This window comes from Macaca nemestrina, chromosome 5, assembly GCF_043159975.1.
Source record: "Macaca nemestrina isolate mMacNem1 chromosome 5, mMacNem.hap1, whole genome shotgun sequence".
Classification (NCBI taxonomy): Eukaryota; Metazoa; Chordata; class Mammalia; order Primates; family Cercopithecidae; genus Macaca; species Macaca nemestrina.
The window spans coordinates 7,945,179-8,017,267 of NC_092129.1; the positions used below are offsets into that span (position 1 = coordinate 7,945,179).

General features: G+C 44.8%; 1 long non-coding RNA gene across 6 annotated transcripts; it reads right to left on the reverse strand.

Annotated features, from left to right (window-relative positions):
• Positions 1-16,335: 16,335 nt before the first annotated feature.
• On the reverse strand, positions 16,336-57,218 carry LOC105487525 (uncharacterized). Of its 6 annotated transcripts, none has more exons than XR_011623266.1 (7): positions 57,155-57,218; positions 55,637-55,733; positions 27,661-27,810; positions 27,329-27,429; positions 24,505-24,604; positions 18,920-19,102; positions 16,336-17,320 (listed from the first exon to the last, which is right to left on the reverse strand). It is a non-coding gene; the product is annotated as an uncharacterized lncRNA (long non-coding RNA). The 6 variants fall into 6 exon arrangements; XR_011623268.1 differs by lacking the exon at positions 57,155-57,218 and adding an exon at positions 56,726-57,148; XR_011623269.1 differs by lacking the exons at positions 27,329-27,429; positions 27,661-27,810 and adding an exon at positions 40,424-40,585.
• Positions 57,219-72,089: the final 14,871 nt, after the last annotated feature.

Below are 72,089 nucleotides of genomic sequence, written 5' to 3' on the forward strand. Positions count from 1 at the left end.
ATGACTCACCCCCTTCCCCTCCTCTCTGCTTTGACTGCCTGAACTCAGGCCTTCACTGTCCTGCAGCATCCTTCAGGAGGGGGCCTGGCTGGTGGATGGCAGTTGTCCTCTGGGGTCACACTGTCTGGGCCCAACCCTGAACCTGTAAGTTACTAGTGAGTGACCCTGTACAGAGGCCTGAATTCTCTGTGCCTCAATTTCCTTGTCCGTTAGATAAGGATGACAATGATGGTGTTTGTTTATCTCACAGGACAGCTACAGGCTCTTAGATGCCTGCACCTAAAACGCTTCATGCATTTCTGCAGTGGCTGTGCCTGAGGCCTGTAGCCATGTGTCCTTTTGAGTTCATTGACCAGACGCTTCCAGGGTAAATGATGAAAGTGCAAATACGAGCAGTGCCTTCCCCTGCCAGATGCCCTGTAAGAGGTCTTCATTGCCTACCAAACAGGGTCCAAACCTTAGAGGGCTTCTGGGCCTCATGAACTGGCCTCCCTCGGACCCTCCATCCTGGCCCTCACCGTCTCCTCCAACGTGGGGCAGCCCCAGCCCTTCTCCAGCAGCCAGCTCTGTCAGAGTCTTTGGCCTCCTCCTGCTTCCTGCTGTGCCTGGGATGTTTCCACTCCAGGGACTCCAAGGTCACCTACAGGACTCGGCCAAGTCTCTGCCTACTCTATGGAGATGTCCCCATGCCCAGACCACAGCCACATGGGCATCTGTCCGTTCATGGCCCAGGAAGTGGCCTCACAGCTCAAGCCTATCCATGTACCTCTCTCCCCCTCAGACCACGAGCCCCTTGTCGCCGGGTCAGTGACACGAGCACCTCTGACCACCCCCCCCCACCACCAATGCTGAGCACAAGCCCCGACCGGCAATCTGCTCAGCAGATGACAGAGGAGTGTGACAGGGAAAAACAGCTGCAGCAGGCATCCCTTCATCCCTTCCTCTCCAGGCACCACTGTGCACCAGGCACTGCATTAGAAGATTCCACAACACAGACAGGCCAGAGGAACCGGTGGCTTGGCTCTGGTGGAGGACACAGAGTCACAAGAGCTTCAGAAAGACCCCCAGGCTATCTTGGGGGGGGATAGTAAGGGTGGTAATGGGCAAAGCGACGTTGGGTTCGTGGCTGCTATGGCCAGGCTCAGGGCTTCTGAGGCCTCGAGCTTTTGATCTGGTGATTCTGGGGTCAGAGCCCACCGGGCTCCCATAGGGCCGAAGCCATGGTAAGCAGGGCTGGCCCTTCCACGTCTCTAAGAGAAGCCCCTTCCTCGCCTCACCCTGGAGAAGACAAGACAAGATCTGGGAGCAGAATGAATATGCTCGCCTTCTTCAAGTTACTTCCAGCAGGTGCAGGCCCTGCCTCCCTGCAGCAGGGAGGGCGGCTGCTCACCAGGGCCATTCTGAATGGGGATGCTGCATCCCACAGTTCCCACCGGTACAGGTAATAAACTCCAGAAATCCCTGTTTCCTCTTCTTTCCAGTTCTGTTCAGCTCTTCCCACCAAAAGCCTAGGTCCAGCCTGACATGTTTTCAAATTAACGCCAATTATGCAAAAGAGTAGCTTATTCCATAGAATTATAAACAAAGCAAGACAGGCACCAAAGAATTTGATGTGGCTTTTGGTAATGGGTGGCGACTCAACCACTTTAGGTAGGTTACAGTCTGCCCTGGGCTCCCCCAAGACCTCATAAGAAAATCACCTCTGATAAGAAAAATGAAAGGGGAAGGAAGAGCGGGAGCTGGAGGATAGAAGAATCATTTTTCTTTTTGCTTCAGGAACTGAAAGTGCCCAAATTGTCACATCCGACCTGCAATCACAGGCCGTCCATACCCGGGGAGCCGCTGGAAGGGAGGGGCCCTTTGGGACTGTTCCTAATGCCTTATCTTCAGTTCTGCCACCTGGGCCTTAAACTCTCCGCTCAGACTCCTCACAGTCTGTCAAAACAGTAACTGGAAGATTAGATCTCCCTTCTCTGGGAATTAAAGTGCTTCGAGAAAGGGGACGAGCACAGCCTTGCCTGTCTCTGATCACGGCCCCCTCCCCACCTACTCTCACCTTTCTCTGCCACTTAAGTACCCAGGTAGTTCATGGCTGGATTCTAGCAATCCTAACTAGAATCACAGGACCTGAGAGCCACTATTCCTTACGTCCATCCAATTCTTGGGAAGATAGTTGGTAGCCTATGGAAGTTCCACCTAAAATGATCGGTGTTCTTCATTCCTAAACTCCGTCAGTACTGGACACGCGCTATCCGGGGCTCCACTCACGTTACGAGCGTGCAGGTGCTGTCCCTGAGAGCTGGTGTTCGCCCTGGTGGTGACCAGCTGCTCGTGCAGTGACGGTCTCAAGCCTTTAAATTCCTACTCATGGAAGTGAGTCCAGCTTCTCCCCTGCCCTGCGCACGCCGTGCCTCCACGTCTGATTTCTGTCTGGCCAAACCTGATCTCAGTCCAAACCCTGTGTGCATGGGGGACTTGTCTCAGTCCAAAGAATCACTTAACCTGCAAAGAGATCTTTTCTTGCCTCTCGTAAAGAAAAGTCTAGAGCAGGGTTTCTCAGCAGCAGCGCTACTGCCGCTTGGGGTAGACTCTGTGGTAGGGACCGTGTTGTGCATTGCAGGATGTTAGCGGCTTCCCTGGCTTCTACACATAAGACGCCAGTGGGAGGTACACCCTCTCCCAGTGTGGCAACAATACAAACTATCTCCAGACAGGGCCAAATACCCCCCGAGGGAAAAACTGCCCCAGTTGAGAACCACTGGGCTAGGGAAAAGACAATGGGAAGTGATGCCTGTGTGACTATAAATCCAGACAGCGGTGTCTAGAGCTTAAGGATGTCGGATCTGGGCTCTTCCTGGCTGTCAGTCCTGACTCTGGCACCTCTGCAGACCACTGTGAGAGGTGAGGGGGTGAGGGGGCTACCTGTGGAGAGGGACCAACGTGGAGCCGGGGAGTCGCAGAAAGGCAGTACCCAGTGCCGACAACCACAACAAATCCACCTCCTGATGTCACACCTGATTAAAAGTCCTCTCCAACCAAGGCCACACACACTGAAGAAAGAAAAAGAGGCCCTATCAGGACAGGAATCTGCTTGAAAATACACACTGGGCAAAGATGTATGCTTATGGCAGCCTTATTTGTAGTAGCACTCTGAAAACCACCTGCCTATCAAAAAGCACTGGTTCAAATAAATCACACACATGCAGCCATGTCCTATAGACATTTTAAAATACAGCAGACCCGTTTATGCTGATATGAAACAAGACCTACTTGTTAAGAGAAGAGCAAGACACTGTAGTGTTTATGGTGTGCCCCTGTTTCTATGAAATTAAAATGTGGATGAAAGTGCATGAATGTATGAGAGTTCTTCTGATTCTTAGTCGTTATACGAATTTGAATCCTTCTGCACAAAGAAGGGTGCCTACAACACAGGAAACCGACACAGACCTCCTTTGAAAAGAAAATGCTGCAAGGTGACCTAAGGAAAGGCAGTTTTGCTAAGAGTACTTGGCAACCAAGCTCAGTTGGCACAGCCCTGAGGTCTCAAGCCTTTAAATTTAATGCACTCTTTAAGTCCTTGGTGCATGCTAATTCTCGATAAACAAAGTTGAAACAGTTGGTGGGTTTTTATGTGACTATTGTATTATCATGAATGCTTATTCAGGATTAATCCACAATGACACAATAAACCAGGAAATATCCTCAGACTGAAGGAGTGATTTCTACAAACAGCACCCACACCATGAACTTGCTCTTTGCTGGAAGTGGGTCTAACAGACACGGGCAGGATGAGATGAGCAGACCACACAGTCAATATGCCAAAAGTTACAACTGTCAAGTATTTATTTGTTTTTAGTTCAGGGAGTAACATAATTTCACAACTAGAAGCAATGTTGTCTGATTCGATCTCAGTTTCTTCCAAAGTATTGAAATGGAAATCTCTTTGTGTATCAACAAAGTCATAACTGCTACCTAAACGCTACCCCTCAAGCTGGTGGGACAGTGATGGGTCAGGAGCCAGGAAGATAAAAATGAATTAACAATGAATGAAATAAAGGAAGGGCCGGGCGCAATGGCTCACACTTTGGGAGGCTGAGGTGGGCGAATCACTTGAGGTCAGGAGTTCGCGACCCGCCTGGCCAACCTGGCAAAATCCCATCTCCACTAAAAATTAGCCAAGTACGTTGGCGTGCACCTGTAATCCCAGCTACTCGAGAGGCTGAGGCAGGAGAATCGCTTGAACCTGGGAGGCGGAGGTTGCAGTCAGCTGAAATCGTGCCACTGCACTCCAGCCTGGGCAACAGAGCAAGACTCTCAAAAAAGAAAAGAAAAAAGAAAGGAAGACCATGTAAGTATACTTCTAAAGTGATAAAACAGTAGGATTTCTCACATTTTTGGGTAAATTTTCAACTGTAGTTAAAATTAGAAAAAGTCACCAATTTGGTCAAAAGGATCAACTTTTTCAACATAGTGTGCTTAAAAGTTTTCATAACAGAAAATTATTTATTTTGAAAAACAGAAGGCCCCTGCTTTGGAGTTTCATGTTAATTTTGGTCTGCGTTCTTCAACCACTGAATCACATGCGACTCTGTTGTCGGCCTTTGATGCTGCCTTCTTCAAGGAAGGCCAGGCTCTTCGCAGTGAACCAGATTGACCAATTAGCAGAAAATGTGCCAGTAAAACTCCTGTGTGTGGTCACTTAATCTCATGACCTTTCTGCCACCATATAGTTGTAAAAGAGCTATCCTATGCACGCCTACAAGCTCAGAAACACTAAGCAGAAAGCAAGGATGTAATTGATCAATCACCTGCTGTAGGCTGTTCATATCAACAGTTCTTTCGCCAGTCTTTCAAATAGGGCACTATTATCGTTTGTCAGATGAGGAAACTGAAGCTCCAAGGGCGTGCCCAGATCACACGAGGAGGAGGTGGCGAGGCAGAGTCTCCACAGGGACGCTGGGGGTGCAGATGCACTCTCCTGACCACATCCCACGAGAGCCACACCAAGTCTGGGCATCAGCGCTGCCACTGAGCATGACATGCTCCCACTGGAGAGACGGCTGGGGTGCCGCCCCCTCTTGCTCCCTCCTGGCAGCTCTGGGGCTAAGGAACCGGAGATGGCTTTCCTCCCAGAGCCCCATGTTCACCAAGTTGCCAGTGGGTCTCACTCCTTCCTTGCTTGCCTTTCCTGACAGTCTTTGTTTTGCCAAGAAGGGAAGAAAGCCAAGGCAGGTAGGAAAATCGAGCCTCAGATATCCTTGGCCTGGCCTTCTGCCCTTCAGTGGTGCCCGTGGCATAGGCAGGGCGGGCTGGCCTGGCCTGAGGCCTAGGATGAGAAGACGCTCATCCTGACCGACTGTCTGTGGGCTGCCAGCGGACCCCACATTTTCTACCAATAGTTCAGCTTGCAGCATAAGCAGGGGTGGCCCTGACTGTCCCCTAGGCACTGTCACCACGGGGAGAACTGCAGATTTAAAATGCCACGCGGAAGGGCCGCCAGTCATTTTCCTCTGGTTACACTGTGGCCTCTTTCCCCACGACAGGAAAAATGAGGCCATTTTAAAAGCCAGCTGAATAAACTGATGAGCCCATTGGGCTGGAACCACAAAACAGATCGCAAGTTGGTGTAAGACAGCCGCAGAGGAAAAAGGAGGGGGAAGTATGTTGGGCAGGTACTATCTTGGTTTGGTCTGGGAAGAAAACTCTCCTACGAAAAGAGAAAAAGGAACCTAGCTCAGGTGTCATTCTTTACATTTCCTGCTAGCTAGCACCCGTCATGGCAGGCCCCATCAATTCAATTCTGGGATGTCTGGAACCCAGCCAAGAGCCGCTGGGCCTCCACACACTCAGCAGAGCACAAAGCAGCGACTGCTGCGCCTGGCAGGCACGGTGGGTAAATCATGGCCGCTTTCTCTGCTGCCCAATTTCTCCAGTTTATTACTTGATTTTGAAACATCTCCTCCCTGCACATGCTTCCTGATCTTGGTCTTCCACGAGTTTCTGGGGCCCACTGCCCACCCCGAAGACCTGTTTTCCTTGGTTTGCTGTGCTCTCACCTGGCCAGAGTTCCCCTTATCATATCTATCACCTTCAGGCTGTCAGAACAAGAAGTCAAACATGTTAGTCACCCTCCTTCCTGGGACCATGTTCCTCTCGGCCCTCTCAGCCTCTCTACTCCTCCTTCGCCCACAGTGGAGGAGACGCAGTGGCAGAGAGAAAACAGTCAATTCTCCCAGGGCCGTCACCCCTTGGTGGAGATGATGTGGCCTGAAGTCCCCCCAACCCCTGCCATTCTGAGTCTCCCTCTTCACATGCACACAAATGTGCAAGCACACACATATATACATGCAAGCACACATATGCATACACACGTGTATACACATGTCCACACGCACACACATTTTTTTGCTCCCTATTCCTAATCAGGCCTGGTAAGTGTGCGCTCTGTGTGCAACCTGAAATGGATGCCCCTGGCTGGCGACCTTGTCTAGGTGGACCCTGCAGAAAGGTCCCTCGGTTGTGAAAAATCCAGTTTTTATGGCCCAGTGAACACCAGGCATGAATGGGCCTTTCTCCATTCCTTGAATTTTTTTCCCATGAAGTTTAAAACATGTTGAATAAATGAATTGAACTAGTTACACACACTTTGACAAGTCAGTGAACCTCTCTGTACTTCCTTTCTCCATCTGTAAATGGGCGGAGATACATCCAACTCATGGGGCTGTTGTGTGGCTCAGGGGACGGGGTCGGCAGGCGCTCACAAATACGTGTATCTGCAGTTGAACTCCTGGTATCATATCCACTGAGGTCTCACTGCTGATAAGGTCTTTATTTACAAATGCTATGGAATACAAAAGAAACTAAGGCCCGGGGTCCAGGCACTGTCACCTAAGAGGTGAAATGTATGTCACCGTGTGCAGCAAGCAGACACCCCGTCATGACGCAGAGGCTTGGGAGCACCGAGACCTGCCTTCCTGCCATCCTCACTCTCCGTCTAGAGGCTTTATGTGTGATTTTGACTTTGATTTTTCAGGGATGCTGACAAGCAGCAGAAAGAATCTGTGCAGCAGGTGGGGATAAATAAGGGACAGAGGGTGGGCAGCTCCAACTGCACCTATAAACTCCAGAAGAACAAGACCCCATCCCCTCCAGGCATGTGCATCCCCTCCAGTGCGCCCCCAGCACGTGCACTTCCTCTCCAGGCCCCGGGAGGCAGTGCCACTCCTTTTCCTATGCGTGCTGCCCACACCCACGCTGGGGTGACTCCATCCCTCCTCCGAGGCTGCAAGCCTAAGAGGATATGGAATTGAGAAAGCAGGAAAACACAGATCTAACACAAGAGATGCTGCCTAGCCCAACCCCCACAGACATTCTAAGCTAGGACACTTCAGATTTGGTGGGATTTGACTCTTACATACTTGCACGACCCTCTTTTAGAAAAAGGTCACAAAATAAACGCAAACTTCAGCACTGATATGAATAGTTACTTGGAAGAGGCTTTGAGCTTCATGTTCCTTTCCTCTGAGACATCTTCAGCTGACTGGCCACTCAGGTTCACGCAGACACTGTGATTGTGAACTTCCTCCTCACCTAGAACCCCCTACAGACACCAGCGCCAGTCATGTGTGCGGGGCACACACAGGTACCTCTTCAGTGTCATTGTGGCCAATCCACCTGAGTGTCATTCGGGGCTAAAACGCATGCTGCTCTGCCTATGTTTTTACAGAATGATGACAACTATGTCAAGAGCTGAAATCCTCGGATGATTTTGAGTGTCCAAAGGCAGGCTTGAAGGGAGAAAATAGTTAAAACTCATCTGAGTCATTTTTATTAAGTGACCTACATCATCTAAACAACCCCACAAGAGCCTTTCCAAATTCTGAAGGGCAACGGAATTGCTGTATTCTAGTTTAATGGTTATTCCAGTCGGCATATTCGTTTTCAATGGCCCGCTCATGATGCAGTAGAGTGGATCCGTGGGCTAATCCCACTCCCAACCCTACTCTGCCTTTTGCGCAAGCTCTTTCACCTTCTGACACCTCCCACTCTCCTCCGGGTCCCCAGCCCATGCTTCGAGGCCCACTCCCCTTTTCTCCATGTCTCCACCCGCCAGCACTCAGGATCTGTTTGGCTCCATTTGAATGACAGTGGGCTTGCCCATGCTTGTCACTGCGGTGTTTCAGAAACTTCCGCCATAGATCCCTGTTCCATTTCCCCGAGACCACAGGGCGGTAGGTGAAAATGCCCCCAGCCCCCATCCCGGAAGCCCCACTGGCCACATTTCCCAGGACAGAGCCTCACCTCTGTCCCACCTCTAGCAGGCAGTCTTATTCCCACACTGGTGGGTCTTTAAGGCCCACCTGTCTGTGCAGATCCCCCAGCCACCTGGGTGGGGGGTGTCACTCCTTTTCTGCAGTTTTGTGGCAGTTATACTACTGCACTGTGATTTTTATCAGAGTCACACATGTGCCTAACTTGCGTATCCTCACTAGACTGTAATCTTTCCAAAGGCAAGCTTCCTGGCCTGTCTATCCCCCTATTCCCAGAACTTTGGAGAGTGAATGAATGATCAACGAACTAAACATGCTTTTTATACAAAATACTTCAGGATACTATTTTTTTATGGAAAACTACAATATTTTGAAAATTATTGATTAAAAATATTAAGAACAACAGTGGACATAGAGAGGTGTCCGTGTGCCCTTGGGCAATTCATTTACCCTTTTGGTGCCTCTGTTCCCTCAGCGGTAAACTGAGGACAACAATGGCCTTTTCAGCTCATCAGGAGTGTAGGTGGATTAGTGAGTTCAATTGCCACATAGCAAGCACACAGAAAATATATGCTGGCCTAGATGACAGGGAAGAAATTCTACTGGCCCCTATAGCCACAGAGTTACAGCTACCTTTGAGAGTAAGGCTGTCTGGAAGGTGCAGTTCTTGGGTAGTTGGGCTGTGTCAGCACCACTGCTAGCAGCTTCTGCCTGCAGAGCAGCATTGTAGCTTCCTGGCTGCAGAGGGCCCATCTTCGCACATAGTCCCTACGACCTGCAACTGTCCCCGCGCAGATCTGTCTAAATGAGTCACCTTCATCTGCGTCTCCACGGCAGTCAAGCCTGAGCCTCCAGGGAAGTGCCACCCACCCCAGTGTGGTTCTCCTCCCCCAGAGGCTCAGGCCTGTCCTTGGCTGGATGCTCCCAACACTCTTCTGAACAAATGAACTTGACTGTGTAATGACTACACCGTATCTAGTCTGCCTGTATTTCTCTCCAGTTTGTTTCTGCAAACTGCAAAGTAACCACCCTGATGATTGGGTAAAATTGGGTGTATTTTTAAGGGTAAAATTAGAGAGAGTTGGCCGACAAGGCCCAGGACAACAACTCACTCATCTTAAAATGACACAGAAATATCCTGCGATAGCGCAGCACTCCCCTGCCGTACGCACAGCATGTGGACAGCACTCTGTATAAGAATCGCCACTGTCAGACGTCACGTCCTCATCAGACCCGGCTAAATAACCGCCCAGCTGGTCTCCCTGTCCCGTCTCCCAACCTCTCCCACCTACCCGTGCTTTCCAGAGCCAGCCACCCGTGACTTTTAAAAACTCTTAAGTAACGGTTTTTGGGGAAAAAATAATAAAAGAGAGCTGAACTTCAATACCAAAAGCCTTACAGCTGAGAATAACGACCACGTCATTTTGCTAGTTCAGGAGTTCAAGATCTGATTTTCTAAAATGATTTAAAACCCCAACTAGACAATTCTATTAAAAAATACATTGATACAATGGATGACAAATTTGGAGCAAGCAAAGGAAATCTCTGGTACTTGGCATTTTGGTAATCACATGCCATCAATGACCTCTACATGTAGCCAGTAATAACAACAATCATAATACCAGTGGCATGTGAAAATGGAGAAAGACCACGATGACCACACCTCCTGACTGAGAACAGTATTCAGGGTCTCGGTGCCTCTGCTGGTTTCAAAGCTTCTAAGTCATGTGTTTGAAACTGAAGTACATTTATCATTTTTAGGGATGTGAATGTTAGCTCTGGGAATATTTTATTTTGTGTCTTCATTTTGAAAATCTTTTAAAAATAACATATTGTCTCTGTGCTGTTTCAAAGCTTCTGTTTATGTCTGTGCTTCTAAGTCCAATGATCATCTAAATCTACTGAGCCTTTAATATGCTGCTATGTACTTGTCTGCCTTCAGAGCACCACGTCCTCAAGACAAAGCCCCACAATCATCCCGCATCCACTGGTACTCATTCATGTTGAGTTTTCTTTTGCTTTTTTTTTTATCAGCTTTTTAAACAATGCTTGTTTTTAAATAATTCTCAACTGAGAAGTCTTTCCAAAAAGCTTGATTTCTCAAATTATTTTGTAGATTTCATGTGACATCACGAAACCCATGAGTATGATGGAATAATGTAAAATATTTCACAGAGAAAGCACAGGATGGTGGTTAACAGTACAACTCTGGAGCTACAGTGGCTGGGTTCAAATCCCGGTGCTGCCACATATTTGCTGTAGAACCCTGGCTAAGTTACTTAATCTTTCTGTGCCTTAGTTTTCTTAACTGTAAAATGGGTATAGCCTACTTGGGAAAAACATTACTCTTCAGTAAAATGTCCAGTTCTCCTCTATTTTCAGGTACATGTCCCCTTGAAGTTAGCTGTGGCCATATGAAATGCTTTGGCCAACAAAATACCAGTGGAAGTGATGTGAGTTACTCTGGGGAATGAATATTTAAAAGCTGGTGTACAATTCTCCAAGTTTCTTCCTGAAGAGAAATAATCCTGAAAGCTGAAGTTCATTTTGAGGTGACATAAGATGGAAGCGGCCTAGAAAGCTAAGGCTCCACTTAGTCTTGGACAGTCGCTGAGCCCCACGAATGACTTGACACTCATAAGAAATAAGCACTTGCTGAGTTAAGTCACTGAAATTTGGGTGTTGTTTCCATAGCAAAAGCTAGCCTGTTCTGGCTGACACATTTCCTCACAGAGTGCTGTGAGGATTAAATGAATTCGTGTACATAAACACTTTAAAAATGCTAACACATAAAAACTATACAAATATTTGCTAAAATTCTCTATTGCATTCATTCTAACATGCATTTTTTTTCACATTTTCACATCTTTAACTGATGGTGTTTCATATTTTAACTGGCACCAGTGTTTCTTTCCTAATGGTCCCCAAAATTACAAGGCATCTTAGATCCAATGAGATAACATATTAGTATTCTTATTATTTTAGAGGCTAGTGAGTAAAGAAAAGAGGGCTTGAGAAAAAAAGTACTGCATTCCCACCTATGGTACAAACAAAGGTTTTGCAATAGTTTGAGTAGAGGAACGTGAGGGAGAACAGTCACTGCTCGAAACACAGCAGTAACACATGCCAAACTCAGCATTAGTCCGTATTTATTTTGGGCGAAGATGTATTATTTGGATTCGCTCTTTGTACACACCAAGTGGTGACAGTTCATTAGTAGTGAATATAGCAGTCAATAATCAAGGAAGGACTTTTGGTAAGTGCTTTTAAAAAAACTGTTCAGTATTATACCTTGGAGTGCGCTAATAATTCATATGTCAAAATAATAATTGGCAGTTACAAACAAATTCATTAGGTCTTTTTCTCAGCAAAACATCAGTCATCACAATCAATCAATGCTAATCTGAATATTATTTGTTGTTATAATTTTCTCCATATTAAATTTGGAAATTTGTTTTAGTGATTTAGTTACATGTGTAAGAACTAAACACAAAGTTTTTTTCCAGTTTTATATTCGTACACATTAACATAACGGAACATAAACATAATTAATCAAAAAAGGATGTCCTTTAAAGGGGGTGCATACATTATTAAACTTCAAGAAACACTGGCTCAAACTATGCAAACATGCAGCGGTCTTAGTTTTCCTGACGACACTCCTAAAATATTCTCTGTAAGACAGGAAATCCTCCCAAATATGCAAACCAGGAAGAAGCCGCTGTTGGACAGCCAGCCTGCAAGCTGAGGCTGGAGAGGCCTGTCTGAATCCTCCACTCTCAGTCTCCACCCTCACCAAAGGCTAGGTTTCCCCTCTTCACAGCTGCTCCTGTGGCTTCGTTACCAGAGCCAATCTTTCCAGCCAAGCAAGGTGGCCAGACTAGCAGGGATGAGAGAACATGCTTGACAGGAGGTCCTGGGAAACCCAAGGAGGGAATGAAGCATTTCACACGCGCCTCCCCTGAGCGGTGGAGGCCCAGTGTGGGAACACAGCCTCCATCTGCTACTGTTGCTGCCCAGGAACCACGCAGGCATCATGGGCTTGTTAACAAACCCCCACCGAGGCCTGGCTCCTGCTGGAGCTCCTGTCAGGGCTACCTGTGCTGCCAGGGCCTGATCGTCGCAGCCACCGAACAGCTGGGCCCCAGACCCACAGCATCTGTGTTGCCTTCTCACTGACACTAGCATCTCCCTTGACCAAACCACGATCCACACAAACTGGATTTCATTTACGAACACTGTGCTTGGCTGCTTTTATAACGAACAGCAAGAGAACTCTTGTTCTTTCTGCATCTTGATTGGCATTTGGACCTTGACTGAGTTATTTCATGAATTAATTAATGATTTGGAAACCCTGATTAGAAGCAGAGTCGTGTTGGCTTCTTGGGGAAAATATATTCTTCAAGGTGAAGAACTGAAAAATCATTCACATTTGATTATCTGGCTCCATGAACCAACACATAAGCTAAACACACACACACACACACACACACACACAAACACCACCACCCTTAGACAAAGAGATTTTAGGAATTGTCTCATCTTTTCCAAAACTTAGATATGTGTTGATGTTACGGAGCTGGACTGGACCTTAGAGTCTTCTGTTTCTATCCCCTAGTTTTACAGACGAAGGAACTGAAACCCGGGGCGAAAGCGTAACTTTTCCAAAGCAACATGGCTAGCAAGCAGCAAAACGAGGCTGAAACCAGCTCTCCTGACTACAGTCCAGGGATCTTTCCTAACTTGAAGACAATGAAACAGACCATTCCTTCTAATTTCCCTCTCACCATCTGGCGGCTCTCAAGCATGGCACCTGCATATGATAAATAAGCCACCACATGTAGCCCCGGGTTTGGGTCATTCGACTGAACCGAGCAAACACACTGTTTGGCGGCACCAGTCAGACGGAGCTGAACTGAGGAGCCAGGGGCCCGGAAACAATGGCGCAACTTGAGGCGCTGGTCAGGCTCATCGACAAAGAACAACAGTGGGCTCGTTGCAACATGACTTGTGAACATGCAGGGATGGGGTCAGGACATTGTCATGGTCTGAATTATGTCCCCTAAAAGTCATCTGGAAGACTCCATCCCTAGCACCCGTGAATGTGACCTTACTTGAAAATAGGGTCTTTGCAGATACAACCCATTAAGATGGGATGACTAGGGTGGACCGTAATCTAATATGATTGGCATCCTTCTACAAAGAGGAAGAGAGACACAGGGACAGATGTACTCAGAGGGGAGACGTGAAGACACACAGGGAGAAGCCGGGTGAGGACAGAGGCAGAGACGGAACAATGCACCCACAAGCTGAGAAGCTCCAGGCTGGCGACCACCAGAAGCTGGAAGAGACAATGAAGGATCCTCCCGACAGGTTTCAGAGGGAGCACCGCCCCACCCACACCTTGAGCTTGGACTTCTGGCCTCCACAGCTTCTGTTGTTTGAAGCCACTCATTTTTTGGGACTTTGTTATGGCAACTCTAGGAAATGAATACAGGTGGTAAACAGTTTTACTAGAACAACACATGGCTCACTTGTTGAGTGTTGATTTTAGACTTTTAAACTCTTCAAGAGCACCACCAAAAATTTCTGGCATCTGAAAGTACCCTGCAAACATGAAATAAGAGAGAACAGCTGCCCAGATGCTCTCATTTCCCCTGCACAGCCTACATTCCTTCTAATCACTATTTACACCCTCTCCAGATCCCACCCCTGCTTCTCTGCCTCCACCACAAAACAGCAGCCTCTCCCGGCCATCACCCACAGGAGGCAGGGCTGAAGGCAGGGCACAGAAATGCTGACTGTGACCTGGCCCCATGGCCTCCTCTTCATGTTACAACCACACACAGGCCTCTCAGTCAGACCTTCATTCAGCAAGTCATTACTGAGCACCTACCACGAGGTGGACATGGCTCCAGCCTGGGGACAACAGACCAGGAGGCTGTCCCAGGGTGCGTCCATCAGAGGTTAACCAGATAGATGACTGACTGATTGACAGATGGGCAGACAGGTGTCAGATGGGAGAGATAATAGGCAGATGATAGGTGATAGAGATAAATGACAGATGACACGTGATAGATGATTGACAGATAAATGATAGACATGTACAGAGATGATAAATAGATGATGCATAGAGGACAGATGATTGACAGATAAATGATAGGCAAAAAAGGAAAATACCAGGTAGCAATAAATGGCAGACAGAAAGAATAGAGTGAGGCGATGGTGGACAATCACGGGGTTATTTTGTGCTGTCTGGTCAGGACAGTCACAGAGGAGGGGACCCTCTACCTGCCCTCCGGATGACATGACAGTTCCTGCATCCTCACGGAGGGTGTGACCAGAACCAGGACCCTCAGGAACGAGAGCGTATCTGGTGACAGACACCCCCAGCAGGTCCCAGCCCACCCACGTCCAGCACAGGGTCGCCTGCACTGCCTCCTGGAAGCCAGATGTGGCCTCGTGACTCACTCTAAGCAATGAACCCTAATGGCACTCACTTCCCCTTCCGCCTTCTGCCAAGGGCCCAAGGCCCAGGTGGAGCCGAAGCCTGGGCAGCCCCAGCAGGGCCTGTCACAGGCACAGCCTCTGGGCCGCCCACGCAGCACCTAGAGTTTGGAGACCTGTGCTCTGGTTCCAGCAAAAATACATTTTTGTTTTAAACCATGAAGGTTTGGAGGTTATTTGTCAGCACAGCACAGCCTGACCCTCCATCTCCAAAGGTCTGGGGAGCCTGGGTGGGGCTGCCTAGGGTGAGGGTGCGGGGGCAGGGGCTAAGGGAAGGGGCTTCTCTTAAGCCTATGTGAAGCCACTGGGAGGTTTCCACAGGGAACTGGTCCACAATGGAAAGAGTAGGCAACAAGCAGGAGGGCAGGCCTCACACAGGAGGCGTCTAAGAGTGGGACCCCCAGGACCATGACCTCTAGGATGCACTGTTCATCAGCTCTGTGACCTGGAGCAGGTCACTTCTGTGCCAGGTTTCATTCACCCTTTTTTTTTTTTTTTTTTTTTTGAGATGGAGTCTCTCTGTGTCGCCCAGCCTAGAGTGCAATGGCGTAATCTTGGATCACTGCAACCTCCACCCCCTGAGCTCAAGTGATCTTCCTGTCTCAGCCTTCCCAGTAGCTGGGATTACAGGCGTGCACCACCACACCCAGCTAATTTTTATATTTTTCTAGTAGAGACAGGTTTTTTAGTATTTTTTTTTTTTTTTTGGTAGAGACAGTTTCACCATGTTGGCCAGGCTGGTCTCAGACTCCTGACCTTAAGTGATCCACCCACCTTGGCCTCCTACAGTGCTGGGATTACAGGCATGAGCCACTGTGCCCAGCCTCATTCACCTTTATAAACAAGGATAACAAAATAAGCACTCTCACGGTGCTGCGTGAGGATGAGGCGCCAATTCATGTGAAGGGCCTGGAAGAGAGCCACGCACCTGGTAAGCGCTCAAGAGGAGCTGAAGAATCACTGCCATTCCTGCTGCTAGAGACCCGTGACCATTCCCCAACAAATGCCAGAACTGACCCTTAGGGGCCTCTCGCTCATTTCTGCAGCCTAAGTCTCAGCTCTGCTTCAGCACCTTCCAAGGTAGGAGCAGGAAAGGGGACTCCACCTTTTCTAAAAGTCAGAAGTCAATTTAGGAGAGTCTCGGAAGAGCTGGACGCTGGGCCAGCACTCTCCCCTCCAACACTCCCTGGGGAGCAGAGGCCAACACATGGGCTGGAGCACCGTGCTGTGACAAGGCCACCGTTCAAGGGCCTATCTTTGTACGCAGCTGAAAAGGGGAAATTGAGCGCCAGCGTAGCTTCTCAGCTACAGGTCACCCCAAGCTGCAAAGGAGGATGTGGGCAGGCACTGGGCAGCTGTGTTTCGGGAGGCCTGCAACGTTCCACTTCCCCAGCACTCTCACATGGGATCCCTGGGTCTCCAGATTCATAACGTGCACGGAGGGATGGCTGGCTGAGAAGTTTTGAAATCCGTCCCTCGTCCATGGGGTCTGATGCCAGTTCTACTTAATACTTTGTTTTTCCAATTCTAAGCATCAGTTCCCTGCCAGAAAATGAGTTGTGTTTGCTTCAAAAATACTACAAAATGCAGAACTGGTGAGTACAAATGGCTCTAAATTTAATAAATATTATTCACCCAACCAATGTACAATATTTTTCTTCCCACCCTTTCAAATCCTTCCTTGACCTTGAAGTCAAAGTTTAGCTGGAGGATCGGCCTCCCATGCCTGTTCTGGCCTTCATTCCCAAGTTCAGCCTGGACAGTTAATTGATAACAGGTGCGTCACCCAGGGTCCTGGCCGCGCTGACCCGGGCTGGAAGCCTCCAGCGCCCCCAGCGGCAGCCCTTCTGCAGGATTTGTGTCCCAACCCGGTTTACTCGGCAAACAACAATGTGGGTGTGGGTGGAGATGAGAAAAACATCTGCCTTCTCATCTGGCTTTCAAAATACAGTGTTCCCTAAAAGACTGGAAGGGAGGACAGAGAGTTCTAACTGGCTGGAAACTCCCGCCCAAACAGATGACTTGGAAAGCTGATTTCATTCTGGGGGATGGGTGTGGAGTGTTCTAGACCCACCCAGCAAGTTACAACCTTTCTCTTCATTCCTTCCTTTCCAGAACTGGTTATGACTATTTTTTTTTTAACCTGAGCATCCACACCATATCAAACACCATCCAAGTACACATATTTTGTGTGCAGTAGGTTGATAGTTTCTAAAAGAACACACAAAAGCATGTGAGCCAGACTTAAGCATCACCAAGGAAAAGGCAAAAGGGACCCTATCCTTCTGTGGCCTGTCAGTGAAGACTATAAGAACTGAAAAGGACCCCTGTTTCCTCCATCAGGTGCTGCCCCCTTGCAAACGAGAACGGTGGCGAATCTTGTTCATCAGACCATTCCTGATTCTGCACCTCCACACAGATGCTCCGTCGCTCTGCAATATCATCCAGTATCCAACATCAGGTGCCCACAGGCACAGCGGAGAGCTGGTGTCATGAAGGGCTCTGATCTCCAGAATGTTTCATTTTTAGACACAAGCACTTACATTCTGCAAGAAGTAATGAAATGTTGGCAAGTGGCAATTGTAGGCATTGGTGCAGGGGTTAAATAAAACTTTCCCTTAACTCGCTGCTGGAATAGATTAGAGAAATCCTTCAAGACATAAACTGTGTGAAGGAGAAGACAGATTGCCTTTCTTCAGCTGACTGAAATTTTAATACTAAAAATTAGGCTTCTATGAAAGCAGGAAATGGAACAGGAAATCCAAAAAGTAACCAGGAGTGGAGAGATGAGGAAGTAAGTAAAACTCATAAAGCACCTCCGGCTACAATCAGGACCCTGAGGTTTCACTGCAATCTCCTCTCTTTCCAGAGGTTTCTAACCTCCAGTGCTCCTCCATATCAATGCAGAGCAGGATGCCTGGGAATGACACAGGGTGCCTGTCAAACACACAGGCTCCTGGGCTGAGAGTCCGCAGCTACAGGCCTGAGTGCAGCCAAGGATTTTGCCTGTTGATTTCCAGATGACCCAGATCCACACTCGGGTTTAGACTAGTCTCCAAAACTTAGTCTTGCCGACTTTCTTCCCATATCTATGAGCATGAATGTCGGGCCGTTACATAAACAACACTGGAAAATCATTACAAAATTCAAGAAAAAAATATCTGAGCTATTTAAGTACAAGGTTTACTATGAGTATTATTTTGGCTTCATTTTATGTGCCATGCTAGTTTATGAACGTTCTATAAGATTTTAAGAAGGCATTTTATATTCATAATCAAATATTGAAAGGAGAGGGACTCATATAGCTAATCTGGCTCAAAATCAGCTTTCTGAGCAGATAAGGATGCTCAGGAACCACTGATTTAGGCTGGTCTCCAAAATGCTGCTAAGTGTCAACAGCCTGTTGAAGGTGGCATTGACCTTCCCTAACCTCTAGTGTCTGTTTGTGGGTGTGCTGAGGAGCTATGAAGCGCCCACAGCCTTCAGGGAATATCCAGGGTGGTGGCGAATGGGCAGCCCTTTAAAGCCTGTGCTTCGTGCCCAGCAAAGAGCACTCCCATCAACTCTGTTATTTCAACAGGACTGGGTCCTGGGACCTGGCAAGGAGAACCAGTGGCCCTGGACTCTGGGTTCTGCCCCGGGCTGCCCAGATCCAGCTGGGAAGAGCCCAGGGTTGGCAGGGGATGAGGAGATTTGGAGGCTCCATTGACTGAGCTGCCTAAGTACCCAATGCTGCCTTCCATCCTGTACCCCTTCCCTGCCTGGCCACAGTCAGAGCCCAACTGGAATGAACTGCACTGAAGAGAGAAGCGGCTGCCTCCCCTCCCTCCCTGGGGCCGCAGCCCTGGCTTCCTCTCCTACAGGAAGGGAGGTAAAGCTACTCCTTACGAAGGATGTGAACTCAAGAGGGGCCACACACAAAGGGGAGCCTGTCACATGGGGGGAGCAAGTCAGGATGTTACTAACAATCAAAAGCTTCCTTCAAAGGTTCCTGTTTAAAGATTTCAAAGGGTAGGACTTCCAACCTGCTGGTCTCCCCAGGATGCCCCGAGGGTCTTGGGGGAGGGTACGGTCAGACACGTGGTGTCTCCCCACCCTATCAGCCACCCCGACCTCTCTCCTCAGTGTTTCCAACATAGGGTTACCTCTTAGGTGGTCCTGGAGAACATTTTCTTCTAGTGGTCACCTGGCTGAATGCATAGACGTCCCCTGAGACATCTTGCTGGAGCAGAGATGGGGACCTGAGGATACCATCACGGGCAGGCACCATTCCCAGGACAGGGAGAGAGGAACCAGCTTCGTGCCCTTTCTTCATAGTGGGCTCATCACTGAACGGAAGGGAAATCACTGTCAGTCACTCCAGCTGCCAACCTGGGTCTCCCTTCTGCTGTTGCTGGGTAGAAGGCAGTTTTGGTGACCCCAGGTCATGCACCCAGAGGTATTTATTGCCAGGGCCCCTGGGGTACATCTGCCTACACTGTTCCCTGTGGAGCTTCTCAGTAAGAGAGCCCATAATGTCTAAAAATAGTGCATGTCAAACTTCACTAAGGTTCTAGAAAGAGGCCTAAGTATAGTTATCCACTAATAAATTAAGGCGATCTGAGAAAGATTAGCTATAGGGGCTTCTCCTTTCAAGATCTGATTACAAAGATAAATTGCTGTATTAAAATATTACAAGAATATTTGTAAAGTAGCATGGCACATAAAACGAATCTCAAAATACTACTCAGTAAACATTGTATTTAATAGCATGGATCTTTTTGCCTTGTATTTTATAATCATTTTTCAATCCTTATTATATTAAAAGCCCAGCATTCTCATTTTGTGGATATGGGGGGGGAAAAAAAACAGCAAGTCTAAGCAAATAACAAGACATCTGGTTTCACAACTCCTAGTCCAATAAGTTCTCAGTACAGAATGAGGTCCGACATGGTCAACAAACATGCCATCATGCCACCCACAGCTGGACACGCAATACCCGGGGCTCCAGCTGGCCGTGGAAGAAGGGAGAGGTCTCCATTCCTCCTTCTATGATGTAAGTAAGCTCTCCTTTCTGAAGAGACCCTCAAGCCAGAGACTGAACCCCCAAATAAAAATACAACAGAGGTCAGCTCTGAGAAACCAAAATGACTCATCGCCTTACCTCCTGTCCTAAGTCCCTGGCTTCGCACACTCTCCTCTCTTGACTGTGTTCCAGGGCAAGGAAAATACCTACCATTGCCAACTACAGAACCGTTACCAATGAAGGCCACCTTGGCTGCAAACTTATTTTTGATATGGGACATTCTCCATTGCTTGCGGTGGAAAGAATAGACCCTCTTCCTTTCTATGATAATATGCCCCAACGGAGGTTTTCCATCGCATGAATAAACTAGATGACAGGTTTTCTGTATAGCGTCTTATGCCAACCTACGTCCCTCATGCACAGCTTTGGAGAAGGGTCCATAGCTCTGACTACCCTGAGCCCAGAACATCTCCATCCCTCAGGCGGTCATCTGCAGCAGTGCAGCTGGAAGAAGTAGGCACTTCAGAGCATGTTTTCACACCTTGCTACTAGAGAAGTGGCAAAGCGCTCTTGTTTTTGAGAAGTGATAACCTCTTAGAGATGAAAAAGGAAAAAGCTAAGGGGAAGCACTGAGCCGGGGAAATTCTTACAAATAAAGAATCTTATAGCAGAAGAGTTTTGCTTCTTTTGGAAACGGGATCAGTGTCACTAGTGGAATTACAGTCCTGTGGGGCGGAGAGGGGGGCACTGTTTGTCTGGCAAACAGTGCAAGTCCTTTGTCACACCTAAATATGACTAGGTTCCTCAGCTACACCGTGTCTCCCACCATGTGACCTGTGATTTCCTCCTGCTCTCCTTTCCATCTGTGTCCATAAAGACTTGGAGTGAGATCCGGTTTGCTTTTCTGCCTCCTCTGTCCTATTTGCCAGAGAAAACGTTGTGGAATTCCTCCCAGGAATCTTCCCGCAGTGGTTTCTGTCCAGCCGTCCGCATTCTGTCCTTTGGGGAAACATTTCTCCCACCATTCTGCACCAACAGGTGTGCTGCGTAAGCCTGAGGATGAGCACCACTCCGCCTGAAGATCACACCTGTCACGGGAATGTCTGTTCTGTGGACAACACTGAGGAATGCCTCTTTCCTCATGCCAAGACGCTAGCCCTCCACAGACACTTTTTAAAAACTGCCACCCACATCACAAATGGCTGCTTTTACTTCTCTCTCTACTCTCCCAGCTCGTTTTAAATGCTCCAGCTTAAATTTATCACATGTCCTCACTGGGGTTTATGGATAGCTTCTAATGTACCTGAATTCTAGAGTTATGGGAGAGAGGAGCAAATAAAGTAAAGGATGTGGCTAAACCAATTTGTAAAAGGAGAGGAAAAAAATGCAACCCAGGCAGAAAACAATGGCATTCTTTTCCTATTAAATGTAAAGCAAATATTAAACTCCTGCAAGGATTTCAGAATTTATATCCATACTCATGCATTTATATCCTAATTGCTCATCACTATGGGAACCAGGTATTTTTGATTGATACTCTAAATATAATAAAGACACAAAAGAAAGAAAAGGAGACACAGCTTTCTGGGTGTAGACATTTTTCCAGGCGGTGCTTAATGAATGTAAGCTTCTGAGACATGGTTTGTATTCATCGGATCCCCTATCCTGATAACAGACCCTAGTTCCTTGGTTTAAACTGCCAAGGATCAGACTCGCCTGGAGGCTTATGAATATGCAGGCTGGTGGGGGGCACCCCCAGAGTGTCTGAGTCAGTGGGTCTGGGAGGGGCCCGAGAGCCTGTAGTTCTAACAGGTGCTATAGATGCTGCTGGCTTAGGGCCCTCTTTGAGAACTGGCTGCTTAGTGTTTTGAGAATTAATAAGAGAAAGACAAGTGGGAGATGAGACTCTGACATTAAGGATCGCACTAAAATACCTCTCCACCCTTTGCCAAAGTCCTCACTTGGTGTCTTCATGTGGGTATTCAGAACTCTAGAATTCAAGTTAATAATACAGCATGGAGGCCTGTGCTCTATGAAATGTCCTGACAACACCCCTAACTTATCTCAAAGAGACTTACTACATATTTAATTTAGGTTTCACAGGGAAGTTTTTGCATGTTAATTAAACGCCAATTGATTACTAAAGGCACATCCACTGAGGATTAACTAATGTCACTGACGTGGACTTCGGACATAACTGCAAAATCTAGTACTTAACAGAGAGCAACAATCTAGCTCATTAGAAATCAAATCACTACGGAATAAATAATTTTTAAATGTGGGTATTTTTCATCATGAGATTTGCTGACACATGGCAGCAAACAGACTTGACTTGGGATAACATTTTCTAACTATTGTCCTTAGCCTGCCCTGTTTCTGAAGCTGCTCCTGCCACAGCGGAGTGCCTCTAACAGACAACCCCTCATTCAGGACACCACTGACTCGTCCACACAAATCCAAAGGTGTGGTGCACACATATTTTAGCCTTGCGTTCTATTCTCAGAGCACAAAATGGTAACAACTACAACAAAAATAATAGCACCACACACTGAGTCTACTGTGCTTCATGGACTACATGAAAGAGGAACTATAACATCAATATTCCAGTCAATGGAAACGGGGCTCAAAGGGAGCAAAGAGTGGGCTGACCAGGGTGACGTGTACAAGTCAACGGTGGAGCTAAGGTCAAATTCTGGGTGGTCTCACCCCAAAGCTCTTTGCTTAATCACTACACATATACTGAATATTAAACATTTACAGTCTACAGAGTCTCCCTTTTCTTGAAGATTTTTATGTGGTACATAATAGAATCATTTTACATGATACATAATAGAATATTTATTATGTTTTACAAATAAAACTGAGGCCGAGTGAGGTTGGGAGAGTTGCTCAAATTCATAGAGAAAGCCATAAAACGCCATGACTCTAACTAGACTACAAAGCCCCCTCTAAGCTCCGTCGTTGTTCTTGGAGAATCCATCCGTGTGCTTCACTTGGGAAGTTCAGAGGTATTTACGAAATGCCTTCTATGTGCTAAACACTGGCAAAATGAACTCGTTGATAATTTTTAAGATTGGTCATCTTGAATGATGAGTTACTACAGATTAAACATGGCCACGTGTTCTGTGATGCACTTCCCTATAAGGGGAGACTATATCCCCTCCCACAGGGATTTTGGGCTAGTCTATGGCCCAGTAATTATATCCCAATTACTCATCACTATGGAAACCAGGTACTTTTGACTGGTACTTTAAATATTATAAACACACAAAAGAAAGAAAAAATTGCCGGCCAGGTGCAGTGGCTCACGCCTGTCATCCCTACACTTTGGGAGGCTGAGGCAGGCAGATCACTTGAGGCCAGGAGTTCGAGACCAGCCTGGCCAACATGGCAAAACCCTGCCTCTCCTAAAAATACAGAAATTATCCAGGCATGGTTCTCAGCTACTTGGGAAGCTGAGGCATGAGAATCACTCCAGGAGGCAGAGGTTGCAGTGAGGTGAGAGTGCACCACTGCACTCCAGCCTAGGCGACAGAATGAGACTGCCTCAAAAAAAAAAAAAAAAGGAAAGAAAGAAAACATTGATAAGATATAGACTGCTGGGTGTGGGCATTTTTCTAGGTAGTAATTTAATAAGTTTAAACTTTTGAGGGACAAAAGAAAAGGAGACTATAATAATCTCTTTAGTCTTCTATATAACTCATCATTCAAGCTGACTAATCATAAAAATTATCAGCAAATATGTATTTTGTCAGTGTTTAACACATAGCAGGCATTTTGTAAATTGCTCTTAACTCACTGAGTGAAGCATACAGATTGATTATCCTAGAGAAATGACAGCTTAGAGGAGGCTTTGTAGTCTAGTTAGAGTGCATTTTATGGACTTCCTGTGTGACTATTTAGCTTTGACTAACAGGGTATGGTGAAGTGACTGTAGGCCAGTCCATAGGCTTCAAAAGGACTGGCAGCTTCCACCTTGGTCCCCTGGAGCCCTGCGCTGCCAGGTAAGAGGTCTGACAGTCCCACCTTAGAGGCTATGGGGAGGTCCTGAGATGACATGGGGAAGATGAGGTATCAGCTGAGCCCAGGCTTCCTATCCCTACCAGAGTGCAGGGGCTCTGAGAGAAGCCTTCTTGAACCCCCAGGCCAGCCTAGCTACTAGCAGAAAAATCCCAGGTGTCTGAGTCCATACATGCTGCTAAAACAGAAGACCACAGACAGGGTGGCTTAACCAACAAACATTTATTTCTCACAGTTCTGGGGGCTGGGAAGTCCAAGATCCAAGCATCAGCAGATTCGGTGTCTGGTAAGGACTCGCTTCCTGGTTTGCAGATGGGTACCTTCTCATTGTATCCTCGCAGGTGCAGAAAGTAGAAAGGGAGAGCAAGCACTTGTGTCTCTCCTTATAAGGAAATAATCCCATTCATAAGGGCTCCATCCTCACGACCTAATCACCTCCCATATACTCCACCTCCTAACACCATCACACTGGCAGTGAGGATTTCAAGGTATGAATTTTGAGGGGACACAAATGTTCAGTCCCCAGCACTAGGTGACCTCAGTTAATACAACATGGAATTAAAGAATCATCCAGCTGAGTCTTGTTCAAATTCCTCATTTTCCAAATTACAAAACACAGTCAAATTGCATGTGCTTTCAGTCACTAATTTTTGGGGTAGTTATGCAGCAATAGGTTACCAGGAAAAAAAAAAAAACACTGGTTACCTGGAAGAGGGGTGCTTCTGAGACAAAAATGACAACATGTGGCTCAGGACTGGAGACCTGGTGGTAGAGGTGGAGCAAGGTCTGGAAGGCCTCAAGACATCTGTTAATGGGGAAGGAGGGACAGTGAGAAGTTGTTATTAGAGACTGGAGTACAGACAGTCCATGCTATGTGACAGCAAAGAGTTTAATGAACCCATCCCTTGACATAACATGGAAAACAGAAGGTACAACTATGAATTCCTGAATTAGGCCTAGGAGCTTCCAGTGGGGTAGCATACAGAACTCAACTCCTGGATGTCAATGATAAAATTCAAAACAAAGATGAACCAAAAAAGGAACTGTTGGTTTTTATAAACAGAATGTAGAAGAAATATAAAGCAGCCAGGACTTGCTAGGTTTGAAAATAAAACTTTCTTATCCTTAGTCTCTCCCAGCAAAAGATTCTCAAAGGAAAAACGAGTTCCAGGGCAAAGATCAAATCCAAGACGTTATTGCAAGATTCTTTGTTAGGTCTTCAGAAGGTCTAAGGTGGTGTCTCACGGGTCATTTCAGACAGACGAAAGTCCTGCAAGGGATGTTCAAGGCATGCCTCAAAGAACTTCTCTGTTAAAAAGATGGCTTCCAGAGCTCCAGACAGCCTCTCAAAGAGCTAAAGTTAAAGAAGGGTCTGCGTGGCTCCCAAGGATTGATGTGTACTGATAAGGGGAGGAGCCTAAACGAGCCCAGCCTCCCAGCAGACTCTTCCACAGGGGCATGGGTAAAGCCATCTTGAACCCTCCGGACCAGCCCACTTGCCAATGGCCACAAAGTGATCCCTGTCAAACTCCATGTGAAGCAGAAGAATCGTGGGCCAGTGCCCGCCCAAATTCCTGATCCACAAAACTGTGAGACATAAAAAGATGATACTTTAAGACACTAATTATAGAAGTCACTTCTTATGCATCAAATAACAATTATGACATGAAATTTCACAGCAAATGAGATGATCACTGCAAAGGTCAAGTGGAAATTGTTATCACCTTCTTTGTGTTCATATCTGCATATGGTTCCACCAAGGTATGACCTGCTACTAACCATCTAACAACCAGATGCAAATTTCTTACCCTTTCTGCAGCAATAGACACAGTTCACTTACTCCTGCCCTTCTTGAAACTCCTCTCAGCTTCCACTGCACACTGAACTTATCATTTTCTCAACTCCGTTTTCGTAAGTGGCTACCACTTGTCCCTTTCTATTTTCACTTCTACCACCTACTTGAAGCCATTCTATCTCTTACCTGGGCTGTTGTAGTTGCTTTGTAACTACTATCTCTACCTCCAGGATGTTCTAAACCTCATGTCATACTAATCTTCCCAAAGTACAGCTCTGATCATATCCAGCCTTACCTCCTACCAAATGTAAACTATTCATCAGTCAAAATACACTACTCACTATTCCCCAAACACATGCCCCAGATCTTTACACATGCAATTTCTTCTCCATAGGATAACCTCTTTTCCTCACTCAACATCCATCTCAGTCTTTAAAAGTCAGCACTATTGCTATGTAATCCCTAAGCCACCACTGCACTGCTGTTTTCCTCTCTGAGGAGGTATGGACCTAACCCCCCAGCCTAAAGTCAGTCTCCTTCCTCCCAAATTCCCATGGTGGATGGCTCACAATTGCCTACCAGTTTTACCATATTTGGTCAAGTGATAAATTCATAGGTTCATCCTCTACCAGATTATATGCTCCTCAAGGTTGGGAAGTAGATCCCAGCTGTGGAAACACAAGAAGTCCACACACTCAGGAAAACAGACCTTGCTCTCAAAAAATGCTATATTCAACAAAAAGACAAGACCAGCACAATGAACACTTAGAGAACAAAATAAGACGGGATATAATGAACTTCTAAATTACATGGTACAGATTGTAAGTGCTTTAGGAGACTGGAGAAGTAGAGGAGCTATTGTGGAGCGCTGGAATCCTCAAGTGGAACTTTGTGGATGAGGCAGAATGTGCACTTGTAATGTCAGGCTGGGAGGAGACAAGTGGAGAGGAAGGAAGCCACTTCAGACAAAGAAAGCAACATGAGCTCACAGAAAGGAGCGGATAGACATGATGCATTCACAGAAGAGTGAGGAGATGGGCCTCAGCTAATTAATTCTCCAGGAATAGGGAAACTCTCCAAGGCAGTCTCTTCTCCTAAGAAATCCCATTCTTTTCATAAGCTCACCTTATCTTTGGCTTTAGAAATCATTACGATATTTCCCAGACTAAAATCTGGGACGTGTAAGGGAAAAATATTTGAGTCCAGTATGGTTCAGGAGAATCAAGGAAATACGAGCACCCTGCAGTGGGGGTTTGGGGCAAGTATTCCCCCCACCTGTAAGAAGCACACACAGGACAGCGGACCACTCCCACAGCTGTATCCACTGCACAGCGCACTGAGCCACAGGCCCTCAGCAGCCAATCTCTGCTTCATTTGAAGAACCACTGTCAGTTTTTCAGCCTGTCCTGACTGACTTAGTGAGCCTTTCTTTAGTCATACATGTTTCCTAAACAAAGTTCTCTCACCTTTGTTTTAAAGACTGTGGATCTGTGGCCCCTGGGAGGTTTGAGGAAATTGCTGAAGACCCCATTGCCCAGGATAGAGCAAACCCAGAAAGGAAAGCAGCTGTCTGGCTCTGCACCCCAGGGGTTCTCCCTCTCTTGTACTTTCTCCCAAGAAGATGAAGTCTTGCACAGGTCACTGATTTTACCTAGAGTAATAAGCTGCCCCATGGAAGCTATCTCATGATGTGTATTCAAGAAAAAGTGTTTGAAGGAGAGCACCCTCTCCTACCTCCCTGCCACCCACGAGATCAGAACATCCACCAACACTGCCGCCTTCTCAGGAGGGTGGAGGAAGAAGCAGCTGCCTTTCCTCATCTCTTTAGCTTTTCCCTGAGGACAGTAAAGAAGATTAGCATGAGATGGGACAATACGCATCCCACAACCACCCCACAACCCCGGTCCTCATTCCTCTGGGAGTTGGGGAAGCAGCTCTCCTAGGCTTTCTCTCGAGCTGCCTGTCCCCTCAGGCCACATACCCTGGACAGCAGGCCCTGCCCATCTGCTGGGCCCACAGGCTCAGCTGGGAAGTTCAACTCAGGAGAAAGGGAGTAGGGCGCTCACTTGGGCTTCACAAACAAGCCGTTGAATCCAGTTTTTCCAGCCAAGAGCAAATTTGACCCCTCTCTGAATTCTCTGTATCTTTTTCCACAGGTTCAGAATTCAGAAGGGGTGAGAAAATGGACTCCCTCAGAACCCTCCAACGCCACCATCCTGAAAGAAAAATCAACAGAAAGTGTGCTTCATGGGAAACCTCAGCCCATGGTGCTCAGAGCACAGAAACGATTCATGCCAACAGAAATGATCCATGCCAACAGTTACTCATGTGAAATTCCTCCACCTCCTCTCAAAAGGACTCTGGATTCATGACCCCACCCCCAAATAAATAAAGCTCTGGGCCTGACATTAGTCCACTCGTTTCACGATGTTATGGGGCCTCAGCTTTGTCCTCTCCATCTTTTTCCCCAGTTCTTCTCTGTGTGCAGGGGAAGTGCCTCCCACAGGAACCGGGGGTGCCTATTGTTAGCAGAGCTGATCCCAGCCCTGGAAGTGGCACTGACTGCTTCATCGTGGCCTCTGGAACAAGCCAGCGACCTGCAATGCCTTTGAAGAGCCAGATGGCAGGAATATGTTTTCATAGCTACCTTCAAAAATAAGAGAACAATGAAACAGACCTAGACCACGGAGAAGGCAAAAAAAAGGGCAGCTCCTTTGTGACTGCAGCCTATCCGGCCCCATCTGCTCCTGGGTCTGTGGCAGCACAGCACTCAGGCTGACGTCTCCATCCAGGGCTGTGGGTCCTCCTCCTTCTGGATGAACTCCAACCTTGAATGAGATCCCACAATATCCTTCTTCTGCCAGACCAGACTCCACCCATTGACATTCTCCTAACTCAAACCATGATTCTTTCTCTGTCAACTGGATCCTTGCCCCAGCCTATAAACTTGCCCCAGTTGCTCCCATCCAGAAAGAAAAAAGAAAAACCTCTACCTGTCTCTCTAGCATGCCACCTCCACTCTCCTCTACCCTGGCCAGGTGCTTCAAAGAGCTGTCCACGTGCTCCATCTCCTACCCCTCTCATCAATGCTACCTACATCTGCCCACACCACTCATGGAGACCACTCTCTCTGTAACAATCTTCAAAGATAGCCTGTACTGGGCTAAAGAGTGTCTCCCAGACATTAACATCCACCCCATGCCTGTGAATTTGAGGTTATCTGGAATTAGGGTCTTTGCAGATGTCATCAAGTTAATATGAGGTCATTAGGGTAGGCCCTAATCTAATCTGACTGGTGTTTTTATAAAAAAAGAAGAGACACTGAGAAACACACAGGGAGACCACAATGGACAATGAAGACAGTGACTGGAGTGACACATCTGCAAGCCAAGGAACACCAAGGTCTGATGTCACCACCAGAAGCTAGAGAGGCAAGGACAAATTCTTCCTAAGAGTCTCCAGAGGGAACAAGGTCCTGCCAACACTTTGATTGCAGACTTCTAGCCTCCACATCAATGAGAGAACAAATTATTGTTGCTCTAAGCCACCCATTTTGTGGTACTTTTTACAGCAGCCCTGGGAAGCTAATACATGAACTCTTTCCAGTTCTTCTAGCCACTTGATTGCAGAATTCAGCACCACAACTCCATCCTTTCTGAAATTCTCTTCATCAGTGATTTCAGCAAGATAACTTTCTGGTTCTCCTCTTAATTCTCTGCTTCTCCCTTGCCTTTTTCAATGTCAGATTCCCCCGCAGTTCTGTCCTTGATCCCTTTCTCCTCATTCTACTCTTCTTTCCAAGGAGAGCTCATTTGCCTTCTGTCCACGATGACCCCCATATTCACACCCTGCCTCTCCACCAAGCTCTAGACCCATGTCCCCAAACAGTTAACACAATTCCCACCACATACACCTCTTAATACCACCCATCCAGAAGCAAACTCATTATGTGCTATGTTCATTTTTTAAAATTTTTTTAATTTTTATTGAAGGTTGACCCTGGCTATCAGATGGAACGCCAGACCTACTCTTTTCTATGGCTACTTGGGCTTCCTCCCAGCAAGGTGGCTGGTTCTGAAAGGAAGCAACTTAAGGAACACTGGCAAAAAGGTATAGAGCCTTTCATTGCCTAATCACATAAGCCCTACAGCGTCTCTTCCACTCTAGTCGTAACCCTGCCCAGTTCAACAGGAGGGTGAATAGACGTCACCTTTCATTTGGAGAAGTGAGAAAGCTACAATGGAAGAAGAGTGAATGGGATGGGAGATAGCAGGTGCTGGAAAATGCAACCTGCCACAGCTTCCTAACTAGCCTCCCTACCTTAGGGTCTCATCCCTCAATCAATGTGACCTCTGCATCTGTGCCAAGCTCATGGCTCACCCTTGCTTAAAATGGCTGATGAATCCCATTTCCTACAAAATAGGTTTGTCAGTCTTTCCTATCACCAGGGACCTGGTTACTTTGCTATTGGCTCTCAGCTCCAAATGCACCCTTGTAAACCCTTCTGTGACACTGGGCGGTGGCTCTGTATACTGCACTTCCCAGGCCCCCTTGCCAGCTGCCTCCAACTGGCAGAACTAGGTTCTGCCAAGTAACTAGAAGACACTAGAAGGAAACGCTAAATCAAGTGGGTGGAGAAGGAGGTTCCTTCCTTCTCTTTGCTTCCTGTCAGCATCACCCCCGCAGGGGCACTTTAGTCCAGCAGTGACCAAAGGTTCCAGCTTCCACTTTCTTTCTGTGTTCACAGAAACAGTCTAGCTGAGTTCCTCAGAGTCCTACAAGCAGCTGGGTCATAACCCTTCCTTGGAAACCTGTGTCCCCCCTCTATAAAGTCCTCTCTCCAAGTTCCAGGTTCTGAAAACCCCATCTCTCCCCTTGCTCTCCCAGACCTCAAGGTGGCACCTGCAGCTGTCAGGGTTACCTCAGTGTTCTCTTCTGGCCCTTTCATGGCAATGCCTACGAGATCAACCCCCCATATGAAAGTCCTTCTTTGAAACACCTAGTGTGGTCCTCGCTCCCTAACCAGGCTCTGGCTGATAGGGCATGTGAGACTCTTCGTTATCTGGCTGCAATCTGCCCTTCAAAACCGACATCCCAAGATTCTCCCCGTAAGGCCCTCTGCATTCTACCTATACCTACTATTTCAAGTTGTTCCTTCAGGCCCTAAATTTTTTTCATCCTCCTATGACTATGTATATACTGAGTTGCTGATTTCATGAGGGAAGAAATTGCATCTTAAACATTTTACTTTTTCTATTTTATTTAATTGATGCATAAAAATTGTATATATTTACAGAGTACATAGTGATGTCCAGATACATACAATCTATAGTGATCAGATCTGGGAAATCAGCATATCATCTCAAACATTTATCACTTCCTTGTGTTGAGAACATTCAATATCCTCCTTCTAGCTATTTGAAACTATGCATTCTTAATTACAGTTATCCTACAGTGGTATAAAAAACTAGAACTTACTTCTCCTATGTAGTTTTTGTTTTCTTACATAGAAGCTGTACTTTTTAAAATTCTTTTCTTTTTTTTTCGAGATGGGTCTCACTAAGTTGCCCAGGCTAGACTCAAACTCCTGGGCTTAAGCAATCTTCCTGCCTCAGCTCCCCAAGTAGCAGGGACTACAAGCACACACCACGGTCCCTAGGCCATTTTTCTCTCTCCCCTCTCTATCTCCCCACTTTCTTTACTAGTACTGTGTGCAGGAAAAGACACATAATGTTAGTTTAATGAATGCAGTTATTAATTCATTCACTATATGCCTAGAGAAATGATACACTGAATGGATTTCTGGCATTGACCGTAGACATGTAAGACAGACATTAAGGGATGGGTCTTACCTAAGCCTCACACACCACATCACCAAGTTGCCTCTCACTTGTCCCATAGATTAAGACATGATTATGACCTTAGGTATTACATACAGTAGTCCTCTTTATCTGTGGTTTCATTTTCTGCAGTTTCAGTTACACACAGTCAACTGTTGTCTGAAAATATTAAACGAAAATTTCTAAAATAATTCATAAGTGTTCGATTTTGTACCATTCTGAGTAGCATCATGAAACACAGTCCCGGTGATGATTAATACTGAGTGTCAACTTGATTGGACTGAAGGATGCAAAGTATTGTTCCTGGGTATGTGTGTGAAGGTGTTGCCAAAGGAGATTAACATTTGAGTCGGTGGACTGGGAGAGACAGACTCACCCTCAGTCTGGGTGGGCACCATCTAATCAGCTGCCAGCATGGCCAGAATAAAGCAGGCAGAAGAAATTGGAAAGACTAGACTTGCTGAGTCTCTGGCCTTCATCTTTCTCCCATGCTGGATGCTTCATGCCCTTGAACATCAGACTCCAAGTTCTTCAGCTTTTGGAGTCTTGGACTTACACCAGTGGTTTGCCAGGAGCCATCGGGCCTTTGGCCACAGACTGAAGGCTGCACTGTCAGCTTCCCTACTTTTTAGGTTTTGGACTCAGATTAGTTAACCACTGGCTTCCTTGCTCCTCAGCTTGCAGACGGCCTATCGTGGGATTTCAGCTTGTGATTGTGCAAGTCAATTCTCTTTAATAAACTCCCTTTCATATATACATCTATTCTATTAGTTCTGTCCCTCTAGAGAACGCTAATACAGTCCTGCTCCATCCTGCTTGCAATGTGAGTCATCGCTTTGTCCAGCTTATCCAAGGTGGAGAGGCTACCTGCCCATTAACCTTCAACATCGTCCACTTCCAACATCCAACCATCAATGTCGTCATTACCCAGGCTCCAGGATCCAGGGCCACCTGAAGCAGATGATCCTTCTCCTGAGGTTTCATCGGAAAGTCAATAGCGTCCTAAAGCGATATCACAATGTCCATGTCATTCACTCACTTCCTCTCATCAGGTAGGCATTTTATCATCTCATATCATCAGAAGAAAGGTAAGTATTTCTTGAGAGAGAGAGACCACATTCACATAATTTTTACATTGCTGTAATTATTCTTAGTTATTGTTGCTAATCTCTTACTATGTTTAATTTATTAACTTTATCACAGGTATGATATGTGTGTACAAGAAAAAATGGGGTGTACAGGGCTCAGTACTATGCTCAGTTTCAGGCATCTGGGGGTCTTGTAATAAATCCCCTGCAGATAAGAGGGGCTCTTGTAATAACTAGGGAAGTCCCGAAGGGATAGGCATAAATCTGAGCCACAAGCACTGGAGAATGCTGGTCATAGCTCTGACATCTGATTATGTATGACACTTGCCCAACCGCAGCTCCATTTCAAGTATAAAAGGGGGAAATTGCTATGAACAGTGTAATGGGCTGTTTAAATTACCGCATCATGATAGCACTGAGAACCGATCTTGTCCCTTTCGTGAAAGCACCCAGGTGTCCCACTAGATTAGTGTAATAACCCTGTAAGAATCTCTGGCCAATAGTTCTCAGACATAACGTCCAGGACAGTGAGCTTAAGGGAGTTTCTCAGCCCCACTAGAGCCTAAACGAGGCCCCAGGAATCCCTAAGACTTAGGGAGAGTTGAAAACTAGGACGTTTTTAAACACTTTGAATTAGAAATGAGTCATCCTTCCATACCAACTTTGCCTTTCGTTTAGGTTTCTAGTGAAACCCAAACATGCAAACAAAACCCCAAACTAATTCCAAATACCTCAGAAGTTAATTTGCTTTTCATTTCTTCTCCAAACAGGTACCGAGGTTTTCCTTCCTTTAGCACATTTTAGTTTTGGCTCATTTGTTTGCTAGGAACAAACATTCCCTCTAGGTGGAACAGACAAGGAGCTGTTTATGTAAGGGGTGATGACAGACCCCCCTCATGGGGCCCTAGAATAAGGCTGTGACAAGCAACTGCCCTCCGGCTGGAGAAGAGGATGCAGGGTGGGATCCGAAGCAGATTCCAGGACTCCCACGGCGGAAGCAGGTGGATCTTCACATGAGCGCTCCACCATTGGCAGCCACAGAAACTCCGGTGTCTCTTTTTTCTCTTACAAAGTAACAACACTTTCTTTGCTTCCTTCCAGTTTAAGTTCTTAAGAGGGAATCTGATCAGACTGGCCCATAGATGCCACAGATCTGTGGTCAGCCTGGGGATACAGACCGGCTTTCCTGGGTGTTGAGTGTTTACAGATGTGAGTGCTATAGGTATTTGTGCGTGTGTCGGCGTGCGGGACATGGGTTCACTTAAAAAGCATCATGTATACTACGAGAAAAAAGGTTTGCAACTGGAATATCCATTTTATGATTCTTGATCAACTTGCCAATATGTTATGGTATTTCATACCTGGGAGAGTCTGGGAAAGGGGTGGGCAATTCTTAGCTAGCCTGAATGGTTTTATGCCTTCATGGGGACCTCACAGTATTCTTCAGGTTCCCATCTCTGGGTCTGCTCTCCTACACTCTGCTTACTCACGTGAATGCAGCTTGATTGGGGGCAATATGTTCAGATCCTTCCGCAGCTCCTAGAAACGGAGCATCCCTTTCAGTTCCTTGCTGCTGGGGTCCCTCCAACCTTCTAGGTAGCACTGTTGGGCAGGACCCGGGACAGTGCCACACAAGCTCTTTCACGTGGCCAGTATTTGGATTGGAAGACAATGATACATCCCTTGCTCCAAAAACTGGGTGTGCAGGGCGATCCCAGGCATCTCTATGCTCTTACTAGACCCCACTTCATCCTTTTCAGGCAGCAGTACTCTGCGTCTCCCAGGTGACACACTTCAAGGGACCTGCAACAGCTGATGGAAACCCTCTCACTAGGCTACAGACGAAGGGTGTGGCTCCCCCAGCCACCTCCTCCCTGTGACGGAATAAGGATTCACAACACAGCCACATCATTTTCCACACCCATCTCTTCACAAGCGTTCACACATCTTCCCTCTACTCCCTTTTAGACTATGTGGTTTAGAAGTCCAAGGCTCATGGAATCCATTTGCAAAGTTTCTCCTATAAATTCTGCATATAAATACTCGTCTCCCACTCACTTTGCCATCTCTCCTCTATCCTACTAATGCTTCAGTCTAAACCTCCATTTTTAAATCCAATCACACATTAACAAGTTTTGACAAAATCTGGAGTTAATATTTTAATACCATATTATATATTTAAAAACATATTGCCTCTTTTATAATTTTTGATGTCTAATTTATGAACTTGACATGATGAAGCCAGAAATTAATCCACATAATAGCAGAAATTGGTTAGCCAGCATGTATTCAGTGACTCTCATGTGCCACCCTCGTGTGCTGGGTGCCTGCAAAGACTACAGCAGACCCATGACCCAGGAAACACAAGCACACTTCAAGACCAATGGGACCACAGAGTTGACCACAGCACCATGCCTGAAACACCAATGTATGATTATAGTAAGCAGCATAATGCTAATAAATTGAGTAGAGGTTTGCAGATAAAGCAATGCGGTCCTAGGGATCCGTGGTTAAATTTTTTCATAAGAAATGGATATCGGCCAGGCGCAGTGGCTCACACCTGTAATCCCAGCACTTTGGAAGGCCGAGGCAGGCGGATCACGAGGTCAGGAGATCGAGACCATCCTGGCTAACACGGTGAAACCCTGTCTCTACTAAAAAATATAAAAAATTAGCCGGGCAAGGTGGCGGGCACCTGTAGTCCCAGCTACTCAGGAGGCTGAGGCAGGAGAATGGCATGAACCCGGGAGGCAGAGCTTGCAGTGAGCCGAGATCGTGCCACTGCACTCCAGCCTGGGCGACAGAGCGAGACTCCGTCTCCAAAAAATAAATAAATAAAAAAGAAATGGGTATCACAGTTTATTGTTACAAAGAGATATTTATCTAGAAGACGTTATTTACAGGACTGTTTGTTTACAATGGTATAGAATATTGAGAGCTCATAGGTAAATTATGAATGTAGTTAAATACCACTATTTAAGCTTCTCATTCAAAGTATCAAAAATAAAAAATAAAAAAACTGCCTTTGAACTTATTTTATTCTAGTCAAATACTGTTAAGCATACAAGAGTAGCATCTGCTTTTATAATTCCAAGTGAACGTAAAGAATATGTAGAATTTAGTGATAATTTTACTGTGCCTGGTGACTCTACACATACAGTTACTTTAATCCAGTTGGCCCATGTTTATAAACAAGCTATTCAGGAAGTAGAGATGCTAAAAGTATGCTTGTATACTTTTCTTTAAAGCGTCAATGCTATACAATGAAAAATGTAGACCAAGTTCACAATGCACAAGCCCTAAACAAAACCACGTGTCTCTGGTTGGTGCAGTATTTCCATGACACCAGGCATCAGCCTAGCTTCTGCTAATGTTGTGTCTTGGGAGAATGACAGAGATGAGTCTTGATTTTTAACAACTGGCAATTGCTGAAAAATAGGATTCAACAATGAAAATGCTCCAAAAAACCTCCTTAGAAAACATGTGATAAGCATAAACCTTTCACTGCTATGACTGTTGGGGATAATCTTGCCTCTGTATATCACAAAAAGTTAAAAAACTGATATACACCAGATTTCTCAACCCCAGTACTACTGGCATTTCCAGTGAGACATTTTTTTTTTTAATTGTGTAGGATGTTCAGCAGCATCCCTGGCCTCTAATCACCAGATGCCAGTAGCATCTCCTCCCCAACTTGCAACAGCCAAAAATGTCTCCAGACACCGCCAAACGTCCCCTAGAGGCAAAATGGCCTCAGTTGAGAACCAATGATGCCCATTAATCATCTGGGGCACAGAAGTAAAACACTCTGTAGTTTAATTCAATGCAACTAACTACCTTTGTCATTATCTACATATACTGTGATAGGCATGGAGCTTTCAGTCCAGCAGGAGAGCTTAAGTAAAAGAGGGCTTGAGACCCTGTGCTCAGGAGTCAGATGGCTGGATCAGACTGTCCCCTTTGCTAGCTGCCTCTCATCTTGAAAAATTCACTTAATCTCCTTAAGTCTTGGCTTACTCAACTGGGAAATGGGAGTAAGAACAGCACCTGCTTTGTATGATGGTTGTGAGAATTAGATGAGAGAATAAATAGGCATTCATTCTAAATAAAACAGCATTTAACAAAATACTGGTATAGAGTAAGTGTCCAATAAATGTTGGAAGAAGCATGAGTGTTGTAATAGCACACTAGAGGACAACAATAGTTGCATCACCTTTCTCCAAACTCAGCTGGAAACAGTGAAAGAGAGTATTTGTTAGCCTGCTCCCAGTTACCGACAGAGGGGGTTCATATGAGATATGTGTGCGTCCACACATAAACAAACATGCATGTGGTTGTACGGTGTTTAAAAGATCCAGTCTATAACATCTGTGTTGAATTAAGATGTCAAGTACATTTTGAGGGTTTTATCTTTAACAAATTAGATGACAAGTTAAATTTGCTTTCATTCTGCTTAGAAATATTAATACTGAATTTTGAGGCAGACATTACTGTTGCTTTCAGAGCCTCTTTTTAGCAGACTTTCTTTTCTAAAGATAACTCCATAAAGACAGGTGAAAAGAGAAAAAGTAAACTGTGATGTGAAAACTGTCACTCCATAAAAGGCAAATTATATATTCATTACATCCCAGTAGCAGAAGGATGTGAAGCGGTCCCCTGACTTCCAGTTTAGCATAAGTCCTTCCACAAACCCCAGAACTCTGGCCTGATGTGAACACCACTGCACTGCTGAAACGACAGGCGGGCCTCTCCAACTCCGAGCCAACCTAGAGTCACAGGGTTGCCACAAACAGACCTTCCACTCGGGAGCTGTTGAGAGAAGACCCAACAGGACTCTGCTCTCCTGAGGATCCCTCACCAAGAACTGCCTGGGCCTGGCCCCCTTCTCCAGCTGGGCACAGCCATGGGCAAGGCACATGGCTTGATGAGTCGAGGAGGGCTGTCTCAGCCCCGCCAGCTATGCAATCAGCCTGTGCCCCTACAAGGAGGAGCCATGACCTACCTTAAGTTTACTCTTCCAGGGTCTCTTGGTCCATGGCTTCGTCTTCACTTAAGAGGTGCCACTATGACCAGAAAAAAAGAACTCCACTCCATCCTTAACCCTGGCTCTCAGTACAGGGCACTAACTTACCTACTGAGCCTCAGGGAAAGAATCTGACGCTCTGGTCATCACATCTGGAAGGAGGACCAACATGCAAGGCCAGCCAGAATCAGAATTCAAGTCCCCTCTTGAATTTATGAAAAATATTCCTCCTCTGAACACCCCTGCCCTCCCCACCTCTCCCTGGCAAATCCATATATATCTTTCAAAACTCAGCTCAAAAGTAGTCTGAACATTGAAGCCTCTCCCAGCTCCCTCCTCCACCACCAAAGTCTGAGGTCACTTGCTTCAACTAACCATGCACTACATTGTTTGTTGAGTCTATCTCCCCCACTCAACTGTGAGTGCTTCGTGACACACTTAATAGGTAGAATAAATGATCTGACTGACATTTTATGGAATTGAATATAACTTTTCATTTTAAGGGACAGATTAACACTACACTAGGTTCAACTATTATTTTTCTTCCAGTGAAATCCTTCAAGCCTTCTGAGCAATTTAATGTTTTCCCTGCGGAATCATCTAAATATGAAAATAGCCACTGTCCATCAGAACAGAGCAATCACCCATTAGTGACTAGGTGTGCCACTTTCATGGAGATGGCTTCCACATCTCCTAACAGAGGACTATCATGCTTATTTAAATGCCTGCTACGTGGCATACTATGGAGGATGATCAAAAGCAGAGCCAGATCTGCTGGGCAAGTGGGGGCTGCAGAGCTGGTGAGTGACAGGCCTGGGCTTTCACCTCTGGCTTGGCCAACCCAAGCCAGTGCTCTTCCCACCACTTGCTGATTAAACATGACTTCCTCATTGTTTTTCTCAGACAAGACTAAAAATCCTGAGAAATCACCTCTGGCTACAGCTGAAATCTTCTCATTTGAAATTCAATATCTGGATGGACACCAGATTAACCTAGTTTGTGAATTAAAAGCATCTCAATTATTTCAGTCTGCTCCATTCTGAGCTTCAGTCATGTTCCACGCTGCACTCCCTCCCCAGTGCCTTTCATCTGGAGCTTCCTACGGGCTTCCTGAAGTGCTGTGAACTTTCTTTCCTAACAGCCCTGTCTGGGGACAATCATGTCCTAATCTCTAGCAATAGAGTATAAAAAGAGTTTTAAGCTCCTCAGGCCTCAGTTTCCTTACTGGTAACATGGGGAAATACTCTCTGCAAAGACAGAGAAGCACACTGGGTTTTGCTCCAACTTTTGTCAGTCTTCCCACTCTGTGCCACAAATTTCAAGAAAGAAGATAGTAAGCTCTTTCTTTCTGAAAGTGTTGATGCCTTGAGAGAGCCCAAGCTTGATTAATCTCTAAAACATTGGTAGCCCTCAGAGCAGACTGGGGTATTTTTTTATACAACAGCTTAAACAGAAAATTTTAAAGTGAGCTCAAGAGTGGAGAGGGCATATTTATAAATGCCTTTATGCCTTTATTTGATCTCTCCTCTGTTTTTAGAACATCATTAAGGAAGATCATTTCTTTCTCTAACGATTTTGAAAAAGTCATGGGTTATCCTTAGGAAAGATAAAAATGAATTAGGCCTTGAAATGACAAGAATTGAAGTCAAAATCAAGATATCACATCTTTGGCTATTACACTTGCACACACGTGCACACACAAATGTTCAGAGCAGGCAGGAGAATCAAGAGTATCTGATTTCTTCTACTTTTATGAGAAAACTACTGAAGTGAACTTCACCAACACCATTTTATCCCTCAAATTCCAAACTAGTTTGTGCTTAATCCCATTCAAGCACATTCATAAGAGACTTTTATCCCTGGAAGGACCACGTGAGTCGTCCACATGCGGAAATGCACAGTTCATGTCCCATATACATCAGACACTGCCTGGGGCTGAATTTTCTTCAAACAGGCACAGCTGACATATGCATTTGCAGCAAGACTGTGTGGCACCCACATCTGTCTTACCCTGAAGCAGACGCTTCACTCGATCATGTTTATTTACAGTAAAGTTCCCTGATAAAATCGCCACATGCTGGAGGGAATGACAGTGAGTACACACACACACAGACCAGCGCAGTCCCACCCAGTGGGCACGCCTTCCATATCCTGAGCCCAGGACACAAAATCAAGTGAGGGAATGGCAATGAGTACACACACACAGACCAGCGCAGTCCCACCCAGTGGGCACGCCTTCTGTATCCTGAGCCCAGGACACAAAACCAAGCCACTCTGCCCTGGAACATGATCAAAGAAATACCATTCTCAACATCGTGCCTCGGTCTGATCCAGCTCACTGCTTTTTGATGAATACTCTCATGCTACCACCTCTATTTCAGAAAACACAATTACTAAACCAGAGGAGGTCATGTTTGTTTGTTTCACAAAAGGAGAAAAGGACAGAACAGAGAGAGAAAATTAAAACATTACTCTGATGATATTTCAATTAATTTGTGACCTCGATATTCTGGAGAAAGGCCTCTTTGATCTGGTTATTTCCATAAATGCACAATAACCTCTGATTACTGTGAATGGACATTTATTCATGCAAGTTTAGGTCACTAATGAACAATTGTGCCCAGGCAAAACATACACATACTCACAGTCACTCATTTCTTCTGAAACCTAGGGAAATGCAGTAAATTTTAACTTGGGAGAATAAAGGTTAAGCATGGCAGTTAAAGGGGTAAAATTTGAAAGTCAATCATTAGAATAAATATCCCTAGTGAATTACCACAATCCTAATGTTTCTAGCTCTGCTGTCTCCCAGATTTAAAAGCACGTATCAGCACCCCGTAAGAAAAGCAATTCCTGCCCATAAAAGCCAGAAGGTCACCTTTTTCATCTTGGCCCAAGATATTTAATCCTTCACATCTGCAAACATGGAGCACTTGGCATGAGCCAGAGTTACTCTTGACTCTGATGGCAGTCGCAAGAGATGGGCAGGACACCACCTTCAAGCTGTTCCCAGTCCAGTGTGGGGAGGGGACAGAATTACCTATAATGGAAAGAGGAGTTTTCTAAGTTTTCTGAGCCCATCAGACAGAATGGAGAAAGATCTTCATGAGAGGCACAAGGCATGCTGGAGAGCCCCTAAATGGAACAGTGTGCTCCCGGATGAGGGCTATGACAGCTCCAGGCAAACTCTGGAGTGCTAGGTGGGTGTCACAGTGTGTCCTGGTCAGGGTCCAAGCAAGGCAGCAGAACCAGTACAAGACACACATGGAAGGATCGAGGACCAGGAACCATCCATGGGACTGTGGGGGCTGGGTACACCGAAATCCACAGGACAGGAGTCAGGACACGAAGACCACGGGGAGGACAGGGCTGCTGGATTGGCAGGTGGAATGTCTTTTCTCTGGGAAAGCCTCAGCTCTGCTTTCAAGGGCCCACTAAGTCAGGCTCACCCAGATTACCCAGGATAACCTCCCTTAAAGTCCCAATTACCCAGGATAACCTCCCTTAAAGTCAACTGAGTAGGGACTTCAATTACACCTGCAAAATCCCTTCACAGCAACACCAGTGTGCGACTGCATCATTGGACTGCAGCCTCGTCAAGTAAACTCATCAAAAGCTGCCACGGGAGGTTATTGTTGTTACTGGAGTCAGCTAATTGAGCTGCCAGACTGCCTGGGTCTGAACTCTGGGACTGTCACTACTAGTTGTGTTCTTGAGCAACTTACTCAACTATTCAGGGCCTCAATTTCCCCATCTATAAAATGATGATGACAAACAGTACCTACTTTATAGATGTTTTGTAAGGATTAAATTTGCTAACACATGTAAAATGCTTAGAATACTGAAACGTAAGAAGAATTCAGTAAGTGTTACCTGTTTTGCTGTTATTATGACTATGATTACTTAAGGCATGTATAACAGTGTGTGTAGCTAATACATCAAAAATTACTTTAGCAAGCTCATGGCAGAGCCAGGACTGGAACTGAGGGTCCCAGAATCAAATCCTTTGGTAACTGTTTATTCAGCATCTGTTATGCTTGCAAGTGTAGAAATTTAATGAAGAGTAAATAGAAGTCTTATCCTTGTGAAGTCACATTATAGCTGATAATATGAGACAGACAGGACCCAACAACGCATCCCACATGTCAAATGAAGGGTAGGGAAATGGTGTTGTAAGAGTCCATGTGGGGAGACAGGACTCGCCCATGTCTGGGCACCTGCCTTGAGAAGGGATGTACTCTCTTCTGGAGTGGGAGAGGTGAGAAAAGAACAGAGGGGAGGGGTGGTAGGCAAGGGCCACAAGGGCAAAAAGGCACAGAAGCCAGAAAGGTAACGAGGGCACTGGGCCAACAAGAAAATCCCCAAAATGTTAAGTGTTCATTTCTAAGGACTAGTTGGTATTGCTTCACTTAGGAAAGAATTCATTTACCAGCTTGAGCCTTTGTCTTTGTATAGAAATCCCAAAGCACAGTCCCATAAGCTTAACAGCACAGCCAGAGATTAAAAACGCCTCTGTTCATGATTTTTTTTTCATGGAGTTGGGTTTCCCCAGGTTTTTCTCCAGTGGTAGGCTTTAATTGAAGCAATAGATACAGCAGCTGATACCTCATATTAAAATGGTTTCACCAGGCTGGCACAACCGAAGGATTTTATTTTACAAAATCTATAACCAGAAAACATTGGCTTCGCCTTTTGTACTGGAGATGTGATGGAATTAAAGGATTCAAGATTGCAAAGCCTTCGTGAATAATTTAGAATCCTCTAGTCCCAGCAAATATTCCCTTCACTTTCTATGTGCCAATATTGGACTCTGACATCTGAGGAGGGTTTAATGCTGCTGAGTATTCCCTAATTCAGGATCATCTTCAAACATACACATACACACACGTGTGCACACACATACATGCACACATACACACACGCACACGTGCACACACTCCTTTCAGCTGTTCTATGTGACTTTATGTCTAAAATCTCAGAATTAATTCTCAGTATGATGTCTAAAATCTCACAATTCTCAGCTTTGTGATTTATATAATTTATTTTAACACTTACTTGACACTTACTAACCATATCCCAAACAGTGGCTCATGTTGGTCCTCACAAGAAATCTATTAGGTAAAAACAATAATCATACTCCTTTTGTAAATGAGGTAATCAAAACACAAAGAGGTTAAGTCACATATCTAAGCCACACATCTAGTAAGTGACAGAACTGGGATTCAGACGCAGGCTCTCAGACCCCTGAGTTTATACATTTAACCGTTAATCTGCCCCTCAGACTGGGCATTAAAAGACCGATATCAATATCCAAGGACTGCTATAGCCTTTCTGCTACATACTTAGGAAGGGTCAAGACACTGAGTGGGTCTCTACCCAATTTGGAGAATCCATTCTCAGCCTGAATCCCAACAAGCAGTTATTGTGTCCATTAACCTTTGAACAAGAGAAAACATTCTCCATTACCACAGCATGTCAATGACTGGATACAGAGACTTGGCAGAAACTGCCAAAGCATCCAATTTGATCTATATACCCATGCAGGGCAAAATGGCATTTCCAGAGAAACTGGTAGGGCAATTTATAGCCCATAATGGAGGAGAACACCTTGGGGAAGCATTTTATACTCTGCATAAATATTGAATATCAGTGTAGACTGAATTTTCCCTGAAAGGTCATAAAGGTCCTCATACACCAAAGTGACCCTCCAAGTGCAGGCGTGCACAGATCACAGAGAAAAGGGTCATCTAAATCTGGACAACACAAGTAAAAAGAGGCATGCAGACCAGCATGGTATGTACTCTTGCCCAGCCTACGAGCTTCAATCGTACAAAGGACTTGGGAGACTACACCAGACTTATGCTACAGATCATTTGCCATTCAGGAGGCTTCATTATCACTAAGTTAGTACAGAAAGAAAAGCTGCCTTAAGTGAATCCACTTAAAATAGAAACAAATATTTCACAGTTGAATGATCAAACGGTTCAACTGAGGTTTTATCTTGAACTAGAAATCAAAACACATTTGTTTTGTTTCTATTTAACATCTTTTTAGGTTTTTATTAAACAATGCATCAAGTATGGACAGGGGCAGTGTTTGAGCATGACAGCTTACATTTATACCCAACTTCCTCAGCCCAATCAAAAAGAGGCTCAGTTTTGCAAAAAGATCATAGCACATTTCATCAGTGCTTCCAAGCATCCCTCTCTTGATCTGTTGAAACTTATCACATCACTGTCCTTATCAATTTTCTACTCTTCACATGTTAGCTACTATAGCCTTCTCAGGAACTCATCTTTCAAGGGCTTTGCGCAAGATTTGAACAGTTCTCCAATATCACTTTCAGTAATTTCATAAATCCTGCTTCTATTGTAAGGCTCAAAATTTCACTTTGCAAATGTTTTGCAGACCCTTTGCATGGCAATGTCTGATGTAATAAAGACTATGATAAAGAAGGAAGGAGGTTTCCATGAGACTGCTCATTCTTCTATTAATTAGTGTCTATTTTTTGTTATGAAGACTTTTATTTTCTCCAGGCAGACTTACACCTGAAGAGACCACAGAAATAACAACAGAACAATAACCTCTTCTTCTGACTCCGTTTAAGTGACTGAAACCTCGGAATTCTCCAGCTTGAGTTAAACTCCCACATGTATCCTTTTCTATTTTCATCATGAAGTCCTGCATTATAGATGTTCTAGGGAAGTTACAGCCTAATTACCTGCATCAAATGAACCTAACTTCCAGTAGGACTCTGGTACTTTCCATTTTCATTAAGAAAAACAATGACATATGCTTAAAAGCTTCCAAATACGAACCTATTAAAACTAATATATAAAATATTCATTTTTAATTATTTTTAGAACTAGCCTGGCAAAAATTTAAAGAACATTCTCACATACCAAAAACAATGACAAATCCTGAATACAAAGAGGTAAGCAAGGGCTAAAGCTGAAAGATGCGGTGATCTGCTAATGTCTGGGGGCTGAGTGCGGAAAACTGAAGAGCAAGTATATGTAAGGCATTAAATCAGATCAGAGGCCACCACACAATGAACACCAGTACCCTCGGTAAACAACACCCGCAAGAAGAAGGCAGCATGAAAGACTGCTTCAGCACGGGCTCTGAATGGAGGCAGGAAAATTCCCTGAGAACGTCTAACCACATTCTGGTACTCACTGTGTTCAGGGCCAGAATTCACTCTACTTATGTAGCTCTGTGATCCGTGGTATTAGTCTCAATAGACACAGGACAAAAACCTTAAACCCAGACCTCAAAGAATTCCTATACACTAATTTCCAAGTAATATGTTTCACAATTCAAAGTCGAGCAATGAATACAAGGATAAAAGCTACCATAAATGAGCAAACCCACAAAGAAGTAGAATTGAGAATTATCAAAAAAAAAAATACACATATCTAGTATGTTTGAAGAAATTAAAGAAAATACCAAACTTATGACGCAAAATTAGCAATCATGAAAAAACCACATCTTCTAAAATTGGAAAAGGTAGAAAATAAAATAAACACACAAAATAAATTTAATATAATAAAGTTAGGAATGCAAAGGTTGGGTTAAAAAAGAAAATTAGACATCTCTGAAGAGAGAATTAGTGAAGTGAAAAATAAACTTGAAGGAATATTCCAGAATGAATCACAGAGCTATAAAGAGGAAAAAGAAAATATTAACAAGGAATTGAGAAACATAGTAATAGAGTGAGACAGCCTACCATACATCTAATTGAAGTTTCTAAAGGAGATAATACAATGAGGCAGAATATTTGAAGAGATAACAGTTGAGAATTTTTCCAAATTAATGACAGACATAAATCTTCATATTCAAGAAACCCAACAAATCTCAAGTAGGAAAAATAAATACTAAAACACTGGAGAACAATAGTATATTAATTGGGACAATCATGATTGAAATTAAGACATTCTAAGGTTTTTTTATTCTTTAGGAGGAAAGTAAAGATATTAACTGAATTTAGACTTTAGCTTAAATATATTTTAGCGATTTTTGGAAAATCACTACAAGATAATACATTACTTCAAATCAGTATAGGAAAAAATTACAACAAAGAAGGAAAAGGAAGAAAAGGCCAGTCAATCCAAACATAAACAAAAAAGAAAAGCACTAATAAAAAGCAGAGCAAATATAAAGCACAAAAATGAAATGGCCAAGATAAATAAGTTATATCTATAATCACAATAAATGTGAATGGACAAAAAAACTCATGAGTTAAAAGACTTTGATTGTCAGACTGGATCTTTCTGAGAAATTATATATATATATATAGTCCACAATATGTATAGCTGGAAAAAAAATACACATACACACACACCCATACATACATATGCACACAGTATACTGGAAACACATCTAAGACAGAAAGACTTAGAAAAGTTGAAAATAAAAAAAAAAACATAGAAAATACTAATCAAAATAATTGGTATTAATAGGAGAAACAGTCTTTAAAGTAGTATTACTAGACATAAATGGGACCATTAGGCTATAATAAAATGATCAATTTTATTATCTTTTTATTATGAAAATTTCTAAAATCTTAACCTTCTAGGCACCTATTAATATAACTGCAAAATATATTTTTAAATGGCAGGACTTCAAGATAATCTGACAAATCTACCAATACAGAGGGAAATTGTAACATTCCTCTCTAAATAATTGGTAGACCAAGCAATAAAAAAGTGAAATATATAGAATATTTGAATAATATAAATAACTATGCTGATCTGCTTCCTAAAGCTACAGAAGTATTTTCAAGAACACATGAACATTTATAAAAACATTCCTGGGCCATAAACAAAACTTCAACACATGTCTAAAAATCACTATAATACAAACCACATTCTCTGACCCAGTGCAAGTAAGTTAAAAATCAAAAACGAAAAGAATTTTTACACCCTCCACCAATGTGTAAACTTAGAAACACCTTGTTAAATAGCTCAAAGAATAAACCATAACTGATACTTTAAAATGCTCTGAACTAAACAATAATAAATATATCGCAAACCAAAACTCACATGTTGTAATTATACCATCCTCAAAAAGAAATGTATAGGCTTGAGTGCTTATTTTAGAAAAAAGTTTTTAAATGGCTGAAAGTTAATGAACCAAGTACAAAACTTAAATAGTTATATAACAACAAAATAAAACTTTAAAAAATTTAGAAGGGAAATATGAACACAAAATGATGAAACAGAAATAATGAAACAGTGTATACTGAAAGTATAACAGAAAATGATGAAATAGAAAACAAATACACACAAAAAAAGGAACTAACAAAACCAAAGGCTGGATTTTTACAAGGGCTTAAAACATGGACAATCCTTTTGCAAGATTGATCAATAAAAGAGGATACATAAATAAAAAACATTCAGTGCATATGCTAAATTACACATAGGCATCAAGATTCAGTATTCAGGGAAAGTTATTCAAGGTGTTTTAAACTGTAAAGCACTGAATACATGGAATGAGGGGCCTAAAATTTGCCAGAGGGTCTGAAAGAACCTTTCCAGGTTGGACTTACAAATACGACTCCGGTAACAATTTAGAACTACCCTCAAGGGGAAGTTCCTTCTTCTGAAGCCACTAGAGCTGCAAGCTAAAGAATACATTCCAGGACCTGCCATCAAAGGACCAGGAAGCTGATACCAGAGCCAAAACCACAACGGCCTCCTGTAACCCAAAAGCCTGAGCACAAATGCACTCTATACAAAAAAATCCAAACAACGAAAAGGGGGCAAGAAAATTGTCTCTGCCTCACTAATGCCTTCCAAATTTCACATCAGTGTATCTAATTGGTGCAAACTACCCAACTTGTCTCTCTAAATGGAACGGGAGCAGGTCCAGAGAGCCAATCTACACACAAATCCCTCTCCTGAAGCATCCGTCACCACTTATTTCCATTGAGTTGTGATTGTCTCCTACACGCAAACACACTAAAAATATCTAAAACTAGAAGAGAGCTCTTCTCAGACTTCATAAGAATCAGGATAAGAAAATGTGAAAACTCCATTTTCTGTTAAATGAGACTAGTTGCCCATTGGTGCAAGTCATATTCCGCCTTAACCCACTGTCTTCTTTTTTCTTTTGTTTTTTCCTACCTCCCAAACAAAAGCTCACTTTTGTATTACGTAGATAATGTAAGGACCCAATAACTCAAATAATTTCCCTAGTTCCTTCACATTGCATATGATGATCTAGAAGAAGCCACGAGAGAGCCATGTCCGTAATAATCTCAAGTCCAAACTAGAAAACACAACAATCCAAGAAGTATCAAGCTGAAGACAAATGTTGCATTAGAAGTTGATATAACCAGCTGGGCACAGTGGCTCTCACCTGTAGTCCCAGCTACTCAGAAGGCTGGGGCGAGAGTTCTGCTTTGAACCCAGGTGTCGAAGGCTGAAGTGAGCTACGACTGCACAACTGCACTCCAGCCTTGGCAACAGAGCAAGAGTTAATCTATTTTATTTATAAAAAGAAAGGAAGAAAGGAAGAAGGAGGAAGGAAGGAAGGGAGGGAGGGCATAACCCATGATGCTGAAGAGTGCTCCTTTAAGCTAACCATCATTATTATCAGCCAGAACAATACTGAAAGTGCAGCTAATACATATGAAGAATTATCAACATTTTATCGCAAGTGACATTTCGTAAAAAGCTGACAGAACTTTTATGGAACTATCTTAGGACTGCTGCATGTGCCAACTGATCCACTGAAGTCTGACGTGATCAATAAAGTTGCCTGGTGGTTCACAAAATCCAAAAAAGGGAAGCGAAGCCTCTTCCCAAAATCTTCATTTGGTTCAAGATGCTACACACAGGATGATACTTTAACATGAGTGGAAACACAGCTTGCAGGGCATAACTAGCATTTGCTGCTATCTATGTCTCACATACTAAATACACAGCACTTTGATAAAACAGAGACAACAGGGCATGGCATAAATATCTGGAGCTGCCCTGTGTATTCATTTTCCATCTCCACGTAACAAAGTACCTCAAATTGAATGGCTTAAAACAACACACATTTCTCATCTCATGGTTTCTACGGGCAGGTTTCCAGGCATGACTTAGTGAGTTCTCTGCTCAGGATCTCACAAGGCTGGAATCAGAGTGTTGGCCAGGGCTGGGGCTCCTCTGAGGTTGGGTTCTTGGGCGTGTTCACAGGGTTATTGGCTGAATCCATTACATTGCAGCTGTATAACTCAGGTCAGCTCATTTCTTTGAGGCTAGCAGGAGAGTCCCTGATTTCTTCAGCTTTCTGACCCCTAGAGTTTCTTTCAGAACACTCACCTGATTCGGTCAGACCTATAACGCTTTCTTATAATTTTGTGTTGCCTCAGCATCCATTCTGAATGCAAGTTTAACTTTCTCAAGCAGAATCTGAGCTCAGCGACCCCTGGCAGTTTCCAGTTTGACACCACACCTACATGGCTCAAGCTGGTGGCCAGAGATGAGAATTTAGAGGCATCTCTCCTGCCTATTAGACTGGCTCCCCCACTTTCCTGCCACTTCCTTTAAGGGGACCATTGATTCAGGCATTTGCCCCTGAACTTGGAGTGGCCCACAGCCTATTCCCTCATATATACTGCTAGTTGCCTCTCTCTTTCTCTCTCTCTGCCTAAGTCTTCATTCCTGCCTTGCCTGACTTGAGGATAGAGGACTGCCCTCCCACATCATCACACCCTCCTTGCCTAAGATCTGTAAGTAAAAATCTTTTAGTTTGTTTCCTATTGTGGTGGTGGATTGAGGTAATCATAAACTGGACACAGGTCACACAGAGCCACAAGGGTGTCTGCCAATACAAACTAGCTTCCCATGTAAGGAACTCCCCGGTCATGGGTCAGACAACTAGGCATTAGGCCATCCACCAGGTTACAGGAGTGTCCCATGAAGGGCACACTGAAGACACCCACATCCAGCTCCCTTTGTTCCATGTTAGGACAGGGCTGCTAGCTGCTCTGGTACTGGAACCCCAAGGGCTCTCAAATTAAAGTCCACACAGGACAATCTTCCTTTCAATTATTATAAAGTCAACTGATTAAGGATCTTAACTACAAATCCCTTTACCTTTCCCACATGTTATCAGTCAGAAGCTAGTGAAAGATCCCATCCACACTTAAGAGGAGGGGATTATACAAGGGCGTAGGTCATTGGGGGTCATCTTAGAATTCTGCCCACTACCATCTTTATGTGGCGAAATAGCAAGGAAACCCCTGCATACTTTTCCATATTAGGTTTATGGCTAATGCTGTATTGCAATATTTAAATAAGCAGTCAAGTCTCTCAGAGAATGCTGCTATTGTTATACCTCTGATTTTTTTGAGTTATTCACTCAACAAACATCTTCCTACTGACAATAACATACCAACTACTGCTCAAAGTGTTGTGTATATGAAAACAAAAAAGCAATAGTTCTTGTCCATAACAAAATGACAACCACAATCACCTTATCCCATTAGCCAGGCAACAACAGTCAGGTTGGTCTTTTGTTACTGATTTGTCACTATTTTGCTACATTACTTGTTTTTCTGCAAAACCCTTTCTGTAGCATGACTGCAGAGGTGGTTGTTTGGCCTGATTTTATTATGACCATGAATGTAGGAGCCTGAGGCCAATGCTCCAAACCAGATGTTTCAGGAAACCATTCTTACCTGTCTGTGCTTAATGAGAAGAATAATGACCTATTTCAAATGAACTACCCAAGCAAAGATTCACAGCCTTCTCTTCTGAAAATCATCAAGGATAAGAGGAAACCTGCTTCCACAGCAAACCATTCTTGAGCATGTCAGAACAAACTATGGGTTTTCTTACCCAGCATTAAACCAAAGCTACCATGCAAGGCTGATAAACCAGCAATCTGGATTAGTCACTCATAGCCAAGCATCCACTGAATACCTGAGTGTGTTATCCATCTGGAATTCAGAAGCCTAAGTGAAGAATTTGTCAGTAATTCCCAATTTATTTAAAAGAATTTGAATCTCCATTCACCACACATATAATCTTATGGAGCTGTGTGTGTAACCCCTAAGATCAAAACCAGATCAATATCCCAGAGCCTGGTTTCCTCATGAGATGGAACATGGAGTAACTATGGGATAGCAGGGTGTGTTCACAGTGTTTTCCAAAAATTATCAATCGCTTTGGTGCCACTCAACTTTGCAGGTTTTATAAGTAAGTAAAATAAACTTCTTGATAGTAACTATTACTTCCAAAGAAAGTGGTCTAAGGGTTCCATTACCTTGGTATATTAGTGAGGGTTCTCTAGAGGGAAAGAACTAACAGGATTGGTGGATATATGAAAGGGAGTTTATTAGGGAGTGCTAACTCACAGGATCACAAGATGAAGTCCCACAATAGGCCATCTGCAAGCTGCGAAGTAAGGAAGCCAGTCCGAGTCCCAAAACCTCAAAGGTAGGGAAGCCAACAGGGCAGCCTTCAGTCTGTGGCCCATGGCCCAAGGCCCAAGAGGCCCTGGCAAACCACTAGCATAAGTCCAAAAGCTGAAGAACTTGGAGTCTGATGTTCGAGGGCAGGAAGCATCCAGTACAGGAAAAAGATGAAGGCCAGAAGACTCAGCAAGTCAGCTCCTTCCACCTTCCTTCTGCCTGCTTTATTCTAGCCACACTGGCAGCTGATTAGATGGTGTCCACTCAGCTTGAGGGTGGGTCTGCCTCTCCCAGTCCACTGATTCAAATGCTAATCTCGTTTGGCAACACCCTCACAGACACACCCAGGAACAATACTTTGCATCCTTCAATCCAATCAGGTTGACACTCAATATTAACCATCACAAGTCCACCCCTTGTCAAGTTGAACCCATACATATCTCCTGAAATCATACATAATCTTCAAAGAAAGACAATAAGATCATAATTACACCTAATATAATACAGCTATCCTTCATAAAACCAGAAGCATACTAATCCTTAACCTAAATGCTATTACATAAAGTTAACAACAATTAAATGCTGATATGAAGTCAATAAATACTATATCACATGATAAAAGAAAAAGAAAGGAAATAAAAGATTTTCTTAGTACAAGTGTATCCATGCACAAACATGTTCTAAACAAAATAAGGAGGAAATACTCATGACAATTACAATCCTCGTTTCTGCAATTGGTCATGTGATCGTAGCTGGTATTGATGACCACCTTCTTCTACTACCCATTCTGTATTCCCTTTGCCTTCAGCAAGCACCTCAGCAGGTCGTGGTTTTTTTTTAACCTGTTGGAGACCCAAACCTTCATTCCTGAAGGGTCTGGGCCATCTGTAGTCCTCTTTCCTGGATTGGGTTGTTGTAGTTTCCCATGACCTTAATTACAGGGCATAGTAATACTAAGAGATGCCCTAAGGGATCTCCTGTATTACACACACACTCTTCCTTACCTCCATTGTGGAGTAGTAGTCTGATTTCATTTTGATAGTCCCAGTCAATCACCCCAACCAACACTGTAACTCCCTTCCTAGCCTGTTGATTTAGAAGTAGGAGGAGCCCAAAGTGTCCAGGTGCCAACCTTAACTTCTAGTTTAATGGAATCATTGTCGTGTCTCCTGGTGACAGCATTCCTCCTTCTGGAACTAAGACCTCTAGTAATGTCATGGGAACAGGAAGCAAGAATTTTGCTAGTGGATCACTCTTGGGGAGGTGGCTGACAGGTGCATGAATGGCCTGCAGCTGCTGTCACCTTTTATGCCCAACCTTATGATTATATAGATATATTTATGTAATATGTATGAATATGTAACATATTACATATAATATGTATATGTAATATGTCATACACAAAATATGAATTATATAATATATAAAAATATTATATATGATTATACATTATGTATATTATAATACATGATTTAGTTCAAATGTTTCTTTCACTTGCCCAGACCTGACCTCCACAGTTATGACTTTGATGCAGTGTCCAAGAATATCTTTTGGTCAATTACATTAGCAATCAATTGTAGCAACTATAAGAAAATACCAACTTTGAAAAAAGAAAGAAAAGAAATCTTACTAATCTACTTAAAATTATGCTACCAGGCCACGATGCTAAACTCATTCAAAACCACCTCCTATTATTAAATATTATTTTGCCTTTTCTCATTTCCTTCTTCTGAATATCACTTCTATTTTGAATGGCATTAACATAATGCCATTCCACAAAGAGTACAAAGTGCTTTGTTAGCTCTGCATCATGTTTCCATCCATTCAACAATATATGGGCACTTCAATATGACTCACTGTTGCCAATAACAACGGTCATACTCTTGACACCATGTTCAATTTGAGAACCTCAGCCTAAGGAAGAAATGGAGAACTTGGAGACAGTTCTTCTGAAGAATCCCAATTCTTGCTCCTCCTTTTCCCTTTGCTCCCTCTCCACCACTGCCCTTACTTCTCGTTCCTCCCGTAGCAGTCACACTCATACTCACTCACACATGTACACCACCTGCTTTTCCATTTTCCAGTAAAGCTCAGTGACTGGTACAGTGTGCTTGCTGTGCACACCTGTAAGACCCAGTAAATGCAGGTTCAGCAAGAGACCATGCGTAAGAATCATTGCATTCAAGTGATAATACGGGATTTTGCAAGTCTACAGATACAATATTAATTATTTACCAAAAAACGAGTTGCACCTGCAATCAAAATGTAACTATACCAAATTTATAATATGTAGATGATTTCAACTCTTTTATCACATATTTATTTTCTTAAAAATAATTATGTTAAAAGAGGCTCCCTCAGGAAATAAATCCTTATGTTTCACTTAACTCCCATTTTCCATCCAAGACTTCTCTGTAATAAAACCAAAACTCATCTGACATGTTTGTAGAGCACTTTATCCAAAGAGTCCCAAAGGCTTTACAGATTTCATTCTATCAGAGGGAAGGGAGTAAATTATTCACTTTACTGAGAGCTATGAATAACGTTTCCTGGCTACCTCAGTCAACTACCTCTAACAGCGATAAACTAAATCAGGCTCTCTCAGCCATTTAGAGGCCCATCTATCTGTGAGCTTGCCAGACCCAGAGAGACTAGATCTACTTTCCCCATGTCATCTCTCCATCCATCTTTCCCACCTCCAATCACATCCCATCTTCCCCCTCTTCACTCTGATCTTTACTCACCAGATCAAAATGTGGAAACAGAAAATGAGAACAATTCAAAAACTGAAGGATCAGTGCACTAAATAGTTCCCTGATACCCTGAAAAGTTAATGTCATTTCAAAGAACAAGCCTCCATTCCATCATATCAGTCTCCTTGTGCCACCCATCCCCAAAATTAAATTCAGTATTCTAACCACATACTACCACTGGTCACCAATAGAAGCAAAATGGAAAGAAGGACCAGGGATGAGTCAAAATAAAATAATGTCTAAAGACAGACAACATTCATATATATAAATTATAGCAGCCACCAGAAAACATTAGTAAAACACTAAAGAAGACCACAAAAAAAGAACTGCAGGAAATCTTCAGCAAGGACCCAGTGAGAAAGCCTACAAACGCTCTTTTATAGTAGGATGCTCATTCTCAAAGAGGCACCCGGAATCATTCCATTTTTGCTCAAGGAAAATAAAGGTGAAGAAAATTCACCACTTGACTGTACTAGTTTTGGAAGACTCAACAATAACCTCCCTAGAGTCATTCAATCAACTGACATTAGTCATGATCCTACACTGTTGCTGCACTGTACAAGGCATGGAAAAGGTATAAACATGCAAGCTATCAACATCCCTGTCTAGGAGATCTTCTAGGCGTCATTTTCTTTTCTACCATTGGCCTAGATTCATCTGGGAAGCATCTGGAAAGAGCTAATGGTGTGATTTAGTTTGGATCTGTGACCCTGCCCAAATCTCGTGTTGAAATGTAATCCCCAAAGTTGGAGGTGGGGCCTGATGGGAGGTGACTGGATCATGGGGGCAGATTTCTCATAAACGGTTTAGCACCATCCTCCAGGTGCCGTCCTTGCAATAGGGAGTGAATTCTCATGAGATTTGGTGGTTTAAAAGTGTATGGCACCTCCCCAGCACTTGCTCTTCCTCCTGTTCTGGCCATGTGATACACTCGCTCCCCCTTCACCTTCCGCCATGATTCAAAGTTTCCTGAGGCCTCCCCAGAAGCAGAGCAGGTGCCAGCATCATGCTTCCTATGCAGCCTGCAGAATCGTGAGCCAATTAAACCTCTTTCCTTTATAAATTACCCAGTCTCAGGTATTTCTTTATAGCAATATGAGAACGGACTAACACACAATGGAACTTTTAGTTTATTATTAGAAGCACACACACCCCAAATATTCTTTTTAATGTTAACATTACTTACACCATAGTAATAAATATATGCAGAACTGCAAATAAACATCTTTACAGATTAAGAATCAATGCACTAAATGTTTCAGCTTCACTCTACTATCTAATCAATTCCACAGCAGTTTATTGCTGTGTATATGCCAAATCGATAAGAAATGCACCTTAAAAATACCTATAAAATAGAATGCTATAGAACAGATACCATAGGACTACAAGAAGCAATTACACTGTGCAATTATATAGCATAATACCAACAGCAAGTAGTTATTGTAACTACCCATGAAAAATTATGGGATGTTTCAAGCTAACTTGCTTTTCCATTACATCTTTCTCAAACAAAATCCAATATCAAGGAGTATATTATAGTCCTTTATTCGCATATTCTGGCACTGCCACCAAAATTGAAATGTTCAGGGTTAAATAGGACTAATAGAATGATTTAAAAATTGTATTCAAAGCATGGGCTCCCTTTGGTCCCCAGTGGAATACTGGGAATACTGCTAAGGCTACAGAAAGACCACATCCCCATGCTCAAAAAAGGCGTGAAGAAAATAACTCAGAGGACAAGGGTCACTGTCTTCAAACATTCAAACAGGTACCACATAAAGAGGGATGACACTTATTCTCCAAGGACCCACAGCCCAACGAGTCAGTGCTGCTAGGGGAAATTGTGTTTTAATGTGAGGGCAGATTTCTTAAAACTTGGCCCCTCCCCAAAGGAAGAGGCTTGGCTCAGGCCCCAGAGAGCTCTTACCTTTGAACTGTCAAGACCAGGCATTAGAGGGTTAGAAGAGAATCTTGCCTTCTGAAGGAGAGAACTTGACTTCTACAGCGCCCCTCCTGCTCACCTGCTGCTTAAGACAGAATGGTATCACGTGTGTAGCCGTCAAAGGCAACAAAGTATCTGAGAAAGTATTCCACTGCTCTGTAAGGGAGAACTTTCCAGAACTGAACATCAACTAGCTGCTTCAGAAACCATCACGAATCAGACTTCGGGAAATCCAAGGAATTGTGCCCCTATTAAATGTAATGAGTACAAAGTGATGTCCACCAAACGTAACAGCACACAACTTAGACTGCAGAGAATAGACGAGAATATTCTAGGAAGGAAATAGCCAAGCCCAGCTGCCAAAGTACAGTTAAGGGAGTTTTTGGCCGGGCGCGGTGGCTCAAGCCTGTAATCCCAGCACTTTGGGAGGCCGAGACGGGCGGATCACGAGGTCAGGAGATCAAGACCATCCTGGCTAACACGGTGAAACCCCGTCTCTACTAAAAAATACAAAAAACTAGCCGGGCGAGGTGGGAGGCTGAGGCAGGAGAATGGCGTAAACTTGGGCGGCGGAGCTTGCAGTGAGCTGAGATCCGGCCACTGACTGCACTCCAGCTTGGGCGACAGAGCGAGACTCCGTCTCAAAAAAAAAAAAAAAAAAAAAAAGGGAGTTTTTGTTTTGTTTCTTTGTTTTTGAGACGGAGTCTCACACTGTGGCCCAGGCTGGTGGGCAATGGCGCAATTTCGGCTCACTACAACCCCCGCCTCCCAGATTCAAGCGATTCTCCTACCTCAGTCTCCCGAGTAGTTGGGATTACAGGCACCCGCTACCATGTCCGGCTAATTTTTTTGTATTTTTAGTAGAGATGGGGTTTCACCGTGTTAGCCAAGACGGTCTTGATCTCCTGAACTCGTGATCTGCCGGCCTCTGCCTCCCAAAGTGCTGGGATTACAGTCGTGAGCCACCGTGCCCGGCCAGTGTTTCTTTTTCTTAAAGAAATCGTGTATGCACATTTTCCCTTTTTCGCGTGGATTTAATGTTTTGTGTTTTACTATTGCTCCATAAATGATTACCGTGTATGTGAAGCTAAGTTACATGTTTTGCGCGATGGGGTCACTGTTCCCTGCGAACGCAGCCGCAGCCCTGCGTCGGCTCGGGTTCCACGCCAGGCCTGGTGCCTTCGCGCTGCAGCACTGCCCGGGGCAGCAAATCCAGCGCGAGTCAGAGGGGCTGAAGGTAGACGTCCCAGGCCCCACACTGCACACCCAGCACCGCCTTGGGACTGGCACGGCGCTCCCATCGCACCCTGGCATCTGCAGAGTTCAAGGGGGCACAGTGCACTGCACGGTGCTCCGTCCTCATCCCCGTGGGGCCTCACTGCCAAACAGGCATCACTCCTGGGAAGCCACCAGCTCTGGGGAGGGCTGTTTAGACTGGGCGGAGGCACCTTACTCTACTTATCCACAGCAGGTCACCCACGACTCGGCTCCACTAGCCACTACCTCGAGTATCGCCAGTCCCACAGGTGAACGGAAAACGCCTCGGCATCCACAGGTCCGTCCCCAAAGCTCCCGCGCAGGAGAAATAAACGTCACTTCCGCTTGCCTCTCACTGGCCAGGCGAGTCACGTGATGGCATGACCTCATGGGGCGGGGCCAGCATCCTCCCGGTTGCCAGCCCTGAGCCGCGGTGGAGCCGCGGGGAGGTGGAGGCGACTTAACGTTGCGAGTCTGGGTCGGTGGGCAGGTGGGTACCCCTTACTGCTGAGATAAGGCTGTTCAGGGAAGCGGCCTCCTGACAGTGCGTGATTACCCAGAGTGTAAATCCCAGTGCTGGCCAGGATCCAGGAAAAGGCCAGGAGTAGGGCTTTCCCACCTGGCAGGTGAGTGGGGTCCCCTGGACTACCTGGAGGCCGTGCAGGAGCAGCGATGCTGCAGCCCCGTGCAGTGAACCCACTCAGATCTCAGGCGTGGTTTCTGAGAGCCACTCAGCCCTTGGCCTTCTAAGACCTTTCCCACCCCACCCCGCCTCTAGTCTTCTCTTCTAAGACTCTTTAGAAAGGAGCCTGTGGTCAAACTTTGCCCACGCATCTAACCTCCAGCCTGAGTCCCTGGGAACTTGATTACATCACTGCCTCCTGCATATCTACTATCCACATTTAAATGTTATCTGAACCATGGTGACTTTGAGAAGTTAAAGCTTTAAGTGAAAAGGAAAATGAACCTTACAGTTCAGCCTCGACTGCCCAATGCCTGTGACTTCTCAGGCATCGCAGCACAAAGATCTTCAAGGAAATCATCCAAATGAGACCTCTTCCTCATTAAGGTTTATCATTAACTGAGAAAAGAAAGAAATATTTAAAGTATCATTATTTCTTTTTTCCTGAAGGTATGGAATTCCAATTTTTTCCAAGTAAATGTGGAACCATTCAGTTATTTTTTAAATGAATGCTTTGTCTTTACAATTTGTGCTACAGCAAGCTCTCCTCTTCATTTCTAACTCTTTTTACTGGAGGACCCCTAGAGAAAGTAGTTTGGGGACTTCCATGCTTATTAGATGCACATCAAGCAGATCCTGTTCACTCCATCTCAGCTTTTCTTTCATGGCATCAGGGGCAGGCTATTATTTGCAAGCAGCCAAGGTAATTACCATCCAGCAGGGTCCAATTGTTTTCAATTAAAAGCTTTACTGCAGTCTTTAGTTTTAATACCACTGTGGCCATCTGCTTTCACTGAAGATCTACCAGCCAAAAGCCCAGGCCACATCTTAATGCCATTAACTCCTGAGAGCCATTTTCCTCCAGAATGAACTCAATAGTCCAGGGGAAATATGGGAATAACCTCATGTTATCTTTGGTGGCCTGGGGAAAGCTATAGGACTCAAGAAGGTTATTTTCAGAAAGACAAGCACTACCTCTTCTTGCCTGAAGTGCTAGGTAATTGTCTTAATTCTCTGCTTCACTTCAGCAGAGGATGCTGAACTGTAACTGCTCCATTGCACATTTTCCATCCAGCCTCAATATTCTGTAGCCCTATTATAAAATGTCTCTGAACTGTAATTTCATCAGATGGATCACTTTGGTATAGACATTTTCCATTTTGATATTCAATTTCTATCCAACTCTGCTTAGCTCACCATGACCCAAAATCTAGGTGTGGGTAAATGGTAAGGAGTGACCCAGGTTACCGAATGGATGCTCACACTGCAATGTGAGGTCATTTAACTGTTTTCGTGGCTTAAAACCTGCAGCCCATTCCAGTCACAAAGTTATTAGGAATTAACTTGAGAGTTTTATTGAACGATCAGGGACAACAGCCCAAGGCCTAGACTTGGAGTTTACAGCACATGTTTTGCCTACTCCTGAGGGTTCACACTGTGCATCGGCTCCACCAAAGCCATTTACATTTCTCCCTTCTCCTTCCCTTCCTCTGCAAGATAGGCTTCTTTGCAATCCAGGTAGCCATGGCCCACAACCCTGGCCAATAAGATGGAGGGTGCAAGTCCAAAAGGAAAGATTACTTTCCCCCAAAACTATACAGGGAGAAGGCTCTAGGCTCTTTTATTTCCTTTGCCCATGTCTTTTTTCTTCATCTTGGACTTGAAGTCTGAAGGAGCAGTGCTGGGTCAGGAAGCATGAAAACAAAGATGTCAATACTAAGGACAATGGACCGGAAATTCAGAGGGACTCTGAGTCCTAAATGGCACTGGACCAGACCTGGACTGGCACCCAGATTTCTGATATGTAAAGCATGAAAATCACTAGCTATGTCAGATCTACCAGTAGGATTTATTGTTTTTGTTTGTTGTTGTTGTAAAAAAAAAAAAGAAAAAAAAATTCCTAACTGCTGGAGTAATCAAAACTAAGAAAAAGGTCACAAAAGTGTCTAAGAAAACCAGAGGTATTGCCCTCCTGGTTCCAGAAAGCATTTCCATTTTGAGGCAGCAAAATTAATCTCTTAATTCTCAAAATTGTGAGGAAAAAATTCTGGAAGGAATTACTCAAACTAAAAGAATGCAAAATCAATAATGCCTGTGTCATAGCTATCACTTTCCTACAAATATTTCTGGCTTTCCTTCTGGGAATAAGATGGACTTGTGCTTCCTTGCCCCTCCAACATGACACATCAGGATTGTTTGTTACAGCAAAATAACCAATCTGACTGCTACCCAATGCTGACAAACAAGCTCTGGAAAATGCAGGGACGTTGAGTTGGTGAAAATGATCTTTGAAAAGCATTGGAATGTTATCAAGATCACCCAGTGACTCCAATGTGCAAGAAAGCTTAGGAACCATCCAATCAAAGTCTTTTTTTCTTAAATTTTTTTTTTAAAAAACACTCTTTTTATGGGCATAAAAGTATTTATTTCAAAGAGGTCAAACAGCAATGGCTGGCCATGCCAGGAAGGGAAGCTAAGACGGCTAAGATCTAACTAGGAGGGTAAGTTGCAGCCTATTTGTACTGCCCAGATAGAAAGGGGACTCCTATAACATCAGCTTCATACATAAAGGGCCTCACTGTCTGTAACTTCCGTTACCTAATACCATCTCAGTCAACCTTTCAGCAAAGTATGGCAGCATCTTTCTCGAATATTTATAAATTGCCTGTGAGCACTGAAATTGCTGTTAGAAACTATACGTTCTTCAAACGTGCACACACCATTCTGTTCTCTGCAGACTCTGTTCTCCCCAGAGTCCTGCTAATTTCTCTGCAGTTTCAAGTCTCAGTCAGGGCTTCAGAAAGCTGAGGAACAGGCTACCCTCTGCAGTCAAGTTAGTCCTGGCTACAGTCCTGCCTCACCTGCAATCTGCCTCTGCCCTGATGCAGTCGTGACAGACTAGAAAGCACATTGTATTGAATTACCCTTTCTAGAAAAGAGCCAAGTAAGAAATTAGTTATTCATAAGTTCTTTGTGCATGATTTGCCACAAAAATAACACAAACTATTTTTGTAGGGCTTTGACAAACCTGACTAGGGTTAGCCCGACCTGGAATAGTCCCAGGGGAGCCTGCAAAAAACAAGCCACGTGAGCCATCCCGATGTTAGCTTCTGAGGGTCCTGACCCCCAGATCTCTATCTTCCCCACCCTGCTTCTCACCCCCACCCCCTGCAGTCCTTCCTGTCAGGCTTTTGTAGTTACTCAAGAAACTGTGCACGTAGCATAGCAATCAGATGCTTTCTCTCAGATGGCTTGGCTAATGGCCACTTCCTGTGGTTGTCAAATGAAAAAAGAAGAACTAGCACATCCCCAATGACTTATTGTATCACTTCCAGTATCTGACTATCTGGCAGCCAGCATAATTTAACATCACTCGTAAATTAAGAGCCTCTTGCGAGGGTGCCACAGCTGAGCCCTCCACCCCGTTTTGCTGATTAGAAAGAAACTGTGCCAGGACTTCCATTATGAATAGTCATTTCCTAAAATGTAACTCCAACATCACTGACATCTAATCATATATTAAATGAATGAATAGGGGTTCCATATCTACCCTGTGGACCTCTGAGCTCATTCTGAAGATTAAAGAGACTTCCTTTAACGTTCTCCCCACTAGCACTGTGCCCGTAAGACCGGGTTTCACCGTGACCGCCCCTTGCACCCCACAACCATCCCTTCAGTCCCCAGGTTATTGCCCACACTTTTCCCTGTCTCTTGGCTTTGCTCCATTTCCCCTCCCTTCATGCCCTGGCCTGTGAGAAGAGTCAAAGTGAGCTCAAGCAAGGACCCTCATTTTGCCCCAACACCTCAGGCCCCTTTCGTGCTGAGACTGGATGGCTCCATCAGGCACTTGGTGCCGAATGGAAGCAGTGGAACTGGGTGCTGCCTCTCCATGTCCAGCCAGCTCTGGCTGCAAGCAGCAGAGGAAGCAGGGGCAGGAATCATAAGCAGACTCCTGGGGCTGCGTGTCCTCCCCTGGACAGGCGCACAGTGGGGCGTGCTAAGCAGCTTCGCAGGTAGCAGCCAGCGCTGGCTGTGCCGCATCTTGACGATCTTAGCAGAGAATCCCTTTCTCTGCTAGGCTTTCCAGCCAGGCTGGAAAAGTGAGCTGTGTTTGGATAGATCACGACTTCTCTGAGCCTTGGGTTTCCCTCTGTAAAATCGGGATCATACTCTACTGAGGTTTAATCTATGTTCAGGACTGTGAAAAATCGATGAGACAACACATATGAAAATACTCTAGGAAATGGAAATTTATAGCTGTCATTTTGCTAAAACTTAGAAGAATAAATTAGCCCAGTTCTAGTCATAACTTCATCATTTATAAGTTGTGTGTCTTTAAATATGATATTTAAACTTCCTCAACCACAGGAACTTCATACAACTCATGGCTCCTTCCTAAGTTTGCTGTGAAAACCAAAATGAGTTGATATAAAATACATACCCCAGTACTTGGCAGAGAACACGAGCTCGGTAAATGACAACTGCTTTTATTTGTTATTGTTGGTATTTTTATTATCTGAAGAGGACAAAGAAGATAAAAAGCTTGTCCAAAAAAAAAAAAGTGAGATGCCATTTTTATACTTTATGAGTCTCAAAAAGAAAAGATCAGGGACATGGTTTCTAAAATGACTTCAATTCAAAAATAAAGACCAGTGTTTGATAGCTTCAGAATATTGTCTAACGGCTTTGGGAACTCTGAAAAAAAAAATATGAGAACAGCTGACACACTGCAGCTTAAATATAATCAGTCACTGAAATTGCTCTGCAATTTGTTTCAGTGTTTTCCTGTGGATTTCTTTTTTTAACCCTACATGTGTTCTAAATATATAATTATATGGCAGAGTAGAATAGCTCATTTGGAGTTATTGAGGTCCATTATATAATCCAGGAGGACCATGGGGCGGGGCCTGGAGAGCGGGTGGTTTTTCACTCGATGAGCACCACACATGCACTGGAGTAGATGCTAATAGATGGTCTTAGCCCCAGTTATCGCCAGGCCAGTCTCCCAAAAGACAGGGAGCACACTGTTCTGCCCTACAACCGAATTGTTTTAAATTGCTGTTGTGCATTTGCTTGAGAGGTCAAAAATTTTACATAGATGTAAAATGCCTGAAGGGCAGAGAATAAGTATGTACGTGTGGATGTGTATGTCTCTGTATGACTCTGTGTTTGTATGTGACTCTGTGTATAACTCTGTGTGTGTGCGCATGTGGGTGTGTGTGTGAGTGTGACCGTGTGTATTAGTATATGTCTGTGAGGGTATGTGAGTGTCTCTGGGTGTGTGTCTGTGTGTGTGTCTGTATGTGACTGTGCCTGTGTGTCTGAGTGTGACTCTCTGTGTATGACTGTGTGTGTGTACGAATGGTTCTGGGTGTGTGTCTGTGTGAGTGTGACTCTGTGTGTATTAGTGTATGTCTGTGAGTGTGTATGAGTGTCTCTGGGTGTGTGTCTGTGTGTGTGTCTGTATGTGACTGTGTGTGTATGAGTGTTTCTGGGTGTTTGTATGTGACTGTGTCTGTCTGTGTGTCTGTGTATCTGTGTGAGTGTGACTGTGTGTGTATGACTCTGTGTGTGTGTGTGTGTGTATTTCTGGGTGTGTCTGTGTGAGTGTGACTCTGTGTGTATTAGCCTATGTCTGTGTATGAGTGTCTCTGGGTGTGTGTCTGTGTGTGTCTCTGTGTGCAAAGTGTGTGTCCCAAAATGCTAAAAATGGTGGCTTGGACACAGCAAACACTTAATTTTTCAAGAAATGAATAAATGACACAAACTGCCTCTCCCCTTTCCTTTGCACAAGTCTATGAAATCTGTGTATGTGTATAACTGTTAGGCCAAATGTGAAAATATACATTTTCTACCACCCTTACTTGGATTTAAAATAGAATTGGCCAGAGTTGTGGTCTTCTAGTAGAGTTAATCACCTTGCCGATATATCCCTGTTGATTAACTGATGGAGTCAATGCAGGCTTTTTGTCAATTTCCCTTCCTATTGGCTAATTTCTCTCCTTCAAGAGAAATTAGGGCGCTAGAGACCATATACTCAAAATCCATTACATAATTTATTTTAATCCCAAGAAAAACCAAGACTGATGAAGGCTTTGATGTGCCCTAAAAGATTAACTCTTAAGGGTTGGGGGCAGAGACACTTACCTGGTCCAGCCCTGCTGCATCCTTGTGCTTGCAGGTTCTGAGCCAGGTATCCAGTCTGCTTATTTAAGCCAATTCTATCTGAACTGGTCAGTCTTTAACTTCTTGCATTTAAAGTTTGTGAAGAACTGCATTTCACCCAAAATACGTTCATTTGCTAAGACACAGTCCCTCTGCTGCATAGGACCCTGTCAGCCCATGGAAGTGGGTGCTGCTTTGCAAGACACTTCTCAGCCCACTCCAGACTACCTGTATCTGCTGCCCCTGGAATGGCTGTCTCCATCAGGCCCAAATCCAGAGAGTCCAATCTGCCCCAAGAAGGCCCTCGCTTCTCTCTGGAATTCAACAGAACCTTCTGGGTATTCCAGATACCTCTGACCAACCAAGATTGAGAGCAACCCCCACAGACTGGTGTCACATTGAATATGGCACTTGGAGAAATTTCAGCCAAAAATTAGATTCTGTAGTTTTGTCCCTTATTTTCAAGGCTGCAATCCAGGAATAGTCTGACCACTTGCACCCCCTCTTTCCCAGGAAGCTGCTAAATGCCATATAGACCATATTCCCAGGGGTTCAGCTTTCTCCCTATCATTGCAAAGGAGCCATCGATGATCCCAAGAGGGCATGAGGCCTGAGGCTGGTGGAGGAGCCCAGGTCCAGTGCGGGGCACGCTCATTGTTGGGTGGCTGTGACTGTGAGGCTGGTGGAGGAGCCCAGGTCCAGTGCGGGGCACGCTCATTGTTGGGTGGCTGTGACTGTGAGGCTGGTGGAGGAGCCCAGGTCCAGTGCGGGGCACGCTCATTGTTGGGTGGCTGTGACTGTGAGGCTGGTGGAGGAGCCCAGGTCCAGTGCGGGGCACGCTCATTGTTGGGTGGCTGTGACTGTGAGGCTGGTGGAGGAGCCCAGGTCCAGTGCGGGGCACGCTCATTGTTGGGTGGCTGTGACTGTGAGGCTGGTGGAGGAGCCCAGGTCCAGTGCGGGGCACGCTCATTGGTGGGTGGCTGTGACTGTGAGGCTGGTGGAGGAGCCCAGGTCCAATGCGGGGCATGCTCATTGTTGGGTGGCTGTGACTGTGAGGCTGGTGGAGGAGCCCAGGACCAATGCAGAGTACGCTCATTGTGAGGAGGCTGTGACTGTGAGGCTGGTGGAGGAGCCCAGGACCAATGCAGAGTACGCTCATTGTGAGGAGGCTGTGACTGTGGGTCAGAGTGTTCATCTTGGCTGCAGAAGGACTGCTCAGGTAGAAGGAAGAGGGAGCTGTCTCAAACCAGCAGTGGGGGGATCCCTGGACACAGCGACATTAAAGTGGGCACGTATGATGGCTCAGCAAAGGGCATGACCTGAAAGGCTTCAAGGAGGATGCAAGGACTGTGTCCTGGTGAGAAAAACCACTGAGCCTTCAGAGTCTTCGTGATGTCCCCAAAATATCCCACTGTTGACTCAGATCCCACTGGCATTTGGCAGTCACGGTCTCCCCATGATGACATTTGATAACACCTTCCTTCCCCATCTTCAGCCATTGCTTGCTTCGAGCTTGCTCTTGACGTCCCTCACTTTTGTCCAAAATAAACTCTCTGCTGCAGCCAGCCCTGGCGGCTTCTCTCCCACACATGAACTCGGCTCCGGTGCCCACATGCCAGCAGAGTCTGCATGAGAAGCTACGGCAGCCCTTCGTGATTCACTCTCAGGATTCCTCCAGGCCAGCTCCTCGCCCAGAAGGGTGACCATCAGGAGTGGGTGACCTGACAGCACTGAGTCCCCGGGCCCAAGCAAGCGGCCCCTCCACCTCCCATGCCTCCAGGCCTTGTTCTTCCAGTTCTCTCTCCCAGAGCCCCCTCCCTTGTCTTACTCACCTAACAAAACCCTAACCATCTCCCAAGGCCCAGTTTAGGTCCTTCCTCCTCCATGGAGCTGCCTCTGCTCGGCCCAACCAAAGGGGAGGGCTTTATTCCCATGAATTTATAGAAGCCTTGCAGGTCAAGGAAAGAGGATCTTCAGTTTCGCCAATAATATCGGAACACTTTCTGTGAGCTGGGTGCTCTTCTTAGGGCTTTATGGGTAGAACTAATCAGATCCTCATTGTAGGTGCTATTAGCTCCCATTCACAGTTGGGGAAACTGAGGCACTAAGACGACAATGGACATGCCCACGGTCACCACTAACAAGCAGCCATTCGGGTGCTGAAACCCCAGCGCACTGGCCCTAGTGCTGGGCTCTGCACCGCCTCCCAGGCCGCCCTCCTGTTCCCTTTCCATTGGACCGTGGCCTTGAGTCAGCTTTGGAGTTTGTCATTCTATGTGCCCATGTCATCCCTGCAACCAGTGGGCAGGGACCATGGTTCAGTGTCCAGGAATGAAGCCAGGAGGAGTCCAGAAAGGCCCGGGGACTCTGGGTTCTGCCGCGAAGTGCGGGGAGGACTCTGGACAAGCCTTTTCTCTGTTTTGGTTCAAATCCACAGAGTAACCAATATTTCTGTTTAGAGATGCCTCGAATATGTTACTTCTGAGCCCAGGAGTAAACAGTGAAATGGCTCAGTGGCCTGGGCTCTGTGTCACTGAATCTGCATCTCTGTGCCAGGGGACCGCACACACTGCGGCTGGACACTGGGTTTCTGTCCTTGTCACACACATTCCCTCCCAGGGCCATAGGCTTTCCACGGGAGCAGAGGAGGGAGTTGCTAGGGCTGGGAGACATTGGTCTGAGAGAAAAACCAGTCTACACAAGAATAAAAGACTCGGCCAGGCTCGTTCTAAAGCCCACCGCTCAGGAATGAAGTTGGAAGTCAACAAATAAAACCGCCGTGTCTCCGGTCCCCAAAGGCTGCGGCAGAGGATGGCTGGGTTATTTGTGCTGAGACCTGATCCCCTAGCAGAACTGAGCAAGGCCGCACGGTGATGGCAGGGAATCCCGGTTAATGCTGGGGATTGCAAACACATCAGGAACAGGCGGCGGAAGGACAGCAGGTAAATCCACGAAGACCAGAGGCACGTCCTTCCTCAGCGGGAGAGGTTGCAGGAGTTTCCTCCAACTGATTCTACAAATTCCTATTGTGCAGCAGCCTCCACTTACCAAATTTAATTTGATCCCATCAGAAATGTAGCAGGAAATACTGATTGTGAATCAAAAATCATCCTCCTGTCAGGCCTAACTTCTACTTTGACCTCTACTTGACATTTGCTTCATGATTTAATTTGCCTTTTCCTATTCACCCTTCCTTCTCTTGTTTACCTGGCTCCCAATTGAATTGAGCAGCTGAATGTTCATTATGCAAGTCAGAGGTCTGAGGAAAGTGTCTGAGCTTTGAATTCCTGCCAGCAAGCCCATATCTGTTCTAGTTCATTCACCATAAAATCATGAATCCGCCTGACCCACAGTGGCCTGCTCCAGTTAAAACAGGCATTAGCAATGGGGGAGAAGATTCGTAGACAGGGAAAGGGACTAATTTTTCTGCTAAGCTTCACTCACCCTCAAGGACAAAAACATTTCTGCAACAGCTTCTCTCTGCCTGTGTCCATTTGGAAACGAAGTGGATCCCAGGTAAAACCATGAGGTTGGCCCTAATCACCTGCCTAAGATCCAGCTTCCTCTTGTCATCTTAGGTGCCCCCCTTGCTCTAGCCCAGAGAGGAAGCATGGGGGAGCGGAACCCCCATACTCCACAGCAACTCCTCCAGAACTTCCTGCAGTGACTACTGCACACTATGCCACTCTGAGACACAGTCGCAGGGCAAGTGCCCTAGTGTCTTCCTACCTGTAACCCCTCCTACACAGAAGTTCCGGAGCTGCCAGTGGGATGATGCAGCCTGCCCTTCAGGGGCCCACCACCCTGCCTTCCAAGCCCTTCCCATCACTAGGGCAATGAACCTGGCATCACCACACTGTGTCCTGCTGAGATGTGTTGTCTGCTCTTTGCTCCTTTCAGAAAAGCCTGCACGAGAGAGCACGAGAAAAGTCTGCATGAAACAGAGATGGAAGGAAATGCAACCCTGGTAAGGGAGCTTTCTCTTCTGCAGCCTGCAGTCTCTGCTGGCTAAGAGTCTGGGCATTGGCGGCTTTGCGGAGTTGAAAAATGTCAAATGGTTCTGTGACCCGAGAGGAAGCAGTGATAACAGGATGGCTCTAAAGAGGGAGAGCCTCAGCAAAGAAAAGCCTGACCCCAATCCTGTCTCAGTTACCTCTCCTGAAGAGTTCTTGGGCAGATCAGGGAAGCCAGCCCAGCAGGCAAAAATCAGAATAGAAGTGTTGCCTTCCACCCAAGCCCATTTTTTTCAAACACCCTCAAGGGGCCACTGTTCCATTGAGAGAAAGAGAAGATGGGAAGTACACAGAAGCCTGGGGCAAAAAGTACCCAGAGAGATCAAACTCAAAAACTGTCCAGATGAGACTCCTGGCTGTCTCCTACACATGGAACTGGCCAGATAAAGTAGACTGAAAGACCTGTACGTTTTGGGGTAGATTGCATTGCCAAAGAAATACAAACTGATCTGCAAAATCCTGTAACTCTCTAACCAGTTAGAAACTCTTGATTCCCCAAAACTGCAGGAAATGGACTACAAAAGCCATTAGTCCCAAAGAAGGGGATGGTCTCCAGGGCGCATGCTCCATGTAGCCATAGAGGATCATGGGCAAGGAAGCATGTCTTAGAGTGCAGAGTCTTATTGCAAAGAGCCCAGCCCACTGTACCTCCAGAGAGCAGGTGTAGCCAGGAGGGCTCACCAACACGTATTCTCCAGTAGGATTTGAGCATCACAATGGACAGTAATTCTTGTGGGTTTCTCTATCCTTCCTTTATTCAGTGGGAGTTTTGCTGAGGTTATCTGCTCATGTATCCCGGTTCCACAGGGCATTGAGTGAAGGTGGGCCGGCAGGCAGGAACCTTATTAAGGGGCATGCAGTCCGTGAATTTGATTTTCAAGTTATCTTTCTTAGGAAGGTGTGAATGTGTTTGAGAGTGGGGGAAGAAAGTACATGGATATATGGGTTGCCAAAAGTGAGAATTGTGACAGAGACACTTAGTTGTCACTTGATATCTATTCTCCCCCTTCTTCTACAGTAATAGTACCCATGAGTTTTAGATGGGAACACGAGATTCAAGAATAAAGACCACACATCCCAGCACCCCCATAGTTAGAAGTGGTGAGGTGACTAAGCTCTAACCAAGAGCATGTAAACAAAAATAATGTGTGCAGCATCTAAGCTGTGTCCCCCCATTAACCAAGAGCAAGAATATGGACATGGTAGTGGAACACCCTGAACTTCACCAAAGAAACCAGCACCTTAGGGATGGGAGAGCTGCAGGGTAGAGACAGTTGGGTCCCTGATATCTCAAAGTCATGACATCAGCCCTGACCACTCATGCCTGGCCTGTTTTGTAGGGAAAAGGAGCTTGTGCATGCCACTATGTCTCCACTTTAGCAACCAAATCTATCCTATCTAATAGAACATTGAAATCTAAAACTTGAGTAAATCTCCTAAAAGGTACAGGAAGGAAGGGAGGGAGGGAGGGAGGGAAGGAGGGAAAAAGAGATAGGAAGATTAAAATAAAGTAGAGAACAAGTTACAAGATCCAATGACCAAATAATAATAGTTCCAGAAGACAAAGCAGAGAAAATGGAGAAGAAAAAAAACTAAATAAAGGTTTTTCAAAACATGAAGAACACATGTTTACAAATTAGAGGGAACCATTGAATGTCCAGCACTATGGTGAAAATAGATTCAGGAAGAAAATAAACAAAAAAACGGATATGGTACAAAACATCAAAATATCAAAATTCTATCCAGCTTCTCACCAGCAATATTGTAAACTGGAGCAAATCCCTCACAGTTTTTATGGGAAATTATTTCCAACCTAGAATACAGTAACAACTAAAGCATTAATCAAGTATGAGGATAGAATAAAGATATTTTCAGACAAGTAAGTTCTCCAGAAATGTACCTCCTACTACATCTTCTCATAAAGTTGTAGGAGGATGTGTTCCATAAAATAAAGATTAAAGTAAAAAAAAAAGGGTGGAGGGAGACATAAACTAGGGTCTGGGAAACCAGAGAGCTGAAACGAGAGCCAACCAAGGGTAATTCCCAAAAGGCAACAAATTGTTCAAAAATGCTAGCTTTGTGGCTGGAAGGGTGGGGATCAGTGCAGATTGAAGCAGGTCAGAGTGCTCCACAGATGGTCTCCAGATGAAGCTGATAAACTTTCTCATGTGTCTGAGGATTGCTTTAACTTTTGTAGGTACATAGTAGGTGTGTATGTTTATGGGGTGCATGAGATGTTTGGGTACAGGCATACAATGTGAAATGAGCACATCATGAAAAATGAGGTATCCATCCCATCAAGCACTTATCCACTGAGTTGCAAACATGTTTAAGGATATTGAGAGAAGATTTCTATGGCTAGCAGGGAGTTGTAGCATAATTGGTGATAAGTACCTAGAAAGCTGAGCAAATGTTTTTAAAAAGAGCCTGAAGAGGTGCTTATGTGTGGTAGGACAGGAGGGTGTTAAAAAAAAAATAAGCCCTCAGCTTGCACTGTATGAAGTCAATGAATAATGCCTAATATTAACATAAAATGAGAAATATTGATATTTCTTTCCTCGAGAAACAAAGGTAAGGATCAGCTGAAAGAGTTGAAATTTGTTGTTTCTGGGGAAAGGAAAATGGGGAAGAAGTAGTAGTTATTTGACTTCTTAAGCTATGCAGCCCTGTGATCTGATGTTTAAAAAACAGGAACGAATAAAAAGGGAAGGGGAGGGAGGAAGGAAAGAGAAAAGGAAAAAAGAAAGGAAAAGAAAAGATGAGGAGAAAAAAGAAGAGGAAAAGAAAGGAAGTAAAAAAGAAACGCAATGTCAGCAGCAGGGAGAAGGCAGTTTGAAGACCAATCAGAGATGGACCAGGCAGCAGTGTGAGCCCCCGTTCATTCTCATCAGACTTCCCGCAGCTTCCAAAACTGCACCATGCTCAAGGAGGCTTTGGAGTTGAAGTGAGCGATTGGTGGTGGTGGAGGTGCTGATCCGTGAAATTGGCATCCAAGTGGTGGAACTAGGACCCATCCAAAGGAGCCAAGTGGCATAAACAAGATGCCATTAAGAAATAACTAGGAGGTGGTCAAGTATCTCAGAGTCATGTCTACACTCGCATTTGGTTCCAGATATACCACTGGCTTACAAAGGCTTCATGTCCATAGCTCACTTCTCTAGCCCCACTTCTCTATCAGCACAGTTTAAAGAAAATGAAATGGACACCAAAACCTACTCAAATATTTACTTCAGAGAGTTACTGAAGTTTCAGATGCAGAATATATTGAGGGAATAAATTGGAAAGATTCCATTTTGGCCCCATTTTCATTCATTTCAAAGTTTCTTTAGGGGAATAGAAAAGAAATCATTTTTCAGCATGAAAGAGTAAGTCATGATTAGTATATCATTACTTTAATTAACAACATATTAAATTGTTCAAAATGGAATAGAGGAGAGGACTTCTTATTTACATTCAAAGGTAAATGACCAGAAACCTCCTTCTTTAGAGAGGCATCTGTTTTCTAACAGTTCTGCGTTAGTCCATTTTTGTGTGACTAAAGAAATGCCTGAAGCTGGCTGATTCATAAAGAGAAGAGGTTTAATTGGCTCACGATTCTGCAAGCTTTACAGGAAGTATGGTGCTGGGATCTGCTTCTGGTGAGGCCTCAGGAAGCTTACAATCGTGGCAGAAGGTAACAGAAAGCCAGCATGGCATATGGCAAGAGCAGGAGCAAGAGAGATAGCAGAGAGGTGCCACACACTTTTAAACAACCGATCTCACAAGAACTCACTCACTCTCTCAAGGACAGCACCAAACCACTCATGATCCATCCCCAAGTTCCAAACATCTGCCACCAGGCCCCACCTCCAACATTGGGGGTTATATTTCAACATGAGATTTGTAGGGAACACACATACAAACTACATCAAGTTCATTGTGAATTCTATCATTCTACTGTATTCTTCTGCTGTGGAAGAACCTCTTGTAACATGAGAAAATGAGTTTTGGGAAGAGGTATCTAAAATAAATATGACAAAAATTCAATGAGATTTTTAAAAAGTTGTTATGCATTTGGACAGATGACAGTCAGTAATTCTTAAAATTAAGCGTTTCCTTTTAACCACCCTCAGATTTTTGTAATAAAGGGTAGTAACTCACTGAATCAAAAGCAACTCAGCAGGGGCAGCAATGAGGGCCACTCAAGAAGAAAGGAAGGATGGCAATCTACTGGGTTTCCTGGGCTGTCCATCACATTGTACCTTCCTGTGCAACAACCATTGAGCAGGCAACAGGAGAAACAAAAAATGCTTTCCTGTATGGGTTTTCATGGACTCACACT